Raw genomic sequence first — 71,603 nt, 5'->3', positions numbered from 1 at the left:
AATTCTTTTGAGAATCTTGAGTATTGATTTTGAATTATGAGTTTGGAATTATTAGAATTGGTTTTAAGCATGTTTGCTAATAATTAAATTGTGTTTACATTATCTTGCACTTATCGTAGTTAGCATATTTTGCTAATCCGTATTTCCTATTTGTTTTGGTTCGCCCTGTTTACCTTAATGGTAAGCAGTGTTGACTATTTTCAGGTGGAGTCACGAAAGAACATATGGGAGTCCCTGGATTTGATTCACCTAGATTAGGAATGTTGGTGTTTTGTTTTACTTTTGAATAATCATAACAATGGTTACTATTTTATAAGTATTAAATAAAAGAATTTGAGTTTTCGCTGCAAAGTTTTGTTATTGAGTTAAGTATTCTAGAGTAGCCTTGCGTAATCATGCGGCAGTAATACCCTAAGTCTATCTCTACAGTATAATTATACGTATTACACTAGTATTTCCGTATAGGGAGCTTTAGGGGTGTTACAGTGATAGAGTATAAAATGTATTCTTGAGCCTCAACCATTAGCTTAAACTATTGATTAAATTGGTCCTCTAACACAATTCTTAATTTTTCACCAACTTCATCCAAATATCTTAAAAGAACAACAAATTTTTTAAGAAAAATTGAAAAGAATAATCCCACTTTTGCTCAACCTGCTCAAAACGAGCTAACCTTTGCGTATACTAGGAATGAGTCAACCTTTGTCCCCTATTTTCTCAAAACAAGCCTTTGACTGGTTTTATAATTTGGTAACCGATTTTAATGACTTGCCACGTGTCACCTTTTAATTGATCCTTTATTAATAATTAAAAAACAAAAAAAAAAAAGCAAAGGAACCAGTTCCTTCCCCCCTCCACGATTCTTCACTTGACTTAGCCCTCACCACCCTTGGGCTACCCCCTTCCTCGCCGATCGACCATCACCACGCACCCTCCCTACCCTGCACAGCAACACTATACTTCCATCACCAGCAATCAACAAAATCGCACAACCACTGATCCTTGACCACAACCGGTAGCCCCACATCGACCACCGCATCTAGCAATCGCCCATCACCACACAACCTCCTTCCTCGCACATCAGCACGCCACCAACCCACCGCCAGCAATCAACAAAGTCATACAACAACCGCAACAATCACTAAGTCTCGACCACAACCAGCAGCCCTACACCGACCTCCAACCACCGCACCTAGCAGGCTAGCAGTCGCAACAAAAACCATAAAAATCACAACTATTTTTCTAAGAAGCAATTAAACCATCAAAATAAGGATGAATTTCTGAATCCTCCTGTAAATGACGATATGGCGTCGTTTAATCATCATCAGAAATCAAATGATGTGTCAATCGCCCTTTACGACAGCTACGACATTACAGGGCTTAGTGATTTTGGTTAGGTGGGGTGCACAGTGAGGATGGTTTCGGTGGTGGGTTTTGGGGTGGTTTCAAGGGTAGGGGTGTTTGGTTTAGGGTGGTTTCAGGGTAGGATATTATTCAAGGGTGGTTTGGGAGGTGGGGGAAATGACGGTTGTTGGTTTTGGGTGGGACCGTGGGTGGTTGGGGTTGGGTCAGTTAGTTTATGGGTAGAGGTGGTGGTGGTTTCCATGGATTAGGGTGATGAGGTGGAAGGAGATAGATTAAAGAAAAAAAAATCTTTTAAAAAAAATATAACTTGTTAAACAGATAATAGGTAAATAGGCTTGTTTTGAGAAAATAGGGGGCAAAGGTTAACCCGTTTCCAGAATACACAAAAATTGGCTCGTTTTGAGCAGGTCGAGCAAAGGTGGGAATATTCTTTTCAATTTTTTTAATTTTTATGGAGCAAATCCAATAATATACTTCACTTAGAGACTATTACTTCCTCTGTTCTTTTTTATTTGACATATTTCTTTTATCACGATTGCCAACGCAAAATTTTAATGAGCGATCAATAACTTTAATTCTTCATAAGTAACATTATAAAAGTTATATATTATGATAGTACTTATTGAGACGAATTCAAAAAAATCTCACATGAATATGTTATAGCTTACATATTATTCACAAAAGACGGTCAAATGATGGATGGTGAATATTGTAAATATCAAAACAGGTCAGATAAAAAAGAACAGATGAAGTATTATTATCTCATGCAAATTAAACACTTTACACTTGGCAAGGTGTTATGGTCTTTTGAAATTAGCAATTCATTCGTACGGTGGGTACCCATTTCACGTGGACAGATACTACACAGAAATGAAGGATACTACTATTATAGTTATGTGGTCCTTAATTATTTTCTGTTTTTATGAACTTCGTTCCTTGAATCCTTGCTGCGTAGTACACTGTAGTATTTTTTTTAACAAAATTTGGTCTCGGGTGGGTGGTAGTGGCGGTAGCAGTGGACGGTGGTAGCGGTGGTTTGTGTCCACGGTGTGGAAGGAGAGATCGAACAGCTATATGTATGGCTAATCATCACGAGATTACTTCATTAGTATTATAGGGGTCAGTGGTGGACCTTTGTGAAGGCTCACAAGGGCTTGGTCTCTAAAAGCTTTTTGGAAAAAAAAAATTTGAAATATATATATATATATATATATATATATTGAATAATTGAATTATATATATATATATTGAATAATTGAATTATACTTATATAACTTAAAGCCCAAAGAAGCTACTCAATCCCACTATCTTGCAATAAATCCTACAATAATTATAAAGATATAATAAAATATATCAGTACAACAGTACACGTATGAATAAGGAACTCCATAACAACGCTTTTAAGCCTTTTACTAATTTATCTGACAAAGTAATTTAACCCCCTCTCTCTCCTCTTGCAAATTGCAACTATCTATTCTTGTATCCCATCAAAGACAAAAATCCGAATGGCAAATGATGGTCAAATCATATATACTTCTCTATCACCGTTTAAATTTAGGTACTTATATTAAGCTCTATTGTTATGTACAGTTTGATTTTTTTTTCTTATTTAATTTAAACAATTGTATCAAATTATATTCTATAATTCATATATTAGCGCACCATACAAAAAAAAAAAGTAATTGTGCTATTTAATAGTCATGCACGATTCATGTTAAAAATTCCTGGCCCCCAATAATAAAAGGTTTCAAGATCCGCCGCAGATAGGGGTTAGTCATTCAGTATTATAGAGAGATTACTTCGTCAATGTAATAGAGGTTACTCATTTAGTGTTTTAGGGATTACTCGATCAGTATTACAGAAGTTACCATGTCATTATTATAGGGGTTATTTTGTTCTTTTACAAACGATCACATAGTGTGGCCAACAACACACAAAACGCTCTATATGTGTGTGTGAGCGCGCACGCACATGTGTGTGTTATAAGATTGCACGTGATTATATTTTTCTAATATGTAATTGATACAATTAAAAAAAATGATATATATATATATATTACAAGAAGAAAAAGGATTTCATTTATGAAAGATAGCCAAACGGCACTTACAAACAATTCCTAGGAAATCTAAAATTCCTACACAAATACAAATCACCTTAGAACTAGTTATATCGCAGATTCGATCAACGATCACCTTAATAAAAAACTTCATCCGAAGCAATACAATCTGTTAGTTAGCACTAATTTGGCTTGAGATCCACATATGAATGGTTATTTGGGTGAAAAAACTCATATGACCTTCTAGAAACTTCCGAAGATTATGAAACCCTAAATCTTTAATCTTGGGAAAACAAACAAACAAAGAAATTAATCATAATAGGATAAACCCCATCATAACAATGGGATCCATTTATTGAAAGCAATTAAAAAGTTTTTTGGGGCTTACCACCGATAAAAATACCGGTAGAAAAGTAACCCCCATAATTCGTGTGACCAGTCACATTTCACATATAAGAATTTGTGAAACAAAAAGTACCTTGTATCATTAAAAGGGAGTTAGATGTTGATCCTATGACATGGGTATTTTGGTATTTTGATAAGCAAAATTTATTGAAATCAGTAACATTTCAACTATTTAAAAAATGTTGCCAAAAAAAAAAAAACTATTTAAAAAAAAAATAAACAACTATAATGTTGTAACTACGGTAATAAATTTAATAAAAGAAGTTGTAAGTATATATGAATGCGCAAGAGGATCAAATAGTGGAAGGATGGTTAGTCCCTCCATCTTCCCTCGCTGTGATTAGGTTCGATCCTCACTTCCAACACCCCTCCTATGATAGGAGTATCTCGTATCGTACCATATATATATATATATATATATACTACTTTCATTTCAATTTTATTTATTTATTTTTTTTCTGACAACTTTGAAATATTTTACAGTTTGTTTAGCAAAACAAAACGCATCTAAAGGAAACTTTAATTAAGATGAGGATTGTTATTTGTGGACCAGCCTAATTAATATCCCAACGGATTGTTCATTCGTTCATCCCCCTTGTGTCTCAACTCTCAATGTCTGGTCTGTTTCCAAATGTCAAAATCTTACTGTTCATTACCATACTTTTAAGCAGAAGCCAACGTTGCATACTTGTACTCGTAATATTAATTAAATTACATTGGTTATATGATTAAAAGTATTAAAATACTTTTCTTAAAAAAAAAAAAGTATTAAAATACTTGAACATGAACTGAACAAATTCCATAAAAGCTCTAAAAAGGGGATTTTTCTGTGTGGCTGGCCACACTGTGTAGACGGAGTTACTTGAGTTACTCTTCACAGAGTAACATAGTATTGTAATAATTCCTGACCGAGTAACCCCTCGACTAACCCCGGCCACACGGTGTGATCAGTCACATATAAAAATTTGTGTTCCTACAATATTGTCAATACTATTATTATCATAGAGTGTTTTGTACTCCATAAGTGCATATATAACAAGTTCAAAGCAGCCAATGCAACTACCAACAAAATATATATACTTGTGCGCATTAATTTTTCAAAAATAGTGGAATATTAAAACAAATGTTTTTCAATTTTTTTTTAAATGCTCTTTTCTACGTAATCAATTTAACTTTTACATTATTCACATCCTCTTTTTTGACATCTTTTGTAACTAAAAGCATACTCATATAGGATCGTGTTAGAATCATTACAATTAAAACTACTCCGTATCATAAAATTTAGTTTTTTACGGAGTATAATTTTTACTTATTGAAAAATAAATTACTGATTATAAAGGCATATATTGACCAACGCGATAAATGAAAATCAAGAAAAAAACAGAGAAAGTAGTTGATGGCCTACTCGTAGAGTCGTAGTAAAGTTATTCATATCATATACAGGTAATATCTGTATTAGTCACAAAAAATCCAGGCTAGCACGTCCATCAAACATACATATAATCCAATAAAGTGTTTAACACTATTCATTTTTGGTGGACAACTTAAAAATAACAATAGTTAACCACTGTATCACAACATTTTATGTGCAATTATTAGACATTATATTCCTTACAATCAACAACTCAAAAATACTTAAGGGGGCAGACCCTTACCCGCCCAAGTAAAAATTCGCCCCTGAACATGATGAACTTTAATTCACGTGCTAAATTAAAAAAATTAAAAACTAGATATCGTAATCATATAGTGTAAAAGGATGGATACCTTGCCTACTTGGTTAGAGCGACGTCACAGCGTAGAGAAATTTCTGACGTCATTTAGTTTTAAGACATTTGCCAGCTAGGCAACGTAGGCATCCTGAATCCTGATAAGGAAAGTTAAATGTACCTCTACCTCCCACATTAGTGCATTTCCGATCACAAGATACTGAGTACTCCTTCCGTCTCTTAATTTTTACCCCGCCTCATTATATAAATTTGGATCAAATTTTTAAAACCTTGATCATGAATTGTCGTAAACATATATAAATGATAATATATTTTTGTAGAATCTTGTTGTAATCGTCATATATTTTATTAATACCAAGTTTTTATAATTTTTACGCTTATAAAAATGGAGATATATACGTGTCCTGAAAGACCGTGAAAAGCCAAATAAGACAAAAAATAATGGACAAAGAGAGTATACGAAAATCATAATCGTCTAAATGGGTAAACATTTAGTTTTTTTTTGCACCACTTCACCATTTAAATAAATATTCATCATCCTCACGTTACTAATTCAAATTTTATTGTAAGTTTTATTATTTTTGTTAAAAATTATTGTGGATACTGGATATAACGTGGGATGAAATTAAGATAAGCTAGCAGATGTGATTTCAATCTACCACATATATTATGACTATCCATTTTGATATGCATTCATGCTCATATTCCACCAAAGTTATACTACCTCCGTTTTTTTTAATTGACATGTTTTGACTTTGTGCAATATTCACATAACTTACTTTGACTTTGTTTTGTGATTTAATGTTAGATGAAAATATAGTCATGTGGGGTCTTGTTAGCTTCGTGTCAACATCTGGTATCCAAATATAAAATTTTTATAATTTTTGCTAATACGCAATTAAAGATATTTACATTTAAAAGTATATGTTGGCAAACGTGCATAAATAAAATGTGTCAACTAATAAAAAACAGAGAAAGTATTGCTCTAATTTGAGCAGGTGCGATGCGAAATCTGCAAAATTATACTCATTGAAAAGAATTTTCATATGTTTGTGAGAAATTATTAACATATTTTATCTTATTATGGTATATTCTCTTTACTTCAAATCCTCCACAAAACACACACACACACGAATCCTTATTTGATCACACCAGTATTACTTGAAATAATTCACACAAAATTAATTGTTTAAAGCATCCTTAAATATGTTCATGACATAGCACCTTATTTAGATAAAGAAAATGCCACCCTTCAAAAAAAAAAAAAAATAAATAAATAAATAAATAAATAAAAGATAAAGAAATTGCCTTAATTATCATCTCCTAGTCTGTTTCAAATTACTTTACATGGTATGGAGTACAATAATGTAATTAGTTTCTCAATTATTAATCCCGATTTCAAATCTTTCCAACCAACACAATTACACATTACACTAGGAAGATATGTGCATATGTCCTCTCTAAAATGATTTATTTTTGTACCCATGTCTGTAAAATGGCTGAAAAAGTTTACAATAATCGACTATTCGTAACGTGGTCCATTTTGGCACTAAACTACAAAAAGTTCAGGTCAAGTTGTAATGAATTTATTATTATTATTATTATTATTATTATTATTATTATTATTATTATTATTATTATTATATCTCAAAAACAGATAAAGTTATATAACCTATTGAAAATTATTAGGAAGCCGACATACAATTTGGGCCCCCACTCCTCGAGATATAGAAAAGTCTATCCTAGTAAAAATATGAGCAGCAGCACTAGCCCCAAAATTTTGAGTCGTCGAGAACTCTTGGATCCGCTTCAACAACGCAACCGCCTCCTTGTCTCATTCCCCAAGTGAAGAAAAGGAGAAGGGAAGGAATCCATATTCAATTGCTCAACAACTGGATTCGTACTTGACCTCCTTTCGATAAGCCGTATCAGCCACAACTCGTTGAGGAACGAAGTCAGATAGCCCAAAATGCGTCAAAGGAGAAGACCCTGTCAAATCAACACAAACATCGCAACCACGATCCCATGAATAAAGTAACAAATCTGCAGGTCTGAGGGCTCTGTCGTTCCCTCCAGACAACCCTATATCAACCTCCTTTCTAGCTGAAATCCCATATCGATAACAAACATTAACAAGGGTAAAGGTGGGCACGGGCCGGGTTGGCCCAGCACGGTCTTCGGCACGGCCCACTACCTGGCCCGGCCTGGCACGGTGGTCGCCGGACGTGCCGTGGGCCGTGCCACGAACAGCGAATTCATTTTTTTGGCCCGACCCGGCACGAGCCCGCTGTTGGCCCGCCGTGCTGGCCCGCAGGCACGACCCGCGTGCCAATGGTAACAAACGGCTATAAACGGCCATTTTTTCCGTTGCTCCAACGGCCATAAACGGCCATTTTTTCTCCAATTTCTTTCCCAAATTCCCTATAAATACCTAATTTCATTCACTTCCCAAATCACAAATTCACAATCTTCTTCTCTTAATCTCTTATATTCTCTAATAATCCTTAATCTCTTATATTCTCTAATAATTCTCTTAAATTCTCTAAATATTATTTCTTAATATCGGAAAAAATTAAAAGTTCGTAATTGTAATTAGTGGAAAGTGTTGAAGCACAGTTGTAAGATCTAAACTAATCTTTAATTTATTATTATTGTTATTGTTATTGTTATTATTACAATTATTGTTATTAATTATTATTGTTGTTATTGTTATTGTTATAATTGTTGTTATTTATTATTATTATTGTTAAAATTGTTGTTATTAATTATTATTGTTGTTAATTAGTTATTATTAAAATTATTATTGTTAATTATGGCATTGAACAACCCATCGTCTAGGGGGAAGGGGAAAGCCCGACTTGTCCGTGGTAGTAGTTTTAGGGAATCACCTAATCCAACGAGCCCCCACCACCAAACCAACTTCCACCACCAAACCAATTTCCACAATTCGGTCAATTCCCACCAAATTACTTTGACCCACAAAATTTTTATTCTAGCCAAGGTAGCCAACAAACCCTAAATGCCTCCGGTTCTACTACTAACCAACAAATTCCGATTCTATAAACACTCAATTCCCAAACACACATGAGGAATGATTAACCGAATGTGAGATGGTACATATCAAAAGCTGCAAAAGTGAGGTATGACGTTATTTCCTCCTAAGTAGAGACCAAACAAGAGCAAAATGTAAAACATGTGGTCATCCATTCTCGGAAAAATCCAAATCGGAGACGGGACACTTAAGTAGACACATGAGAAGTTGTGTAAAACCAGCTAGTGATCCAACCTAGCCAAAAATTTCCCAATTCCATCCACACGGCTTTACCTACAACTATGAGAGGGATAGGATGAACTAGGGAAAATGATAGTGCACGCCGAACAACCTTTTCTTTTCTCCGAAAGTGACTAATTTAACACTTACATTAACAAAGCATTACAACCCCAACATAAAAGAATCTCTAGGAAAACCGTTCATTCCGCCGTCATGAAAAACTTCCTAGAGTACAAAATGCGGTTACAAAACGAATTGAGTAACCTTAACTTCAGAGTGTCTTTGACTGTCGATTCTTGGGATAGTGGTTATAAATATCACTATTTATGTGTGACTTGGCATTGGGTAAATGATCAATGGTTGTTACAAAAACGAATAATTCATTTCAAAATGCTGGAATACCCCCACATCGGTATTAATAATGCTCACCATTTAATCGAAGCAATCAATGAATACAACCTTCGAGATAAAATCATGTCTATGATATTTGACAATGCAACCGCAATGACATATACTGCTAATTATGTCAAACAAAACTTAACCGATGTAATATTAAATGGTGACGCACTTCATACTAGATGTGTTTGTCATGTTCTTAACTTGTGTGTACAGGATGGACATAGAGCAATGGGTCCATACTATAACAAAATAAGAGAAGCTATTATGTCCATTAATAGCTCAAATATGAGATACCAAGAATGGAAGAGTTTTCTAAGACAACAAAAGATAAGGGCAATAAAAATCAAAACTGATTGCCCAACTAGGTGGAATTCCAACTATGACATGTTAACCAACGCAATTGAGTACAAGAATCCTTTGACAATTTTTACAACCAAAAATTTCCAAAGAATGGTATATATATGGATGATTGGGATAAATGTAAACGATATATGAAATTTTTACAGTTATTATATAACATGACGTATTGTTTTTCTTCTGTTTATAATCCTTGTGCTCAAAACTTTCTTTCAAATGCATGTTCACTCGCCCAACTTTTCGCTGATCATCGCAACCAAAGAGATTATGATCAGTATCTTCCAACAATGGAAACAAAGTGGCGTAAATATTATACTAAAATTCTTTTGATTTATATTTTTGCTTCCATATTAAATCCTAGGCAAAAGTATGAAAATACATTTATGTTAGTTGACATTTATTTTCAATGCATGCTTCTTGACGATAATGTAGAAACGTATAAGAGTAATGTGAAGGATCAGTTTTTTGCTTTTTATAGAGTCTGTGAAGCCAAATATGGCACCGTTCTTCACTCAGGCCCTTCCCAACCATCCAAAAACGTAAATAAGAAGGCCAAACATTTATTTTCACAAGCTACTAACTTGATTTCAAGGTTTTCAAGTGATTCATCAATAAGGAGAACGCAAAGCGATGTCTCGGAGTTGCAAATGTACCTGAGTTACGACTTCACCAAGGGCATGGACGACAATGAGATAAACAGCCTCGACCTCCTTGCATGGTGGAAACAACAAAGCATGAAGCATCCAACTTTGGCGGCAATGGCACGAGACACTCTTGGTATCCAAGTCTCCTCCGTTGCCTCTGAGCGAGCTTTCAGCGCATCCGGGAGGGTTTTAGACGATAGAAGAACAAGTCTAAAACCCGAAAAACTTGAAATGTGCGTGTGTTTCAAAGATTGGTTGGATGCGGAAAATCGCTCACAAGACCGTTCTTACGACGACAACGACAACGATGAAGGAACCTCCGCTTCCGACCGTTCGGGTTCGGCTAGTTCCCAATCTATGCAACTAGCCGATGACCTTAAAGCCGAAGACGAAGACGAAGAAGACGAAGAAGAAGAAGAAGAAGAAGAAGAAGAAGAAGAAGAAGAATAGACAATTTTTGTATATTGTACGATTTTTATCATTATCAATATTATCATTTTACGAATTTTATCATTATCCAATTTTTGTTTAATATCCTTGTACGATTTTTATCATTATTATCATTGTACAATTTTTTTAAGTAATAATAATATGAAGTATGCATTATTCACATCCAAAGTCCAATTTACCTTTTTCTCCCGTTAAGTTATAATTTGTAAATTAATATAACAAAAATAAAATTATAATAATTAATAATACAAAAATAAATGTAATAAATTATAAACATTAAACTATAAAGTAATAGTATAAACTAAATACATAAATTTAAATATTAAATATAAAAAATAATAAAATATAAATATTAAACTTAATTTATTTTAGAAAAATAATAATATAAGATTATAATTTATAAGTTATAAACTATTAATAAATAAATAAAAAAAAAAAGGAAGGAAAGGCAGCAGGCCAGCATGGCACGAACCCGCCTGGCATGTGGGCCATGCCGTGCCGTGGGCTGGCCTGCGATTTTGGGCGGCATGCCTACTCCGGCACAACACGCCGGAGACCGTGGCCCGCCAAGCACGGCCCGTGGCGGCACGACACGATGCACACCTTTAAGCAAGGGTATTCCGAACAACATTACGCCGATGTTGGTGTGTTACGCATATCAATTCTCGCACTAGCATCATGCCAAATTATCATTTAACATCATATTCTTGCACTAGCATCACGCTACATCATCATTCAACATTTTCATTTCATGTCATGATTAACTAAAAATGCATACAAAGAATTGAATACTAAAGCTCATTGAATAGACCATAGAATAATCTAATAAAATATGGTATAAATCAATAGTTTTGTGAGTTGTGACACTCTACCTTAGGATTTGGAGGGTCACTAGTTCACTACACAAAGGCCACAACACCTGGTATACTGAATTACTGATAGGCAAGCATCCAGACTTGTAGCGCCTAGCGATCCAGCGTTACTCAAGGGTTTTAGCCCACTTCTATTCTTGCCTAGTATATTGTCAATTTGTCATACTCACAAAGCCCAAGCTGCACTACCCAACGCTACTGAATGGACACTAGCCAGTACAACTCTTTTATCACGGGGGCCTACTTTAATTTGACTTACATTCTTTTCTTTTTTAGTTGCAACGATTATTTAAATAAACTTGGCCATTGTTTAACTATTATATGAAAAAATTAATGTTTATATCCATGGTATTTCATGATCAATCTCTCAATGTATATATTAAAAATTTCAACATCGTAATCTTATTTGGTTGATAGTTGAGACTTTGGAGCATTAATCTAACATAATTTTGCTAGAAATGAAGAATTATTCTGTATCTGACTATCTGTACCATTATTCACCCCTGCCGCCTGCCCTTCCCAAAAAAAAAAAAAAATAATACTGTAACTCACAACTCATTCATTTACTCAGTAAAAGAAAAATAATTGAGGATATTATTATGATAAAACAGTCATTGATAATAATATGTAATAAAAATCATGAGTATGATGGAACAATCAAGGTTACGTCACAGTAATATCAACTAAGATTATTAACCTAAAACCCTTGGGTTAGATCCTACTGGAAACAAGCTCACAAAAAAATGAAACTAGATCAAACTAGAAGAAAGCACCACAAATTAACGAATTTTGTACGCAAAGCACTCAAATCCTAGAGTAAGATATACTGTCAGGGTCACACTCTATACTGAGTAGTGATTATTGTCTCTCATCTACTATTTACAATCCCAACTTCAGCTGTTTTTTTTGTAGGTTTACTCAACTGGAAAACAGGATGCCTGCAAAGTTTTTTCACCCCCTTTTTGAAGTTTAATCTTTCCAATATCCCTTCCACTTCTCTATCTTCATCTTCAGACTCGGCAGCCACGGACATAACAGGAGAACTGTCACGTGCATTTGAGCCACATGATTTATCTTCAATGTTCTTATTCTGAGATTTTCGATGTTTTCTTTCAGGACTGAATTCTAGTCGGTCTAAAGTGACACTTCTCATAAACTTTTTGCTTTGCACTTGATCACAAGAACTTGTTGTGTTGCTTTGCTGCTTCTCAAAAATCATTTCTCCTATTGAAACAGATTTGTGTGGATTGCTGGTAGGGGTGTTTGAGGTGTCAGCACATGATGATGACAACATCCTTGCATTCTCTGCAGTGTCTTCTCTTGATTGGACGGTTTTCACAATCAATGTTTTAAGGAAATTCATCACTTGTACGGCGTGGATCAATGCTGTCAATGGATCAGCCATCTGCAAAGCACAGATAATTTAGCTGTATGAGATACAACAACATAGGCATGTTTTAAAGGTAAGCATGGACCAGGCATTGGCCAAAAAAGGTCTATTCGGGGCCTGGGGCTTGGGCAGGCCCTGAAATATACCCTAGCATGCTATAAGTCCCAAGCCAATTCGAAAAAGATGCTCTAAATCAAGATGAGCTTTGGGGAAAAGAATCAAACATCATAGACCTATTGTCTCAATAAGCCAGCATTATTGGCAGAAGATGGAACTATGGCCGTCAACAAATTAGGGGGAATTCAGATTCAGAGTAAAAAGTAAGTTCACCTGAGTCATGTTTGGCGCAAAGACCATGGCAATATTCCGCGCATTCATCTTGTTATGATGTTCATACTGCACGACGTCTGCCATCAAATTGATGGCCCAGTCAAGGAGTGCAGCTTCCATTGGCGGAAGCAATTTTACAAGTTGAGTGCACTGATCTTCTGTATTGCAGTGCATTACCTGTTCTGCTGTAAGACAATCAAGTACTCCTTTTGGCAGTTCTCTAAACCAGGCCTGCAGTACCAGTAAACAATACAAGGTATGTCAGCCAAGTGTAATTTTTTTTATCCAGTTAACCCCAATTATACTTTGTTTTTAATACATTAACCACAAGGTCATCCTAATCCCTAGGTAGCTGTGGAAGGACTTTTTTTTTGTTGTTGTTATACGAAGGTTTTTTTTTTAATTTTTTTTTTAAAATTTAGTTCTCTATTTAGTGTGTTCTTGATATATAGAGCAGTTGGTTGAGTAGAATTAGTCCCTGCGAAGCTAGAGGAGAAAAGGAGTGAACCTAACCCAACCACTGGGATGCCAGGCACCGAATTGGAATTCAAGGTTCGGATGTGGGATCTCTACCATTAAATCCCCACATGAATCTCCTGTCCTCCATTATTGTTTTTGAAATTGATGAAACTAAGACAATCTTATACTTCATACATATAAATGTTTACTGCTTCTATAACAACCAAGAGAAACAACACAATGTCTGTTTGAACCTTAGCTAAGTTAAAGATATTTATATATTAACTTTCCTATGTAATGATGAAAGATTGGAATTCGCATGTCACTCACTTTGCAGTAGGTGAAGATGAATAAGCAGAGCAGCTGCTAATCTGCAAACATAAATCAATTACTGAATCGAGTGATTACCTTTATTAGTCCTGCCAAACAATGAACATCAATTGCCTGTGGAACTATCCCTTTGTTCAATTGACTCCGAACACTCTCTTCATGGCTATTTTCAGCAGTAATTCGAAAAATTCCTTCAGCCTACAAAAGGAGGTGAAGAAAAATAAAAACATATCAACTGTTACACTGGGTTCAGCTAATACTTAATCATATCACTTTTTAGACTTTCAATTGCACAAACATACTTGAAGGCCTCCTTCCTCGTATAGGCGCTTTTGCATCATAAGAAGTATATTTGGTACACTATTTCCTCGCTCATCAATAGAACATTGCATTGACTGAGGAGACACACCAAATACACTCGCACTGGATAACACCAGAAAATCCAAATATCAAGATAATGCACAAAATATATAGCTTAAACAAGAAAAAGAACATTCTACTGCAAGTCTGCAACCATCAGTCAAGACTCAAGATAAGAAACTGCCCTATGCATTGACAGCAAAAGTGCAATAAATAGTAGTTAATGGGGGAGATATTGTTTCATAATTCTCTGAACAACAAGCTAGCAGTTCAAGAAACTTATCCTGTTATCTAATATGACAATTTATCTGACAATCTAAACTGCCTTAGTTCGAGTTCTTTAACATTCCCCAGCCAAATACAACTTATCTATCTGGATAAACCATCAACAGGCCGTTAAAGTTACCACTCCAATTGTTCACCTAATCATAATTGGGGTAGGGAAAGGGAGCAAGGGGAAGAGGAAAAAATTGAAGAACTTCGCGAAAAAGAAGACTCAAACGGATTAAAATAGAAGCTCCAACACATATTCATTTTCGGAATGACAGAACGAATTGAGGAACCCGAAAGGAGGGAGCTCCCTAGCTGATTTGCCAAAAGCTGCTGGAACAAACAGCGCACAAAGGATATCTCTAACTTGTACAATATCCTTAACCCATGAAAACCCCATGTTGATGCAAAGTATCCTTCATTCTTAAATATACTCAATTCTTGGCTATTTCTTAAAGCATACTTAGCAAGTCATTCCAATTACAATTTACAAATTTACATCATCTTTAAGCTATCACATTCGCACGAAATCGAACCTAGACGTAATTAAAAAGGGTGCAAAACATACATTTCAAGTAATTTTGATACAAAACCCTTCAAATTCACCTTGCTTGAGATACTCATATTCATCTTTATATAAACAACATTAAATTTCAATACTTCCCACAATCAACATACATTATTAATCTTCACCATTGATTCAAATCTAGAGTTATAATTCACCAATTAAAATTAAACATATCACCCTCCAAAAATAAATAAAAATTCAACAAAACAGATCTCAAAAAGAGGAAAATTAAATAAAGTAAATCTGACCTTGCACTAGGAACCCTTTGAAGAATATCAGGCTCAAATTCATCAGGCAAACCCAGAAATCCCTTAAAACGATCAAAAGTAACATGAGAAATATGTCTAACATTTGTAGGGCAACTAATTTCCAAGGAAGAAACATCATTATCTTCTCTCTCAACACTACAAGTCACTAACAATGATTTTCTAAGTGCCGCCGCCATAAACGTAAGAATTGGAAACTGCCCACTTCCATTTCCATTTCCATTCTCTCTCCTACCATTTTTATCAAATCCTGGGCTTATTAATGGCGTTGATATTGGGTCAAATTCATCTTCATAATTCTCATCTTCTTCCTCTGTTTCTTCTCCTTCTTCTTCCCAAACAGAGGAACTCGGGGGTGAGTCAACTGAGTCGCACCCGAGTCGACAAGACTTGGATCGGAATAAAAGGGTCATGATGTTATGCTATGATTGTTATGTTGTGGATTGCAAACAACACCATAACATCACTGGAAAAACAGCGAAGAAATTCTTTTATAATAATAATAATAATACGTAGTAATATGAATTGACAAGGGTAGTGTATAATATAAGAAATGAATAAATAAATGAATGTTTGATTAAAGATTTAAAGGAGGGGGTTGCTTAAAAAAGAGGAATGAAGAAGATTGAAATGTAATGGAATGGATGAGTTTTTGGAGAAGAAAACAAAAGACGAAAAGGTTGGAGTTGGTTTTTGGAAGTTATAAACAACAAAAGAAAGTAAGTGGGTAATTTCTGGGTAGTGTAGCAGTACTGCAAATCCGTGACTCAGTAATAATTTACACTTCTTCCGTCCTTAATACAATATGCGGAATACTCTTATATCTATACTTTTATTTTCACGGTTTAACATTAAATCTTTAATTATAAATTCATAATTCATAAATTCTCATTAATATATACTCAATATTGACAGTTAAAAATACATCTTAATAAAACCAATCAAATAAGACAGACACTATACGAATAATACGATATAGTATGATAATGAAGGAGTAATTATAATATTAATAGTCGAGTAATAAAATTACACATGGACATAATGATAGTGGAATTGTGAAGCAAAATTGGCAACGAAATGGAGAATGTGACATCTCAAAATAGCTGTATTGTTGTACACTTGTACTCGTATTTGTAAAATAATGTCTAGCATTCAGTGTAAATCTTGATTTAATATTGTAAGCAAAAGTCGTAGTCATGGGACCATTTTTTGAGAGTACCTTATGTGTTACCTTAATTGTGATAGTGTCATATTAAGTGTGAGGATATCTACCATATACTAGTAATCATTGTTGCCACTATTTTCTTGTGAAATGCAATCCATTGTTTTTTAGATTTTAATCTAGCTAGTCGACTACTCATAGGTAATAGGGTTTAAGTATTTCGATAACAATAATCTAAATATGTATTTCGATACTAACCTAATTATATTTGGTTTATGATTTTCCCCCTTAAATAATTAAGGTGTCAAGACGTTTGAAATTAAAAAAACATACTCTATATCACTCTTAGGTGGTAGGGATTTGAATGCAATTGAAAATGTAGGATATCGATTAGGGTAGTTGTAATTAAGGTTTTGTGAAAGGACATTATCGATTTACATTGCCTATATTTATTAATATTATTGAATAAGTTGTATTAAATGATCATCTGCTACAAATTTAGAGGCAAACCCCAATATATACACCTAATACAATTCCCTTATACATAGTATATTGAAGTCTGGCTTTAACCCGATTCCTTTTATCTACCTCATATTTTGGCCAAGTTTATCAACCACTTATTATTCATTGTTGGCCGATTTATGGTGCACTTAATGTGTTATCACAAACGTGTAATAATATTATTTATTGATATTAACTACTTGTGTTTAACTACGTAAAAACAAAATAGATATTATTCATAAGGCGAATAAGGACGTTTGATCTAGTAATGACATAAGCGCTATATAAAGCCTTTGTCTCCAATAAACATATGTAAGGACCTTAATTTTGAACTATAATGTACGTACAAACATAATTGACATGTATTTTCTTATTTAAATTTAAGTTAAGAAAAGGAAACAACATTACTCAATATGTTTGTATTTAGCAGTATTCTAGCTAAAATGAAATGTATAATACGAGTATTTGGAATCTAGACAATACTTTAGTATGTAGCAACAAATAAAATGAACGAAGGAGCATAATGAAAGAATAAATTAAAGCTTCGTTTTTGTTCTCTTGTTAATGTGATTATCTTAATCTTATTCATTTTAGTCACTAAATTCCAAATTAATTAAGAAGACAAATGCATTTACCTTATTAAATTAATGATAAGTGAAAGAAATTTTATTAAACTAGATTAATTTTACTATATGTTGGATCTTCTTAGTGCATGTATTGACTAGTATTTTGTCACGATTTATATACTAGATGAAATTAAAATATAAATATGAATCAATGTAATGGGTAATAGTTAGCCGACCAACCATTGATTCATGAATTATGAATAAAGAATCTAGCAAAAAAGTAGGGATGTTACAAGAACTGGATCCATGCATAGGCGACAAAGAACGACATGGATCTCGTCATTTCCCTCGCATATTTATATTACTAAAACTGCTCGATCTTCCTATTATTTATGCATCCTAATTTGAAATTAATGACAGTCAATTTATGCTGTTTTTCATGGAATGAAGCTAGGCCTTTGTCATGCAATCGTGTGATGGTAGTGTACTGTAAATTTGTAATCTATATATACTCCGTAATAACTTATGTGACTATAAGGTTAGAGTGAATGATTGATTGCTCGGACCTACACGTGAGAAAGAATTAGTTGTCCTAAAAAAAGAATGTCTAACAAATAAGATTTATGGATTACTCCATATATCACCAATTGATTTAGGATGAAACCTTATCGAACTTAAAATGTGTGAAATTGTGAATACATGCAATTGATTATAAAGAGCTTTTATTATTTGAACAGTGAACACATGTATGTTTCATGTGTCAAAAAAGAAACAAAAACTACATGATGAAGTAGCATAGTAACTCGGCATGCTTGGATTGGAGGAGATGTATTACTAGGGTAATGAAAGTCAAACTAAGCAAAATGAAAGTGAATATGGGGAAGGAGGAGATAGTGATGGTGTGATTGTAAGGAAAATTATGTAGTGACGGTGTAGTATGAGGTGAAGAAAGAGGAACTAATACCCTCATTTTGGGGGTAATAGTTACACTAGGGAGAGGGTGGATAACTATTACCTTCATTATGAGGATAATAATTCCTCCATCTCTCTCTTTTCCTTATGGCACAACTACTTTTTTTCATTTGTAAACACCTTGTCTCCTAAAACAACCCCTCTAATTACTTATGTTTTTTAAGTTTGACTTTTATTACCCCCTTAATATATTACCCCCAACCCAAACATGCCCTTATAAGTAGCATAGTAAGATATAACTTTAATTCTCTTTCTTTTTGGTTTTCCACTTTTAGGAGAGTCACTGTCCCGCAGAGAACTCTCCTTATGTACTTTCGGATATTTTGTCCATGAATTAATGCATTAACTCTGCGTTTCCCTAAAAAAAAAAAAAAAAAAAAAAGCATAGTAGCTTGATCCATGGTGAGACACACTCGTAAATAGAATTGCAAAAGCAGTAGCTTTCAAGCCACCCTAAGTATCATTTCCTTTCCCTTAAAAATAGCGTGTTCGTTGGCCGGAAATTTGGGAGGAGACTTCCAGTTCCACCTGGCTCATCAATTTTAGCTCAAACTCTCAAAGGCTGATTTATACAAGTATATAAAAATAATGTGCCTTGATTTTGAGTTACTTCTTTCAAATGATCAAAGACAATCAACCTACCATTGAGTGAAAAAGTTTTAACACCACCCTTTTTTAGAAGAGATTGTAGAGATATATATTTCGTACGTATGATTCATGTTTGCTAACTTTTCCATTCTTTAAGTCATTAAACTAAAATGAATAAATCGTGTCAAATACATCTGTTTATCTATCAGCTTATCAAGCAAGATGTTCAATTAAAGACCACTCATTTTGAGTAAAGTATTAATAACATATTGAAAAGGTGAGATAACATGCATATCCAGTTGAAAGAACTGAATTAGTAAAGTCTATACTTATAAGGCGGCGCATGCATTAAGTGAAATAAATTGAGTGATGAATAATCAATATTTAAGATGATGCATAAGTTTCCAAAAATGAGAAGTTGATGCATGAAAGAACTATAAATTGTAAGTTAGGTGAGCAGGCAAATTTGGGATGACCTTATCCATCCGAATATAAGCAAATTCATTGGGATTAGGATTAGCTATCTGTTGGAGGGTTAAGCCAACAAATCATACCTATTATTATTGTGATTCCTTAAGAAATAAATTGTACCCGTTTCTATGTCTCTATTTGAAGGAATTTGATTTTCTTTAAAGTAGTGGCACCAAAATCCATATAAATAAAAAATAAAAATTGATGAGCAAGTGTGCAAGAACAAGAATGATAAGATATGTAAGATCGTTTCATTGGTGGGTATTAGGCTGTTATCATTAAAAGGGACCATTATTTTAGTCATACCAATTCTTGACCTGCACATGACACCATTTTTTGGTATCTTGTCTTCTGGATCTTAATGTAGACTTTAGTAATTATTAAATTAATTAAATTATATTTAATTATATTGTTAACTGTTATGGTTAAAATATACAATAAGACTTGGGGATAAACAGAAATAAAGGCCCATTTAGTTTGGGCTATGAGTTGGGCTTGCTGCAATTATAGTTTAGAATGTTTATTAACCTAAATTGGCAAGATCAAGATGGGTCAAAGGGCTACAATTTGTAATGGTCTAAGCTGTACCTTATTCTAACTGCAACACCAGCCCACAAGCCTAATTTCAAATGAAAATTTTACCCTACACCCTAGTGTAGGGTGTGTTCCCTACACCCCCCCTATGCTACGTCGTTTTGTAGCTGGTATTGAGTTCTCATGTGCAGCTTCTTTCCTTTTGCGATTCTTTCCTTTTTTTTTTTTTTTTTTTTTTCCTTTTTTTCTTTTTTTCTTTTCTTCCTCTTTTTTCCTTTTTCCTTTGATTCTTATTATTCAATTTATGTATATATATGATTTTAAACCCTATTTTTTCTCTCTCTTCAATTGATCAACCAACCTCCATTTTTGATCTACATTTTTCTCTCGCTAATTCATCTTCTTCATTTGATTTTTTGAACGAATTCGTTAATTGTTACCGATCATCAATGGCGAATTCTGCATCTGGAGATTGCGTTGATTTTGATCGCGATTGCGAGCGTGTGTTTCCTTCTGGACTTCGTTTCGTTGATTCGTTTGTGCAACAATGTGAGTAATTGTGATCATAATTTTTCAATTTTTAATTATCCCTAATTTGTTCTGTTATAATGCTCTGTTAATTTGAACTTAATTGATGTATTATTATTCACTTTCGATTTTTGAATTTACTACTTTGATTACATTATGATGAACGTTTTTGGATTGTTGTACTTTGTATGAACATTTTGTTGCTTCATTTGTTGTTTCATTTGTTGTTTTCTCTGTGTTTTAGAATTGTGTGTTTTTGTCGTATATTTTGTAGATTATACTTTCAATTAATCGTTTATGTTTTCTTATTCATTGTTACTAATGTGTTTATGTTCAGTCTTAAAGTCATTTTTGATCATTTATTTTTACATTTTTATATCGATATTATGTGTAGTGGTAAATAATGAAAATATTGTTCAAAATATTATGTGCTGAAATTCTTTTTGCAATTGATCATGTGCTGTTTTGATATTGAACATTTTACTTATTTGTTATTGTTCATTCATGAAACTCTTTATGATCATTTATAATTGTATATTGTGCAGTGGAAAAAAATGATGATATTATGTATTTAGAAGCAGAACAGTCTGAATTAAAGGATAAAGAATTTAAATCTGAAGATGAAGCTTTCGAAGCGTATAATGAATATGCTTTTAGGAAAGGTTTTGGAATTCGAATTGGGAAGAGTAAGAGAAGAAGAGATGATTCTTTTTTGATGAAAAGATTTGTTTGTTGTAATGAGGGATTCAAAGATAATAAGTGTAAGAATAAAAGGATTTATGAGAAGTTGGATCATCGAACTGGTTGTTTAGCTTTTGTGCAGTTTCATATTGATCATTTAGGGGTCTATACATGTACAAGACATGAAATGGTTCATAATCATGCTATGATTCCTCCTGAAAAAAGGCATTTGATAAGGTCTCAAAGAGATGTGAATAAAGAGCAGCTTCTTTTCATTTCAACAATGAAATTGAGTGGAGTCAAAGTTACTGATTCTTTGAGGGTTCTAAAGAAGGAGGTTGGGGGATCTCCTAATCTTTGTTTTACTGCTTCTGATGCTTATAATGCATTGTCATCTGAAAAAGCTGCCCAAATTGAAGGATGTGATGGTAACCAATTGATTAAATATTTTGCCAAGAGACATGTGGATGAGACAGATTTTTATTATGATTTTGAACAAGATGATAGTGGTGCTTTAGTTAGTTTTTTTTGGCGTGATGGTAGGATGATGAGAGATTATCATTACTTTGGAGATTTGTTGGTTTTTGATACAACTTATAGAACTAATAAATATGGAATGATATGTGCTCCATTTGTTGGGATGAACCATCATGGTAACAATGTCATGTTTGGTATGGGTTTTATTCTTAATGAGCGCACCGAGTCTTTTGATTGGTTGTTTGATACATTTTTGCACTCAATGGGGAGGAAAAGTCCCATTACAATTATGACTGATCAAGCACAAGCGATTGCAGCGGGTATAAGAAACATTTTTCCTTCAACTGTTCATCATCGTTTATGTGTATGGCATCTTGAACAAAATTCTAAGAAACACATTGGAGCATTGAGAGCTTTGGAAGGCTTTACAGATTTGTTTGGATATCTTTTGAAGTATTGTGAAACTCCTGCTGAATTTGAATATTTCTGGAAAAGGTAAATTATTGTTTTTTATATTTATTTTTTATTTTTATTATGTGATATATTTGATTATTATGTGATATATATATGAACATTTAGTGTTTTACATATGATCATACAATTTACTTTGTTATGTATGTTATCATAATATTATTAGTGTCCATATTGTTTATGATCATTATTCTTTACACAAATGTACATATTTTAATTTATATTTTGTTCATTTTTAAATTAATATATGATCATTTCTGTTATACAGGATGTGTGATAAATACAAATGTGAAAATGATGATTGGTTATGTGATTTGTATAAAATAAAGGAAATGTGGTGTCCTGCTTATTCTAAGAAGTATTGGTCTGGTGGTATATTGTCTTCTCAACGTAGTGAAACTACTAATAAGTCAGTTTCACAACGTCTTAATAAGACTCAAGGTTTATGTGATTTTTATCATGTTTTTCTTGATGTCATTTCTGAGTGGAGAAGTAAGGAAGGTGCAAGAGATTACAATACTCTGAGGGGTAATAGGCACCTAGCTTTTGCTAATATTGGTATATTAGTTCATGCAAGATCATTGTACACTATTCAAGCTTATGTTCTTTTTGAAGAGGAGTTCATTAGGGGGACAGCTTATGATCATGTTGATAATGGTTTGCGTTTTCCAGAATATTCATATCTTCTTTGGAGGCCTGGGAAGGATATAATTAAGCATGAAGTTGTTTTTAATAAGGAAACACATGCAATTTGTTGCACATGCATGTACTTTAGTGAGACTGGTTTACTTTGTTCTCATTCTCTTCGAGTATATCATTTGCATTGTGTGCGTAATATTCCACAAGAGTATATAATGAAACGATGGACAAAGGCTGCCATGTGTAGTCATGGTATTGAAGAACCTACTTTGAGGACAAATGTTGTGGCTACTAGTGTTTGGAGGTCACAAACAATCAGAAAGTTTGTTAAGTTGATAACAAGTTGTCAGAATTCTTTGAATGCAAGGGCAGAGGTTGAGTGTTATTTCAATCTGTTAAAAGAAAAGGTTGAGAGTGTATCAGGTGTAATTGACTTTAGTGAACCTGTTAAAGAGGTTGAAATTGTTGATCTTGAGATCAAGAATCCTCCAAAAGCTAGGCCTAAAGGTGAGAGGAATGTAAGGCCTAAGAGTACCTTGGAGAAGCAGTGTAACAAGGCAAAGGGTAATTTCAAGAGGAAAAAGTCTCTGTACACTCCTTACAAAAGGGGTATAGGGCAAGCAGTTGTACAGGTATATGATCATTTCATATTTTCAAATTGATCATTTCAGTTTTCGTAAATGATCATTTATGTTTTTTTTTTAAATAGGAACTTGATGAGAACGGTTGTGCTGTTACTTATGCTAATTCTATTAGTGATCCCATTGAATTGATTGTTTTGAGCAATAAACGGGCTCAGGTAAATTCAAATGTGCCAAAAAAAACATTTTATTTATATTTTATTAATATTGATTTTTATAATTTAAAAATATAGGTCGGCTTAAAATCAGCTGTTGTAGAAGAAATTCCTTCTAGTTCTAAGGAATCAAATCATAGTATTTCCAATGATTTTGATCAGGTATATGAACATTTATGATCTATATTATAATTTTTTTTTATTTAATTTTTTATTTTTTATATTTTTTTTTGGTTTTTTTGTAGGCTACTGGTGAAAGCTCTCTTTCATCTATCATATCTATTGATGTTGATATTTCATCTATTGCTAAGGTTTTTTTTTTTCCATATTTGTTTGTATAAGTGTTTGTAACTGATCATATACTGGTTTATTAATGATCAATTTAATTTTTTTAAAGGCGAAGGATTTAAATCTTGAAGGTGTTTCTGCTGTTCAACCTTGTTCTAATTTTGGTGCAAATGAAGGTGCTTCTGGTGTTAAAACTTACTCTCAAATTAATCCAAGAGTTCCAATTCATACTAGTGCGTCAACAAAATCTCCTGTTGTTATTCAACCTACTGTTCCCAGGAATGTTCAAAATCAAACTCAGAATTGTTCAAACACCAATCCAGAAATGATCATATCCAACTCCAGGAATGTTCAATCAACAAATGTTCAAGTTATTTCTCCTACGGTTCAAATAAATGATCAAGGATTTCCTGTTCAGAATGTTCAAGTTACTCCTCCCACAGTTCAAAGAAATGATCAAGGTGCTCGTGTTCCAATTCTTCAATCAAGAAATGTTCAATTAGGTTCTAAAAAGATTTCTTCTAAATATGATAGGTTGTTAGCCTTTTTTGATACAAGTGTAGCTAAACGTTTGGCTAATAAAGATAAATAATTAGTATTCCAGAACTTTATAAACATTAGACTTTTTTGTAATGTTGATTTAATTACTATTTTGTAATTTTGAATTTTCGATCTATTATATAAAAAACTTTCATTCAAAGATTAAAATGAAATATCAATTACAATAATATTAAAATAAAATCCATAAGTCTACTTCTAAAAAAAAAAAATAGTCATATATAAGAAATGAACATATACATAGTTGTAAATGAACATTTGAAACTACAAAGTTGCAAATTTTCTAGCTTTCCTTCTATTTGCTCTTGATTCAGTGTTTTCTTCAAATAACATCAGTTCTGCTGTGTATTGGAGCCTTAGATTTCTAATTTGTTCCACCTGTTGAACAAAATGAATTGTCAAATTTTAATTAAACAATCTTTACTGTTTCATAAATGAATATTATATCTTAAATAATTGATCATTTATAACTCTTACATTGTTTGGTTTTAAATCACAAATCCAGCTCTCATTAGGATCAGCAGTGAAGGTTTCCATATGCTTCATAATGTAAACTCCACAGTTTGTATAGTCATTGTTGCTACGCCATTTCATCTTTTCCAAAACAACTGTGTAGTCTTCAATTCTTTTTGCATCTTGATATCCAAGGTGTTTCATGTACTCTGCCAATCCTTTTAACTGATAGAAAAAAGAGTAAAAATTGTTTAGAAGTTTGTATTGTGATGAAGACATGAACAATTAATAAAATATAATTGATCATGTAGTCAACTATAAATGAACATATTATCTCACCATCATTTTTGGTTGTTCTTCATATTTTGCTTGGACTGATACCTTTTTTGGTAGTTTTCTATTGTCAATTATATGAATTTTGTCTTCTATATGATTGACGCACAACAGAAAAAAATGTTGAGAAGTTGATACTGGGAAGAAGACCTGAACAAATTATATAATGTTATTGGACAATATATTGAAGGTAATTGAACATTTGTATTAAACAAGAATTAATACCTGTTTATATCCAACAATGCTGTCAATTTTATTCAACTTCAGTTCATTGTCAATTCTTTCTATGAAGGCATTAATTCTTGTCTTCATTGATGATCCTTCTTGACAAACTTTATTTGTGCACATAATGTGCTGTTGAAATACAAACAAACATATAGAAGTTAAATGAATTTTTAGCAATTATTTATCATAGGAAAATAGAATCAATAATATAAAAAAAGAAGAAAGACTAACATGAAGCACTGTTGAGAAATAAATCTTGTTTCTCGGCTTTTTATGATTAAGAAACCTTGCCCATCCATCTATGACACAATTTGTCACTTCAACATCATCTCCAAGAGTTTTCATTTCATTTCTATTGATGAGATTCAAGCCATCATAGTATAAGAGTGCACTGCATTATGAACATTTAATAATATGAATGTGAACATATTTTTATAAAAGATATTAAACCTTAAGTTTAATTAGTGTAAGTAATTACCTTTCATCTTTTCCACCAAGAGCAAAGTCTACTGCAATTTGGTTCATGGCTTTCTCATCTTTAAACAGATCCTTGTACTTGACCAAGTAAGGAGATCGGAAAGCAGGAGGAAGTGTTTTCTTTTCGCGTTTTGGTCTTGTTGTTCAATATAAAATATTGTTAAATTAAGAAAATTATGAGGAACATAAATGAACATTTGAGTGTATATAAATAAATTTGAAATTATACCTTTCAACCTTTTCCTTTTCAGTTTTTTTCTTCTTTTCTGCAATTGACTTTTTCTTATCATCATTCCTGGTCATATTACATAACACAAATGTACATTTAGGTATATGAAAATGTTCATTATTATTTTTGAACATTTACTTAATATAAATAATGTACCTTTTTGTGACTTTTGAGGATGAAGCAACAATCTTCTTGTTTTCACTGAAAAGTGAAACAATGTCAGTACATATTAATAAAATAAAAGCTTCTTATGTAACACCCTGAATCATTTTCAATTCATAAAATGAAAGATATTGATTTAACATAAACCTATTGATTTAACATAAACCACACATTCATATTACATATTCAACAAAATAATGTTCACACATACAATAGTTTGAGAAACACCAGTTTCAAGTTACAACACGATAGTAACATAAGTTAAATTGTTCCATCTAGATATTTTATCCTACACCATTACATAACCCTAATAGTAAGACATGTCTTCAGGATTTTACCCCTCCACTTTTTCATCATTTTTTGTTTTTTCAAAAACATCTTCCTTGTTTTGTTTTCCACCTCCAACTGTGTTTTTTGGATCATCACTTTTTTCACCACCATCTGACCTAGGGTCAGCATCAACCACTGAACCAGATCCTGCATCTAAGAAAAAATTTAATTAGATATAATATAATTTCTTTGTAAATGAACATTTGAGTATTTATAATTGAACATTATACCTGTTCTAGGCAATCCTTCATTATCTGACCTAGTGTCAGCATCAAGTTTTGAACCAGTTGCTGCGTCTAACAAAATAATACAATTAATAATGAATATTTCTTGTTTGTAAATGAACATTTTACACTTTTTAATTGAACATTATACCAGTTCTAGAAAATTCTTCAATTCTTTGTTCTGAAGCTGCTGAAGTTTTACCCACATCCTTTTCTCCAGCTGTATTATAAATCATCATTTTGGAGATACACTAAGTTAATAGTATTTACACATAATAATTAGAAATGAACATTTCTACTTAAGTTTATGTACATTATTATTAAATATATGAACATATTACCATTTGTTGAAATTATTGGTTGTTCAATTATATCACCAAGTGTTGAAAAGGTGGGCCCTGTTTCTGTTTAGGACAATTTAGACCACAAATTTAGAATTTTTCATATAAAAATTAGGATATATAGTCTCTTTTAGTTAGAATTTACCAATGGCTGGAGAAGGTGGAGTCAACCCCAAGCTGAAAGCTTTTCTGATGTCATATTCTTGTTCTTTTTCCTTTCCCTTTTTGGTTAATTTCTTCCCAGTCATTTGCTTCTCAGTTGTTTGCTTTTCAGACCCTTGCATCAGATTCTTCTCAGCTTGTGCAAGTGCATTTAGGAAATCCTCACTGCCAAAGAATTCTTCATCTTGGCTTAGAATTGATGGTTCCCTAGCTACCACCTTTCCTAAAACTTCATCAACTTTTTTCACCAAGTCATTTCCAGGGAAGATATCCTTTGCCTTCACCAATTTTGAAGAAAGCTTTGACAGGTTTGAACAAGTTGTTTTTACCAGGGAAACAAAATCATCCATAAAAACCTATATGAATGAATATTAAAAATTATGCAGTTGAACATTTCAGATTATACAAATGAACATTTATGTTAACAAAAGTTATCATTTTATAACCTTAGGACTTTCTTCAACTTCTGCAGCAATCCTTGGTAGAATTTTCCCTCTCCCAAATCCCAATTCTAATTCAATCTTCAACCTCTCAAGAACCATGTCTCTATTCCATGCAGATATGATAGGAATTGTTCTTGGAGGCCTTTTGTCTAACCTCTGAACTCTATCAAAATAGAACAACTACAAGAAAAAAGAAAACATGGAACAGAACATAAACAATAAAAAAAAGTGCATTTATTTAAATTTAAATGAACATCTTGTATCTAAGAATATACCATCAGAAATTGAAGAGGGCCTTTGTAGAACCCCTTGCCTTGCTGCTTTCTCCAATCAACATGACATTTGATAAGTGAGTCATATACAAACTGACACCAGTTCAAATTTTTTATGTTTTCTTTGTCCATCATAGAATAAAGAAATTTGAAATGGCATTGATTGTTTGATACACATTTCATCAAGCAGTTCACAGCCACTGCTAAAAAGTTAGTAATGAAATGTTCACTTGGTGGTCTGTTGTTGGTGAATTTATCATTTATGTATCCATTCACAATCTGCAAACAAAATGAACAAAACATTTATACTTTTGATCATTTAATGTATTTAAAATGAACATTTAAAACTGATCATACCTGACTCACTGATGGAGTTTTTCCTGACCATGATTTTCTCCATTTCTTCAGAAATTCTGCATACTCCTCACTAATTTTATCAGACTTTGGCTCAACAATTGGAATTTCTCCTGTAGGCAAGCCATAAACTACCCTAACATCCTCTACCTCAATTTCTATTTTTTCATTCTTTGGTAGTTCAAAATACTGGCTATTTTCTTCAAAACTTCCCAATAACCAGTTACAGAACTTTTGATCAAGTTGAGGTAAACTAATGTCAAGAAGTGATCCTAACCCTATATCAATAATTTGTTGTTTTTGGGTAGGTGTCATCTTTTTTATCCATGCAATGAACTTCACATGTCCTCCTCTCTTTGAAGATTTCTCTTCCTCAAATTCATCTTCCTGAATTTCCTCAACTTCATCAGTTTCTATTGCTTGAACCATTTCAGTTTTCATTTTCTTTTTTCTCCTACCTTCAATCTTTCCTTCATCATACAGTACCATCTTTTGCTCCTCCTTTTCAACCTTTGCCTTCACTGAATTCCCTTTCTTTGCCTGTTTCTTCCTTGGCTTTACTTCTTCCTCTTCCTCCTCTTCCTCCACCTCATAATCATCCTCACTGACAGGCTCTTCTTCTGCTCTATAAACTGACTCTTCACTATCATCATCACTGTCAGGATCTTGAGAGGGTTCATCTGATGGTACTTCTTGTATTTTTTTTCTCTTTCCAGCATTTCTCTTGGCAGGACTGACATCTGAAAATTAAATATATAATTTTGTTTAAGTATTGAAAATGTACAGTAAGCAAATGATAAAATGAACAAAATTGTTTTCTCAAATGATCATTCTATATATAGAAATTGAACATTTATAATATATCATTATATACCTGCTTTTCTTTTGCCAGCAACCTTAGAAGTTTTCTTCACTTCTAGAGTTTTCTTTTTCCCACCTATATATTGAAATTGAACATTAATGATATACCATCATAAATGATCATTCTATACATTAAGATTGAACATTTACCCTTTTTGCCTTGGTCTGGAGGATATTCAGCAGGAGCACCTGCCATTTTTTTTATTGGAGTAGGTGCTGGAGGTGGTGCATCAGCTTCCTTTTGAATAGGAAAATTCCTTGTAGACATTCTTCTCTTCTGTCCTATTTTTGCGGTTTCTTTAGCAGGCTCAACATCCTTCTTCAGGCTTCCCTTTTTAGATTCATCTAACAGAACATCTATTGTTTTTAAAAAAATTTATGTTAGTATATTTGAAAGTGTAATATTTATTGTGTAACAGAAAAGTATTATGATTACCTTGGCTCCTTGTAATTCTACCACTTGGCACAACAACAAGGCTTTTGTTTTTGTTTTTCCTTGCAACCATTTTGTATCTTGTTTTCATTTTGGTTGACTGATCACTTTTTTGTGATGATGGAGCTGTCTCCTCACTAAGTTTTGTGGAAACTTTATCATCATCTTGATCTAGAAGATAAGTTTCATCCTCAATTTGAACAAAATCAGGTGCAATTTGTGCTGCATATGAAATGATCAAATATAAAAGATTAAATAAACATTATTAAATTGGATGACAAAAGTTTACTATATACAATATAAATGAACATTTCAGGTAATGAATATGTACATTTTCCACTATTTACCTTTCGGATCTGTTGTCTTTGTAGACTCATCTTCCACTGTTTTCTCTTTAGGGATTTTCTCCTTTTCAGGCTCTTTTTTTCCCTCTTGTCCTTCTATGAAAATTTAATTAGTTAATATTTATATATTTTTTTAATCTTATTGAACATTCAATATTATGTAGATCCAATATGAACATTTTATGTAATAAAAATGTACATTTATAAATTTTTACCTTCTACATTTGTTGTCTTTGGAAAGACATCTTCCACAGTTTTGTCTTTAGGGCTTTTCTCTTTTTCAGTCCCTTTTTTTCCTTCTTGTACTTCTATTAAAATTTATTTAGTTAAAATTTAATTTTTTTAATCTTATTGAATATTTAATATTATGCTTTTCCAATATGAACATTTTTTGTAATAAAAATGTACATTTTAAAATTTTTACCTTTTTCCACAGTTTTCTCTTCTATTGGCCCTTTTTCTTTCTTTTTTGCTTCACCTTCAAAAGTAATAGTATTGTTAAAATTGATATTTATGACTATTAAACAAAAATATTCAATAAATATGATCATTTACCTTTCCTGATTTCCTTGCTTGCCTTTTCCATTCTTTTGAGATTTCTCATAATTCTGATTGTCGATTCTTTGTACTTTCTGTAAATGTATGATATTAACTTTGAAATATATTCATTAATTGATTAAATTAATTCAATTATTTAAATTTAAACATACTTTGGGTTTCTCTCTATGTCTAAATGTATTTCTTGCATCTTGTCCTTTAATGTTGTTATTCTTGAATCATCTTTGGGTTTTCTGATATTTCATTAAAAATATGTTTGAATTTACAATTTTGATTAGTAAATAAAAAAATGAACATATAACTTATATTACTATTGGCCATGAGCAAACTTTTTTGTACTGATTTTCAAATGAACATATAGTCTATCTAAATTGAACATTTAAGTTTTCTTACTTTTGGCCAAGACTATTCTTTACTGGATTGCTTTGCACTTTTGGTTGAACTTCTTCTTGCTTGCTGAAATCAATATTAAGAAATACTTTAAATAAAAAATGCACATAAATTGTACATAAAATATACTGTTATAAAAATGAACATTTGTTTATATAAAATTGATCATTAGTATACCTTTCATCCCTGCTCTCTTTGTCAGTTGTGTTATGTGTAGCAGACACACTCTTAGTTGTTGCATTAGTAGCAGGAATGTTCTCACTTTGTTCACTTAAAAAAAACAGAATTATTTTATATAATATGATATTAAAGTATGAACTAATTTATACAATGAAGAAGATAATTAGTTATTTTGTATAAAGCTTTTATACCTTATTGTTTGATTTGTCTCTGGTGGTCTTGATTTTGACATAACAAATTTCACTCGAACCTTTTTTTTTTCACTAAAATTTTAAGAATTACCTAATAAGTTTGGTATATATATACAATGTACAATAATTGAATGTAAAAACAATTATTTTATACATATAAACTTACTTGTTTAAAGTGTATCTTTCATAACTATTACCATATTCATTTTGTTGTATAACCTTCTTTAGAGTTAATGGTTCAGATTTCCCATCTCTAAATTGAAGCAAGTGTATCACTCTAAATGGCACATCACTACATTATAAATTAATTACATGACATTAGTTTGAATGCATATCACTGAAATGATTATTATCATATTTATATATGTGCATGATGATTTAATGAAATGTATATTTGTTATTTAAATCTCAATGACTACTCAAATGAACAAATATACATATATGATCATAATTATATCTATAAATGAACATTATGAGTATCAAATATGATCATATACAATGATGTTTCAATGAAATGTACTTTTGTTTTTAAATCTCAATAAATACTCATATGAACAAATATAAATATATGATCATAACTATATCTATAAATGAACATTATGAGTATCAAATATGATCATATACAAATAACATATTAAACAAAGATAAAACCAATTTTATCAAATACAACTAGCATATTAGACATGAACATAATATATTCTGTAAATGACTAATTACCTTGGTAGTGGAGACATTGTTAAATCCGTACCAATTGACTTGTCAATATCTTTTAAAAGTTCCGGATCTACAATTGGATCATTTTGGCGGTTTTTTTTCAATTTGTCTACTCTTGACTGAAGAGGTACATCATCATCATCGTCTCTGTTTTATTTAATAAATTGTTAATGTTTTAGTTATTTTCAGTAAAATCTTAGAACAATTACTACAATCGCAAAAAATTTTAACAAAAATTAGGTTTTACAAAAGTTAGGGTTCATACATTTCTTCAGAAATTTTCAACAAATTACTCGTCTGTGAAGTATTTTTCTCCAAAATCATACTACAATTGCAAAAAATTGAACAAAAATTAGGTTTCACACATAAAATCGCACTATAATTGTCATCGCAAGAATATGAACAAAATTACTTACTCTTTGGTAACATTTTGCTCTGATTTTCCAGTTTTATCTTCCATGTTCTTCTCTAAAGCGTTTTTTTTGCAAAATCACTCTACAATCACAAGGAAAAGAACCAAAATTATGCTTCATACAAAAATTGTACTAAAATCGTAATCAAATGAACAAAATTACTTACTCTTTATCAAAATGCTGCTGCGATTGTTTAATTTCATCTCGAATATCAGACATTTGAAGTAATTATGAAGTGTTTTGAAGCAATTTTGCAATAATTTGAAGAGAATTTCGTTCCGATTCGACGGTGTTGATGAGAGAGAAATTCTACAAAAATGAAGAAGATGGTTTTTAGAGAGAGAATAATTTGATATGGATAGTTTTTTTTTTTACTGTGGTTAGTGGGGGTAGTTACTGTAGTTTGTGGGGGTAGGGGAAAAACGCAAAACGCTGCGTTTTGTAGGGGGTGTAGGTTATGGTACCTACACTAGGGTCTAGTGTATACTAATTAAATTGTATGTGTATTTTCATTTTTCTTTATTGGGCTTTAATACAAGATTTTATCCCAATTTTAATGTACCACACTTGAAGACTCTTCCCCCCTTTTTAGTACGAAGAACGACCCCATTAGACTGCGCTCACTAGCAAACCAGACTAATTACACAAGTCTAAGGTTGAAAACTAAAAACAGTTAATCTAGACCATTAATTCTAATCTGACGGAGGAGATTAATTTCGTGTATTAGACATACACTCCCTTACTTCTTTCTCCTTCACGCATCTTCTCTCTCTAAAATTTCAAGCAATTCTCTCTCGCTTCATGTTTTGGATGGAAATTCTATCATCAAATTGGTAAGTTTATCAATTTCATCATCAATTTCTTCGATTGTTTAAATGTATATTTTCAATTTATTTTATTATTTTATTTTTTTCGGTTTAATTTCTTCAATTATGGTTCGATTTTTCGGCTTTAGTTTTCACTTTTTGTTTGATTTTACGGCTTAATTTGTTCAGTTGTGTTAGATTTTTTGTGCTAAGTTTTATTAGTTTGATTTCGATTATTCAGCTTAAATTTATCAGTTTTTTGCTCAATTGTGTTAGATTTATTTTACTGTATGATTTTTTCGATTTTTTTTGGGGCTTATGTGTTTCAATTGAATACATGTTGTTGATCTTATTGACATTTTTTGATGAAATTTGTTCAGAATTTAGATCTTCCGAGGATTGATCGGATTATTCGATGTTCGTTTCGTTCTCAAGGTTTGTGGCTTTTTTGGATTAATAATCAATTAGATTTGAAAATTGGAGATTCAAAAAAAAAATATACATATATAGATAGATATAGTTCTGAATTGCTGCAAATTTTTGGGCTAAAAGGATTGCCAGCTGCGGCGATTGAGCCGGTGTCGGAGGGCATTGTGTTGATGGTGGAGCATAGAACAATCGAGGAGAGAGAAAAGTGGTGGAAGATGGGATTGGAGGCCATCCATGCCGGCAAGTTGGCTGTCATCCTTTTGTCCGGTGGTCAGTTTTTTTTTTTTTTTTTGTTTTGTTTTGTTTTGTTTTGTTTTGTAATTCAATATGATATTATTTTCTTGTCAATTATGATTTTGCTGGACTTGATGAGGTTTTTCTTTTGTACTCTATAATTGTTTTTAAATTTTATGTGTCATGTATTGTGAGTTTGTGGCCCTTGAATTTATGTAAAATTGGGGGATTAGAGCAATCTTGAGCTTTTCATTGTGCCTTTTGCTTGGTCGGTTTGCTGTCACGGATTCATGGGGGAATTCGAGTAGTTTAGCATCTGTTTCTTGTGATTGTACTGCCTTGCATTTAGATGCAGAGTAAAGATGAGAAATAGGGTTACATGTTTGGAAACTAGCAAGCTGAACTTGGTGAAATTGTATAATTTCTTGGATTATATTTTCTTTATGTATAGTACTTTTGAGGCTTTATAAAGAGGCTTCCATTGCATATATTGAGGCTTCCATTGCAAATATTAAACAGATTTCTACATTTGAAGGAGACAGAAAATTGAAGTCTTACTGTGTAAGCTGCTTGTTTGTGTAATTGCCATTTGCTGTTTTTTGTCAATTATAAAATTCTATTTTGACATGAAACTATGAATGTAATTTGAGGGACTTTATTGAAGTTGCTAATGGAGATGCATCTGAGAACAAGAAAAAGAAGCAGAAGAAGAAAAGAAAGGAAAGACAGAGAAGGATGAAGAGGTTTCAAAAATAGAGCAAAATGCAAATGCAGAAGCTAAGCAGATAAGCAAAACTAATAAAGTAGTCAAGCAATCTAAGGAGAAGCCTGCCAGAGTTAAAACCTTTTTTAATACCCTTTATTTTTGTATATAATGACCTACATGTAAATATGGTCAAAATTGAAATAATTACCCTATTTTTGTATATAGTGACCTATTTGTAAATTTGTCAAATTAATATAGTTACCCTATTTTTTATATAGTGACCTCTATGTAAATGTGGTTAAAATTAAAATACTACCTCCATTTTTTTTTTATGTGCAACTTTGGTAGGCTTTACGGTTCACGAGGCAAAACTTGATAATGGTGATTATTGTATTATAGCCTTATAGGGGTATGTAATTAAGGTGGAGAGAGAATGTTATGAAAATTAATCAACCACCCACTGCCACCACTAAAACCAACCAACACCACCGCCGCCTTCACCACCACCACCATCTGCTTCACCACCACCACTACCACCCCCATGAAACCACCACCACAACCAACCCCACGAAACCAACCCCACCCTCACGAAAACCCATCGACGGAACCACCACCTCCACGAACACACACCAAAACCTAGAACAACGACCACCCACCAAAACCCACCGATGGAACCACCAAAACCCACCCACCAGAACCCAGATCCACGACCACCCACCAAAACCCACACACCAAAACCCAAACCCACGACCACCCACCAAAACTCATCAACGGAACCACGAAAACCAACCCACCGAAAACGACAACCCACGAAAACCAACCCACCAAAAACTAAACCCCCAACTCGAACCCCAAACCACGACCCACACCGCCTTCACCAACACCACTGCCGCCTTCAACGCGGGCCCTTCACCACTACCAGTACCACCACTACCAACCCCACGAAACCACCACCACCCTCATGAAAACCCACGAAACCGCCGGTTGAAGTTGAAGAGAGAGAAAGAAGATCAATGGGGGAAGATGAGGATGACAGGGGAGAGAGAAAATATGGGGGAAGATGAAGATGAAGATGAATGAAGATGGTTTTGAAGAGGAGAGAGAAAATATGGGGGAAGATGAAGATGAAGATGAATGAGGATGGTTTTCGGTTTCTTGAATTGAAGATGAAGAGTTGATGAATTAGATTGGGTTGGTTGGGGTGAAAATTGGGTAAGAATTAGTGAGTAATAAAATCCGATTATAGTTAATAAATTGTGTTTTAATTTTTTAAATGAGGGTAAATTGACATTTGACTTTTTTTACTAAATATAGAAAGAAAAAAGAAAGTTGCACATAATAGTGAGCGGACTAAAATGGCAAAAGTTGTATATAAAAAAAACGGAGGTAGTAGTTATCCTATTTCCTTATACAGTGACCTCTATGTAAATGTGTTAAAATTGATATAATTGCTTTTTTTTAATATATATATTGACATTCATTACTTTTATATATAATGACCTCTGTATAAATGAGTCAAAATTGATATAATTACCTTATTTTTGTATTAGTGACCTTAATGTAAATGTGGTCAAAATAGATATAGTTACCCTATTTTTTTTTTTTTTTTTGTATATAGTGATCTCTAAGTAAATGTGGTCAAAATTGATTTAGTTACCTTATTTTTTAATATAGTGACCTCAATGTAAATGTTATCAGAATTGATATAGTTACTTCATTTTTGTATATAGTGACCTCAATGTAAATATTGTCAAAATTGATAAAGTTACATTATTTTTATACATATATAGTTGATAAAATTGTGTTATTTTTTATGTTGTTATCTCTAAACCATTGAGTATGTATAAGGAAAAGTTGGAAAGATCATTTGACTTTTAAGCCGTTAGATCTTGTTAGTAATAATGAATAGTTGAGATTTTCTGTTTTTAGTTTTCACCATAAGCGCTGTTTCAACGGAACCTCTCCACACACGCACATATATATATAGAGATTGGATCTTGTGAAAACAAACCTAAAGCTAAAAATTGAAAACAGATGATCTTGACCATTGAATTTTCATCTGACGGATTAGATTACATTCGCGTTATTTGTAATCTTGACCGTCCATTCTCTCTGCTCTATTTTTATCTTTCTTCAGTCTCACGATCTCACTGTTTCTCTCTCCTTCTCCCAAAACATCATCAAATTTCAGAGGAATTTGCTTCAATCTTCATCAATAATTTGCTTCAATCTTCATCAATTTCGTCTTTAGCTTCAAAATTAAACCTGAAAAGAACAATCAATTATCTGAGTTGATCATTTTCGTCGCTGAATATTCATCCCATTGAAGCGAGTTTTGAGCTTTCTCCTTCATTGAAGCGAATTTGAGCTTTCTCGATCCTCCATTGAAGCGACTTTGAGCTTTCTTCTCCATTGAAGCGGCTTCTCAGGTAGTATTTCTTAAATTATCGACTATCAATTTCACAATCTAGGGTTATTTGCTCGAATTTTTTTGTTATGAAATATAAATTGTTGTTTGGATTCGAAATTTGTTGTATAGCATGCGAATTTTGTCGATTCAAGCATTTAATTGTTTTTAGATTTTATGTGTCATGTATTGTGAGTTTGTGACCCTTGAATTTATGTAAAATTGGGGGATTAGAGCAATCTTGAGCTCTTCATTGTGCCTTTTGCTTGGTCGGTTTGTTGTCACGGATTCATGGGGGAATTCGAGTAGTTTAGCATTTGTTTCTTGTGATTGTACTGCCTTGCATTTTGATGCAGAGTAAAGATGAGAAATAGGGTTACATGTTTGGAAACTAGCAAGCTGAACTTGGTGAAATTGTATAATTTCTTGGATTATATTTTCTTTATGTTTAGTACTTTTGAGGCTTTATAAAGAGGCTTCCATTGCAAATATTAATCAGATTTCTACATTTGAAGGAGACAGAAAATTGAAGTATGCCGATCATCATGGTTTTCCCGTAATTACACTTATTGACACGCCAGGAGCTTATGCTGATCTCAAATCTGAGGAACTTGGTCAGGTGATTAGACAACTACTAGTTTATTTTAAGTTTATATTGATTGAACCTGTGGTAATATGAGGATGAAATGATTTGTCTCTCTGAGCACAGGGTGAAGCTATAGCTCAAAACATAAGGTCTATGTTTGGACTGAGAGTTCCTGTCATCTCAATAGTCACTGGTGAAGGTGGTTCTGGGGGAGCTTTGGCCATCTGCTGCTGCAATAAATTGTTTATGCTTGAGAATTCTGCTTTCTATGTTGCTAGGTTTTCTTCGCGTCTATTGTTTATTTTTGGTTTCTTATTATTGTTCAAATTCCTTCATCATTTTCCAATACATGCTTACCTTATTATTTCCCTTTTGACATTCCTGAAGCATGCGTTGCAATATTATGGAAATCTGCCCAAGCAGCCCCAAAGGTATATGAATTTTTCTCTTGCTAGGTAGTTAATAAGCTTTCATGGGATACAACCTTATTAATTGCAGAAGAATCTATCTTTTTCATGAATAGGCTGCTGAAAACATGAGGATAACAGCCAAAGAACACCTTCGGCTAAAAATTGATGATGTTATCATTCCTGCAAGCTTTTCTAAATTCTCAAATTTCTGCCTTAAATCAACATGATTTGTTTGGACACTTGGAATGCGTTCATTTGGACTGCATGCTTATTCCACATAATTGGCAGGTGTGATACTTTGTGTTCTTTGTGTGATATTCTTTCTGATTATTTGTCTCGAACACTCTTCTTTTTTCTTTTTGCTGTTATTCTGAAATGTTGATTTGAAGCAAATTTCTTGTAGAGACATACTTCGTATACCTTAAAAATATTTAGGTCTAAATTATGTGATTTTGCAGATTGGTGAGTGTGTTGCTAACTGGTGGAGGCCCAATTTTGAAACAGTGATGTATCCCTACTGCCCTCCTCACATCACAATGAGTTAATAGCTATCACAATGAGTTAATAGCTATGGAGTATATTGTTTCTGTGTGCTGGAAGCCTATTAGCTTAATTGGTCGAGCATTGTGCACTTGCATTGCACATGATGTGGGTTCGAATCCTACATAGGCTTACATGTAGTGATCTTTTTAAAATGTAGTAAAAATGAATATAATTAGCTTATTTTTATTTATAACGACTTTTATAATTACCCGAAGTTTATATATAGTTACCTTATTTTCGTATATAATGACCTTTGTGTAAATGTCATATAGTTACCTTATTTTTATATATGATGACCTCTTTATATATATATATATATATATATATATATATGTGCAAGTGTTATCAAAATAGATATAGTTACCTTATTTCTATACATAGTGACCTTCGTTATTTTTATATACAGTGGCCTCTGTATAATGTGGTCAAATAGATATAGTTACCTTATTTTTATATATAGTGACCTTCGTTATTTTTATTTTTATATATAGTGGTATCTGTATAAATGTGGTCAAAATTGATATAATTACCTTATTTTTGTATATAGTGACCTTTATGTAAATGTGGTCAAAATTGATATAATTACCCTATTTTTGTATATAGTGACCTCTAAGAAAATATTTTAAAAATTGATATAGTTACTTTTTTGCTTTTGTTATAGAATGGGACTTCAGAAGAGGTGGTGAAGATAGTAGAAACTCTCAATGTAGGTGAAGGTCATGAAAAGGTAAGAAAAGGAATCTCACATACAAGAACGAGACTAAATTGCTTGAGCATTTTGTGTAGTTGTATAAATTGCCACCTCATGTATGAAGTTTGGCATGTTTTTAACACTTTGCAGCAACCAGCCTAGATTTATCAATTTGCCAAAACAACATGAAGAGAACTGATTACGTTTTTGTAGGCGACGGAGAGGAGTATGTGGTTGTTTTCGACATGGCCTGTAAACTGTCCCCGTGTCGGTGGGAAGAATCAAATCGAGGGGAAGAAGAGCAAGAGAAGAAGAGAAAGAAAAACGAAGACCAAAGGGCAAGTTTAAAGAGAAAAGAGTAAATTTCTGCAGTTTTAATAGGAATATTTGGATTTATTTTGGATATTTGAGAACATTCCTGCAGGTTAATAGAATTATTGATGTGCTGTGGATACGATATCTGTCTCCTTTCTCTTTCTTGTTCTAATTGGTTCAATTTTCATCTCTTCTATTAGATTTAACCTGTTATATGAATGTTGACTGTTTTTGTTTTGTTTATTTCTCCTCTTTTTTCCTTTTTTTTTTGCCGTTATTTTTTTTTCTTATCCTCCAGTTTCTCTGTTTTTTCTCTAAAATAGGCGGAAGCCGGAGCAAGGTTTGGTGGATTTGAGTTTGAGGCAAAAGAACTCAGGTATCATTGGATGTTCGATCTGTTATTTTTTTTATTTTATTTTTATTTTTTATTTTATCTAATTTCTAGAAAAATTTTCTGTGCAATATCTGATGTTAGGATATTTGTCTGATTAATTTCTGTTATGTGTTGTGATTTGTGTGTTGTTGATATTTTTTGGGAATTGATGGAATTTAAATTTGATTGATTGAGAAACAAGATCAGTTGAAGTTAGGTGCTTTTTTTTGTGAAATTTCAAGTGTTTTTAGTAAATTGATAAGTGAATTGTTTCGTTGTTCGTTTTTTTTTTTTTTTTTTATTTTTTTTTATTTTTATTTACATCAGGGTTTTGAAACAATTACCTTGGGTTACATGACTTACATCACATAGCATACACACCATAGTTTTTGAAACAATTGCCTTGGGTTACTCTTTCTTAATAAAGCCATCATCCACCTCTTTTTATTCATGTGCAGGCTACACTCAGAGTTGCTTCACAAAAATATGGTGGCAATACTGGAGATGTTGTGGCACTTAGGATAGAGGCAGAGGTGTCCAATTTTACTTCTCTGGCTACCCTATCTTTCAGATGCTAGCTTGATTTTCTTTTCATGCTTGTTAATAGATAAAATGACACTTTATTTTGAATAGACTGCTAGGGATGAGGCAATTTCTGCACTTGATCAACTCCAGGAGTCCGAGTCTGAATTAAGATCCCTTCGGTCTATGGTTCATAGGTTAATGTTGACACGGAAAGAGATGGTTTGAGCTCTACTCTTCTTTCATGTCTTATTATAATTGTTTCCAATTGTATTTACACGGTTCATAACGTTGGAATAGGAAGAGTTGGTTCTTAAGAGGTGTTGGCTTGCTCGATATCGGAGTTTATGTGTACGATATGGTAATTGAATAATTTAGCAAGATCCTGCTGACATCTAATTATTGTTTTTAACTTTTTTTTTTTTTATTTTTTTTTTGTTTTCTTATAATGCAAATAATGAAAGCTGATATATGGCTCTATACATTTCTAAGGTATCTATTCAGACATCGCAGAAGCTAAACTCAAATATTGATCATCCTTTGCCCCTCTACCTGTCGAGATTGTTATTGCTGCAGGACAGAAAGCAAAGGAAGACAGTCCCTCAGGTGCAGAAATATTGTTCTTTTTGTTTGATATTACTTCAATAGATCCTTATATATTGCTTTTGAGTATTACTGAAATAATTACTTTTGTTCTGTCTCTTATTTTGCAGAATTCCTCGACTTTCACCATTTTACGAATTCGTATCCATTTCTCTATTTATCAGCGCGGTTTCAGATATATTTGCTCTTATTTTATCATTATATGTATTGATTGATTTTTTTTTTTTTTGTTGTTGTTGTTACTTTTGTGATCATTCCTATAATTTATTGAAGAAATACTTATTTTAGATTGTAGGGGTTGGGAGTTTGATACCTGTTTTTGGAATTGTGGGTGTTTGTGTAAGTCTTTGATAAATGAGTTTGTCTCCCTTCGAAATTAGAGTACTGATGTGAAGTATGTGGAAAGCACCTTGTGTTGTGCAGTCACTTAGTGCATTTTCATCGAATTACGACGTGTTCTTGTTGAGTTTGAGGGCCTATTTTGCATTGAAATTTCATCATAATAGGCTTATAGCGTGTTAACTGTTGTTACATATGATGTATATCCTACAACGGGTGTAATTTCACACACTCACACATTTGCCTCCCAATTTGGTCAGCTTCATGAGTAAATGGTGAGGGGAATTTGAAAGGGTGTAAAAGTGTAAAACTACACTCGGGTGTAGGATGGAAATTGTAGTTGTTACATGGATGGTAGTTGTGATGACAGAATGGGTTTTCCAACTCAAAAGTAATGGATTTACTTACAAGAAAAAAGAACTATTGATTTACTTGGTTTACGATAACTTAAGGTAGTGTCTAATTTTACTCCATTTGACTTTTGAAATTATTTATGCTGTTATTAGTGTTTGAATGCAGTAGAAATGATGATCTGATAATCAAAGTGTTAACAACCTGTATGCATAAAAGAAGATGATGATGCCACTAACGTCACCTGAGGAACGACAACTTTAGAGGACAATCTTTGGTGACGACAAAGGTAAAATCAAAGTATGGTCGATTATGCAAAACCACTGGTTCAGTCAGACCCTAAACCCCCCTTCCGTGCTTTGCTTTTCTGCAGAAACAATTACCCGACCACACAGACCACTGGTTTAATTAGATCCTTGTTAAATTCGTGACCTTTTTTTTTCATATTGCCAATATTAATTTGCTTGATTATGCTGGTATTTTTGACATGATTGTGTAATTGTTGAATTTTGTTTTATATTTCCTGGTTTACTCAATTGTTCGCTTTCTTGCTCAAGATTGGTTAATGAATTAGACAACAGAAAAAGCAATACCTTGAACAGAAAAGCATATAGTAGACGAAGAGCTGTCTGAAAATGAAGCAATTATTTTGAAAATGGATATGCCTGCTATGTTTAGTTTAGTACAATCAGTTGTGTATTATCTGCTCATTTTGTGGAAGTTTTTTTCTGTTGACTATCCGTTTTTGTTATTGTATTTGGATCATGTGAACGACTATTTAGTTTACCTCAAATTGTGAATTCATCTTTCAAATTTTATATTCAATTTTGATCTTTGACTGCTTCATTATAATGGTAATTTGTTGGTTGTGTGGATAATCCAGAACCTGTGAATGAAAATGGAGGGATGAGGGTGGTGACAGGAGTCGCAGGATAATGATAAGAAGATTCTAAGTTTGGGTTTAGGATTGACTCCTCTAGATTGCTTTGATGTGTCATTTATAATCAAAGAGAGGATGACAGAGGTACATCAAAGATTTAACTGAACACAATTGGAGTTGAGAGGCAACAGTCAACAGTCAACAAAGAGCCAAAGATCAGCCCCATTCAAAGGTCACAACCATGCTCCTCAGCTCTGGATTACATGTACGAGTTCAAGTTTTCATCACTTTCTGCTCACAAACTTATAACTCTTTGTTTCATTGGTTTACTGGTAATTTTTTTGTCCTTTTGATTTCTTTGGGTTTTCATCTTCTTGGTACTCTTCATTATTTTTATTTTTTTTTTCACTCAATTTTGTTCATTAGATTACTTGTATCATTGTATGTAACATATATCAATATATCATGAGATTCTTAGTTTCCAACAATTCGTCTATACTTGGCCCATATATGTACTCTTGCATTATTAGTATACATGCCCAACATCTCGATAATTATTGTTTTGCATATTGTTAAATGAATTAGTGTTGTTACAATTTCTATTGTTAATTAAACCGTGGTTGCTGTAAGATCAACAATATTTACATACAGAGGTTAGAGGAATATTAAAAGAGGAGATTCTAGACAGAGATGGAGGAAACCATCCTTATAGAAGGAAGATATACAAGAAATCATCTTTAATGTAATTGTGGAATATATAAAGAAAACTTTCTAAATTTTGTAAAGTCATTAATATTGTACAGCTGCTCTACATATAAAGAAGAGGATTTGACATTAAAAAGCTGGTGTTGACTAAAATTTGTATAACCATCAAAGTATTTTGCAAGGATAATTTCTTTTAAACTTAGATATTCTCAAATTTGCAAAACTTAAATCTGTAAAATTTGCAATATTTCCAATATTGGTGAACGTGGTAGTATTTCCTCTATATCCCAGAAATTTATTTTCCAATACTTGGAATTGTCAGGATATTATGACCTTTCAACCATCTTCCATAAATAAGATGACCTTTGGTCCCAATAATATGACCTTTGACACCCATTTTCCATGAATAGGATATTTTTTTTTAACCGGTTGTTGAAGGTAATGTGGAGGTAAGATGTTACGTGGCAGTGACCGTTGGAAATGTTTGACCTTTTTAAAAGACCCCCCCCCTCCTTTTTCAATTACGAATTCATTTCTTCTTCTCCCCTGTTCTCCTCAGATTTATTTAGGGAGACAAGGTTAGGAGAGAGAGAGAGGGGTAAGAAACATTTCAAGAGACCATTCTTAGTTGTGTTCAATTGTAAAAAAGACTTAAAAGCTATGAGGGAGGAAAATGGATAAAACAATAGGATTGTGAAATGAAGAAAGAAAAATGGCGAGGGGCTTTGAGGAAAGGGAACGAGATGAAGAACTTTTTAGATGGCCATCTTTAGTATGTAATCAAGGAAAGTAGGTAAAACCGTAAAACAATACTTTTTGAAAAGAATTTAAATTTTGTAAACCATATGAATCAAGTGTTAAACTGTAAACGAAGATGTAAAATGGTTAGAAGGGGTATGAGAAGAAGGGAACGAGATAGCAAGTAGGGATTAACTTTGAAAATTATGCTAAATCATTAGATAAGGAAGGAAGGAAGGAAGGAAGGAAGGAAGGATAAACTAGAGAGAGATATAAAGAGAGAGAGAGAGAGAGAGAGAGAGAGAGAGATTTCAAGGTAATAGAGGAAGGAAGAGGTTGGAAGCACTTCAAAAGACCATTCTTACACTATGTTTGGATAACAATAGTGAAAGGAAAGGGAGGGGAAAGAAAAAGAGGGAAGGGAAAGGGAGGGGAAAGAAAAAGAGGGAAGGGAAAGGGAGGGGAGGAAAGGGAAAATGTGATATTTCATTTTCCTTCTAAATCTCTCAAACAATGGAGGGATTTGATTTATTAAAAAGGAAAGGAAATGGATCCTTCTAATTTCCTCCTCTTCCGTTCTTGCATTAGATATCCAAACAAAGGATATACATCCCTCCTTTTTTCTTCATTTCTCTCTATCCAAACATAGTGTTACTGTTTAATTTTGAAATTGAAGAGGCTACAAAGTAGGGAAATGGAGAGAAATTAGGAGTATGAAAATGAAGAAAAAAAAAGGTCGAGGGGCTTCAACAAAGGAGAAAGAGATGAACATTTTAGAAGACCATATTTATAATGTAATAAAGGAAAAGATAAATAGTATTTTTCATAAGTATTTCCCCCACTCTTCATTATTGGAAGCAAAACTGTGCCCAAGCTCTAGTTATACATGGAGATCGATTATGGGAGCTAGGGATGTACTTTGGAAAGGAGCGAGAAAAGCTCTAGGGAATGGTTCCACAGTGCACATTTGGAACGACCCATGGGTTCCAACTCTTCCAGATTTTAAGGTGATGTCAAGCCCAAGTAATAGAGATGGAGGCCCTATGTTTGTTAGAGACCTCTGGGCTGATAATGACTGGAATATTGAAGCCCTAAGCTCGTGCTTTTCCTCGATGGAAGTGAATGAAATACGTAATATTCCTGTGCCCCTCTATGACAGGAAGGATGCGTGGGTTTGGCAATTCACAAAAGATGGATGTTACTCAGTCAAAAGCGCCTATAATATGTTGACCTTGGAAGAAAGAAATGGTACAGCTACATCCTCAAAAACTCCCTGCAAATTCGACTGGCCAGTGATATGGAACTCTGATATCCCACCCAAAGTTAAAAACTTCGCTTGGAGAGCTATTAAAGAAGCAGTGGCTGCGAATCAATGCCTTATTCAGCGAGGTATGTCTGTTGACCCCATTTGTCAGATGTGTGGAGCTGAAAATGAGTCGATTTTGCACATGTTAGCTCTATGCCCGGATGTGAGAAGAATCTGGTATCTCTCCCCTCTACGTTTGGAGGTGGAAAGTTTCCAGGGGCTGACTTTCGGAGATTGGTGTGCCTCTATTCGAACGATACATAAGAATCCTCAATGGTGGAATATCTTCCTGGCTATAGTGTGGGGCATTTGGCTCCGTAGAAACGCTTGGTGTTTTGAGAAGAGGAAGAGAGATGTGATGAATGTTATACACAGGGCAGTGAGCATGGTGAGGGACTATGATCAAGCGCAGTCAGCCTTGGAGACTCCCACACACAGCCATCAGCTATTAGAGGATAAATGGAAACCACCAGATCATGGACTGATAAAGGTTAATTCCGATGTGGCGATGTTCAACAACAACTCAGTGGGCTTTGGGAGTGTGATGCGGGATGATACGGGGGATGTAATGGCCTCCACTTGCCTTTGTCTAAGGGGTAAGTTTGAGGTTGATGTAGCTGAAGCCTTAGCAATGCGCCACGCCATATCCATAGCTCTGGATTCGGGGTTCAGCAAGTTATGCCTGGAAACTGATTGTTTTAAGGTGTTTAGTCACCTGTCGAAGGGGTGTGCTCCTAATACTCTATTTGGTATGGTCATCCATGACATTCTTCATCTTTCCAGTAGGTGCCTTTCATGTTGTTTTTCCTTTGTAAAGCGTAGTGGCAATGGTGTAGCCCACGCTCTTGCTAAACTTAGTTCTTCCTTTGAGGAACTTAGAGTGTGGATGGAGGAAGTTCCTAGTGAAATTTCCCATCTAGTATTGGCTGATGTTGAGCACGATTTTGAGTAATAAATTGTCTTGATATTTTCCCGTCAAAAAAAATAAATAGTATTTTTCATAAAGATTCTAAAATTTGTAAAACCATAAAAGTGATCAATCGGTAAAATGTAAAGAAAGATGGAAAATGAGAGAAGAGCAAGTGAGAAAGGGGGGCGGCTAATGAGAGCGAGTGTTAAAAAGCAATAAGTTAATGATTATTATAAGTTGGAAGATTAAGAGTATGAAAATGAAGAAAGGTGTCATCTAACAGTCAAATAACAACAAATAAAACATAAATATCAATATACATTTACATTATAAGTCAAGTGTTACACTATAATATCAATTTTGTAGTGATTATGTTGGGACACGCGCGCACCAACAACTAGTATATAAAAATATGACAATATTTTGTTTGGGTAGTGAATGGGAATAGATGGGGAATAAATAACAAAAATACAAAATTACCCTTACTAATCTTTCTCCTCCATTCTTTTCATTAATGCCAAAAATGTCATTTTCTACTTATTCCCATTTCCATTCATTTATTACCTATCCTCCTTAGGTAATAAATTAATAGGAATTCACCCCATTTATTCTCAATCCCATTCCCTTCTTTATTTCCAATCCCATTTTACAAACAAGATATTTTTTTTTTTATTTGGGATTAAAAGTCCCATTTCCAGTTTTCCACCCTCAATTCCCATTTACCAAACACCCCCTTATTGGTATGATCAGAAAGTGGGATAAGAGTTCTCGCCTTCTCAGATTCTCTCCTCCTTTGCCCAACTCCAAACTAACGATAGTGATAAAAAAAAAAAAAAAAAAAAACTATGATTGGTTGTAGACTGTAACTTCTGGTTACCTAAGGACGTAACAAGTCTAACGACTGACTGGCCCAGTACCAGAGAATGACAAAATACCCACGCTTCTTTAGTGTGGAATGACGATTATAGGCCCGGATAGACATACTAGATTAAGATAGCATATTAGCATTATTATTATCATCACAAGTCTTTTACCCGAGCAACGCTCGAATATTTACTGTTTTTTTTTTTTATAAATTATTCTAAATTTTATATTTGTTTATAGATTTTGTATACACATATTACGTAATTATTTCAGGGGATTGTTAAACGGCGCCCTTATTTTACCTGGTAACGCCCGCATTTAAATATAAATGCACAAATATACTCTCGTGTGTACTCCATATTTTTCTTCTCTGGCCTCTAACTCAATCGTGCATTCTCTCCTCCCAACAAACCACCACCAATCGAGGGCAAGGTCATCGGACACATCGCCGGAATTAAAGTCGTTTTTTTTTTTTTTTTTTTTTTGTGGAAGCCAAACGCCTAAAATTTTCAAAACTCTAGGGGAGAAACGCCTAGAATTTTCAAAAGTCCTTAGGAGATTCGAAAATTCTAGGCGTTGCCACCCATAGAATTTTTCATTTTTTTTGCGTTTTTTGTTTTTATCATAACTTTTGATCCATAACTCAAATTAAGACAAATAATATATCGTTGGAAAGCTCTACAAGTCTATTTTCTAACCCAATTAGAATCATATCAATATCATTTTTAGATCTTAAGATATGGCTACAATACTAAGTTTGGTCCAAAACCAACACCCTTGCACTATTTCAATCATATCTTAAAATCTAGAAATGATATTAACTTGATTCGAATTGGGTTGAAAAGTAGACTTCTAGAGTTTTTCAACTATATATTATTTGTTTTAATCCAAGTTTGGGATCAAAAGTTATGATAAAAACAAAAAACGAAAAAAAATTGGAAAATTCTACGGGATAAAACGCCTAGAACTTTCGAATCTCCTAGGGACATTTGAAAATTCTAGGCGTTTCTCCCCTAGAGTTTTGAAAAAATTAGGCGTTTGGCCTTCACAAAAAAAAAAACGAATTTAATTCCGGCGATGTGTCCAATGGCCTTGCCCTCGGTCAATGGTGGTTTGTTGGGAGAAGAGAATGTTAGATTGGGTTATAACATTGAATACACGCGAGGGTATGTTTGTCCATTCATATTTAAATGTGGGCGTTATCTAGTAAAATAAGATCATCGTTTAGCTTGTCACAGAGTGCATAATAATTAAAAATAGTTTTTTTTAATAATATAAGAGATATCGTGGGAAAATTTTCTTTATTTTACAACTAATACAAGAATAACTTTTAAATATTTAAGGGAAAAGAAGGCAACATCGGGCAATGGATTCAAGAGGCATAAAGCACTTTATCATGTAATATTGCTATATCATTAATCGAGAGGGGCGATTAATATACCTTTAAAATGAGCAAACGCAATCAATTCTCATTGGCTTCTTTTAATTCTCAATAAAAAGAGGCATTTGGAGTCTTAGTATTAGAAAGGACAGGATCAAGTGGGTGTACTAATTAGTCCATGAAAAGAGGTATTATGGCAACACCCACTTTCAATAGGATGTGTATCCCCACATACACATCTAATGGGTAAAAGACATGTCATCAATGTACAAAAATGAAGGGAGAAGGTTGAGTGAGAAATGTGAGCAGTAATTTTCTTAGTGATTCCCGCGTTTGAAGAGATAAGCTGTAAAAAACTTGGTTGTAAATAACCCAATTCGTCGTCGACCACCACATGACCACCTCCCCCACCCCAAACCCTTTCCTTTTCCCCCTCCCTTAACGTCGATGGCCGACCACCTCTTTCCTCCATACACGCCAGCCAAGACCTACCCAAACCCACCTGAACCACCCACGTTAAATCTAGATCCCTAAACCAACACCTAGAAACCCACATGAACCACCCACCTCGATACCCCATATGTCCGACCTCGAAACGGACAAACCCTTCCTAATTTAAGATTTAGATGATGATGTCCATATAACTTAATTACAATATTTTAAATTTGATACCACACTTAATAATTTGACACCAATTTAATTCTTGAAACTTCACTTATAAATTTATTTTTGATACTAAAATAATACAAATAAAACCCATTTTAACCACCTACCTCCAAAACCCAGATCTCGAAACACACCTGCTATCCGTCATCTCTTTCCTACACCTTTCCATAGCTAGTTTGGCTTTCATTTCACCCTCTATAGTTGCTTATCATTCTCCGAAGCACCTCATTCTTTGATTACACCCACCGTCGTCACTTACCTTCCTCTAAACCACCTTACTTTCCTTAAAAGACATCATCGTCGCTCCGCCATGTTGTATTCCCGTTAATCCTTTGACCTCTCATTTACAGTTATATTTTCATTGAAATTCAAATTTCAAATTTTCATTTGCGAAATATTTCAAAGTGAAATTTTGAAATTTTAAAATGGGCCTAAAGTGGAGCCAAATATTAGCCAATAGAAATTGTAGATTTATTTGTTCATGTGGGGGTACACATTGACTATGTCTATGTTTACCCTTTCCGACTTTCAATGGCAAGAAAAAATTGCCTCTCAAAACACTTTGATTGATTTTTTTTTTTTTCCTTTTTTCCCTATTTAGTCGGGAGATTCAAGATCATGTTCCAACTAGCTTAGCCTTACTATAGTACTTCAATTATATATAGAATGTTTAATATGAATCACGAGATGCTCCAATCAAGTTGTTTAGGATGTTTCGATTGTTACACATCTAAAAAGTTGGAAATTCGAATCTTATCTAACCTGGCTTTTGAAGATGAGAACAAGGGGACGAAGAAGGTATATATCCATTCATCTATGATGTTCATCGCTTTTCCTTGAAGCTTTTAGTATATGTTTGATTCATTATAGTAGTAATGAGACGATTATGGAATGCCAACCATAAATTAAACATTGACAAATACCTTTCTTATATTTGTCAAAGCTCAATATATGTTTGATTCATTACAATATATTTTTTGGATTTATTAGTGAGAAATGCTAAAAGTAAAAAAGAGCGTAGATCATTAGTAGGTAAAAATATATTATTAAATTGTAAAGGTTTTCAAAAGAGAAGTATAAGTTTAAAAAAAATGGATAAAAATAGCAAGTGTAGCTTTGAAAAAAAAAACGGAGGGAGTACAAATGTTTGGTAACACGACAGAGAGTATTACTCCCTCCGTGTTTTAATATATGAAACATTTTGACTTTCACGGAATGTTAGGAAAATTAGTTGAATTTATTAAAGGAAAAATTGTAAAAAAATAATACAAACTTTGACCGATCCGCTAAAAACAAGTTAAACTTTTAATTATTTCATAATAATACAACCTTTATGCGATATCTTCTCAAAATAAGTCATGACCTGTTATTAACCGATTTAGCAAGTTAAAAGTGACATGTATCACTATTTAATTGGTTTGTGATTTTTTAATTAATTTTTCTAAAACTCAAACTAAACTCATCTCTCTCCTCCCTCTGCCATTCTCTTTCTTCCCTTTCTCCAACGTGCCACCATGAAGCTACCCCCGTTGTCGCCGTGTAGCTACTACCATCAACCCTCGAACACCACCTTTTACCTTCATTACCCGCACCTCCCTGTCCATCTCTGCCACCATGTGGCTACCTCCCACTTTCGAAAATCACCTCCAAATACCACCCCACCATCCATAGAAAATTAACCCAACAATGACCACCCTTCTCTCTCCTACATTTGAACCCACATCCCTACTGCAACGGTTGAGCCGAAATCGGCTGTAATTGGGGCTGCTTAGTGTTCGTTTGTGCGGCGGTTGAGGGCTGCTGCTAATTGTTATGGCGGTCCGGTGGTGGCTCAATTGCGGGCTGTGAAATAGGGGTGCGAGAATTGGGTGCTGTTACTGCGGTAGGTGCAATTGAGGGGCAGAGGAGGTGGGCAGTCCGGGCTGGTCGCAGTTGTGAGGGAGTGTGCGAGATGGCCTGGTGGGAGTTGCGGTTGCTATTGGTGATGCGGGCTGGAGGTGCGGCTGCTCTGCTTGCGTCAATTGCTGTAGTTGTTGGCGAGAGAGGAGGTGCAGCAGCAGCGAGTTGGGAAATTAAAAGAGGTGAGAGCTAGGGGTGGTTATCGTTTGTGAGCTAGGGAAGTGCTGGTTAGGCTTGTAGGGTGTTGCCGGAAAACGAAGATATGGCTGGTAGCTTGAGGGTGGATGAGGTTTTAGGTTTTTTTTTCTTTTTCTTTTTCTTTTTAAAATAGTTTTACTTGGTTAACAGGTTGATTCAACCTATTAAAAGCAAATACTCCATAAAGGTTGTATTATTCTGAAATAATTAAAAGTTTACGAATCGCTTAAAGTTCGTATTATTGTTGACAATTTTTCTTTATTAAAATACAAAATAATATGTAGTGGGATATAAGTTTGAGTAGAGAAAAGAAAGAAATGGATTTTGTGGGGACTATTAATTAGTAAAAAGTAAAAAGAATATTTTTAAGCAATAGAAAGAAATTACTATAAAATAAAACGTTTCATTTATTTAAACACGACCGCAAAAGAAAAATGTTTCACTTATTTAAACACGGGGAGAGTGTTACTGATTTTAAATTAAGTAGTTAACAAAATTCATCACCTAAGCTACTAGCAAACTACACAAGCTAGTTAACCCGAGCAAATTGAAATAGCTGCGGCTCTTTATCATCGTATCTAAGTAAAATCACCATGCTGGTCTTGCGGCTGTTGTGGTGTGGTGGTGTGGGCAGGGTTTCAATACTTTCCTTCTGTGCAGATACATAGTACCAAGCATACAAAATCAGTTGTGCTACGGCAAGTATAGCTCCAGCGGCATTGCAAATCTTCACAAAAAGAATGACAGATTGGATTAGGATACTATTACAAGCATTAAAGTGGCCCAACTAGAGTTAGCAATCTCTGACACAACACGACAACATGACCGATATCGGCACGACATGAAAACGAAGTTATTAACAGAAAACACGAAGTCGACACGACCCAAAACCAACCCGACTACAACCCGTTTAGATGAAATGATCAAATCATGCAATTATCCTACATTTTATATAGTTTTTGATAGATTTTGTGAACAACGTGAAATTAACACGAGACCAAATACGAACACGACAAGACTAGACTTTTTGCTAGCTCTACGCCTAATGGATCAGAGCTTTCGATAGAGCAATAATAACAATGAACAAAAAATGCTTTTCTCATTCTCTCTCTACCCACTTTCTCACTCCTCTTGCTCGTTAGCATTTTGATGATCATATTTTATTCTACCTACATTTCTCAATATTACATTTTTTTTTCTTTTTTTTCTTTAATTTGCCTTGTAAGCCCCACATTGTTACTATTCATCTTGAAAATGCTCATCCTATGAGCGTTTTTCATTTAGCTCATTAACAATTTTGTTTTGCTCATTGTTGTAAGTCATTTTTTTTCACACATATTTTTGATCATGAGCATTTTTTTCTCATTGTACGCAATGCTCTAAAGGCAAAAAGAATGGAAATTGTGCAAATGTAATTAGCTGTAAATCCTGTAATTGATTACCAGAATGTAGTGATCAAATTTTTTGATGCAGGCATATGCACTCCAAATGACTCCGTTAAACAAACCAGCAATCGAAAGAGACAATGGCATGTATTCAACACTCTTCGTAGTTATGACCTTGAGCTGTTGGCAAACATACAACTACATGAGAATATATTTTTGTACTCAAACTCGTATAGATAAATATGTAATAAAAACACTGTTACATAACATAAGGAAATACCAAGTACGAAAGTAAGAGGTGTAAGACTTAGTACCATTACAGTGAGAGGTGCACCATAAAAAAGGATCCCAAAGATGACATAAAAGATCCCAACAAAGTTAGACCTCGAAGTATGGGTGTGGAATGCTAAGAGTGTGATGCAGATTAAGACAGACAGAACCACAACCTCGACGTATAAGTACATCCACATGGATTTCTGTATTGCAACAACAGAAACTAGTTACCTTTATAAATTAAATGACAATTCAGTCAACAGCAAATAATTGAATATGAGTAAAAATTCAGGGGATTCCCTTCAGATCAATTCTTACCCTAATAAAGCTGTCACCATAGTACGAGTATACAACGTAGTAGAAAGTGTAGAGAGCAATTCCAACACAATTAACTGGGGTAAGAAGAATTGTGTGCGGGTTCGAGTGCACGAACGGCATTGAGTATAGCACCCACATTGAACAGCTGATTAATCCAGCCACAATAGGGTGAAACTTATATTCCTCATTATCTTTTCGCAAATAAATCCTCCAGATTGTAGGCCTGTTAGTTAATTACATACCTATATGTTAATCAATATCACACTATATATACGAAGTACAAAGTATTATATTACCGTGTGACAAATTGTATACAAAAATTATAAATCAGATTAATCATGACTTTTAAATATGTAATTAGCACGTACTAGCATTTAAATGGGTGAAATCATACACATCAAAGACATCTTAGAAAATACAAGCAAAACCAAATTAATCTATATAAAGACATTCATAAATATTCAATGTAGTTTTAAGCCAGTACAATTTAATTAAATAATTAACACAATTAAAGTACTAATTACATATGAAAGACAAGAGAGAAAGTATAATAAATAAATAAATAAATACATACGCAGGAGAGCAAAACATGAAAAAGGATGTAACATTGCCTGCAAAAGTAATCAATGAATCATTATTAGTTATCAATAGCACTAATTAATTGTGTGAAATAACAAAATTAGTTATTAGCACTAATTGCTCTGAGATAAGAAGAAAGCACACAAAAAGCGTGATTAAGCAACTTATAATTGCACTCTAGTACTCCATATTAATAGATGCATATTAAAACAACCTTCGCCAATTTTTTTGCTTCGCCGTTTTACTGATAGATACCTAAGCTCCACCATATTTATCTTAATTTAACTTTTTTACTTAATCATTACCAAAAAGTAACTAAAAATTAATATAATTGCACTTTTTTTTTAAATCAATATTTATTAGCAATGACTCAATTTTAGCATAGCTTAATCAAGTTTGTTGACCCTAAAAGTTTTGATGATGACTCAACTCATGAGTAATCTAACTTGTTTATAAGTTGGTACGGCTTAAGGTTTCATGAGAAAGCTAGGATTGATGATCCAGAATAAGAAGTAGCAGATTGCAAGTCAGAGGCAAGAATGAAGAATATATTAAAAAAAAATCAGAGCTCAGTAACTTTGGAGGAACTAGATGGTTCAAAGTCGAAGAAGATTCTATAAGCATACCAATAATTCCAAGAATGGTACGTTTTAGCTTAGCTTAGCTACAATTCTATGTTTAAAAAATAACTACTCGTAGGTTTTATTTTCTACTCGTAACTTCTTATGTTAGTTATGTACGTATTTAACATGTTGACATAAATGAGTCAAGTGGAATTAATCTTTATGTTTAATCAAATTTATTTTCCTTTATATGAGATTTATTTGTATTAGTTATCAATGAGATATATACTTGTACTCCGTATAATTTAAGATTATATATTGGAAAATTATCTTTTGTGAAATATCCTTTGTGAAAAGATTTTAACGACGAAAATTATACTGTATTTGAACGTGTGTTTTCTCTTGGTAAGTCAAAATCAGTTGAGAAAATCGTGGAATAGCAGTGTACACTTGCATTCCAAGTTCCTTTACTAACCTGCTCCTTAAGTTGAGGGATGTGTAGTTAGTGGAATTAAAAAAAAAAACGGTGAAGTGGATGTTAAGTACTAAGTTCCTTTCCAGTTGTAATTATTGAAGTTAGGATTTGACTGAACTCTAAAAGATAAAGCCTTTGAGTTAAGCTTCTAAGAGAGATTTGAGAACACAACTGGTTGTCTGTTGAGGGATAAGTTGTGGGGTGCTTAAGTTCGTTAGGAAACATGGACTTAGATTGTTTGCCCTATTATTATAATTGATAAAATTCGGGGTGGATGCCAGAAGTTTTCCATGCAAAAATCTCTGTGGCTTCTTTGAATTCATTGAGTTTTACTTTTAATTTTAATTCCGTAACAATTTTCTCTAGTTTCCCACACTGCAATTCACTCTCCACTTCTAGTGTTCATCAGACTTAACAAGGTTTAGGTTTAGGATAGAAATTAAGTCCATTATTACGAGTTTACGACATAATACAAATAATTATAAAACTACTGTAATTTCTTAAATTACAATAATAATAATAATAATAATAATAATAATAATAATAATAATAATAATAATAATAATAATAATAAGGAAGTAATTAATTCAAAATCAAATTAGTAAAAATCAAATTTCTTTTTGAGTTTCAACTTCTTGATTTAAAACAATATCGTATATTAAAAAAAAAAAAAAATTTAATAAGTCTCATAATTTATTCAATGTGAACTACGATTACCACTACTATAATATAATCATAAAAACTATTACTATTTCGATGATTCTCATGCATTAAAAGTAATTGAATGTAACTATTAGAAAGAATTCAAGAACAATAATGCTTATAAAAATATATAGAGAAGATTGATTGTTCATACCAATAATTCCAAGAATTGTAGGAAAATCAAGATTCATCACCATAGTTGCTTAGCTTCAAGAATCAAAGGAAAGTGAATTTTGAGAGAGAAATTAAAGAGCAGCTTCAGATCTGGAAGATTGTTCGACTGGAATTACGGGCCGTTTGGAATGAGATTAGAATGTGGGAATGGGATTGGGAATCTATAACCCATATAAATACTTCGTATTAAAACTTCCATCTATTTGCTCTCTACTGTGCTTTAGGAACAGTGTTTTTCGGTGCTATTACTCTACTGCCCCCAACAATAATGAATTGCCCAATCTGCCCCTGCTTGCATTGCATAGGTAGTTTTCCTTGGTCGGTTCCTGGTTTTCCTCCCTGCCTTTCGTTTTGCCGCCTCTTCCCGAACTCCCTCAAAACCAGTCATCTTTCTGGCTTTCTCTCTCCTTACTTCCATTTTCTCTCTCCTCCCTCCATTTTACATTTCCTGAGCATAGCTAACATCGCAAGAATGGAGCAGCAGCGATGAAATCCAAGGGCGGCGGCTCAACTATCACAAGAATGGGGAGATATATAGCTTCGAGCTTGAGGAACTTGAACAGAATGAACACCCTTCATCGTCAAAAAACTCCTGACCTTGTTCTCAAGGTTCGCAAACTCTAATCCTTAACTCTCTATGATTTATTGCTTTCTCGCTATGATTTAATTCGTCTTTGATCTTATGTTAGCATTTGTTTGGTTTGATTCGGGATTAAATGTGTCGAATTATCAAGCTAATTTTCTCTAAATCTCTACTATTGCATGTTTGAAATGGGGATTTTTTTTGTGGGCTGCTAATATTTCTTTGCATAATTTGTGTGTTAATTTTTCCCTTTTGTTCTGAGAATTGTATAAGGAGATTAGTTTTTTCTTAAAAAAATTTAATCACTTTTCTATTGGATCAGATTCGTAGCATTTCAATTATGTGAGTGATTTCTTGCTTGTATGAATTTTTGCAGATAGTTTATAATAAAAAAAAAATTCATGATTTTTTGATCTGTGTTTTGGAAGCTATGGGAGCTTTCAACGAATTGAGGAAGCTGGAATTGTTCTTTAAGGATGAGAGCAGGCATGGTCTTTCAGTTTTTGATCTTGGAAAGATATTGGCTTGTATGCACGATTAGTTTTCGATCGATCCTCTAATGCCTTCCGTTTTCAGTATTAAGTTAGTTCCTCGATCCTCCAATGCCTTCAGTTTTCAGTATCCTTTAATTCTTTGGCAGGTATCTTTCTTTGTTCATTTATGTTTAGTCCATTTCTCAGGTTTTTTTTGGGTATCTATTCTGATGAATTTGAATTATGGGATTTTGGTTTTGTTTATTTTATGGGTATTGTTGGATTTCTGTTTAGAGGGGAAAAAATGAATTTATTTGTGCAATTTGATCCAAAGTGGTCATTATGCTCATAGTTAAATCTGGTTGCCCTTTGATTTCTCAATTATCCATGTTTATTTTGATTTGAGTTTCTCTACTTTGATGCGAGTATTAGTGAGATTTGGGGAACCGATTACTCATACATTAACGATCGGTTACTAAAATTAGCTTTACCTTGAATTGAGAATTTTTGTACATGTTGATAACATGGCTGATACTCCGTAATTGTTATTTATGAACTTTAATAAGTGAATTTTTAGTGTTGTGAATGTTATTAAATCTGTTAAGGTAGCTCAAAAGATGGCATTTTTAGTGTTGTAAGATAATATGATTCATTTCTAGAAGTAATTTGGTAAAATCTGGAGTAAGAAATATGTTTGATTACATTGTAATTTATCGATTCTAATAATATAGGCATAGTGGATCGTTGAGTCCATTCTCGTGTATTGATATATTTTTCTTTAGAGAGCAAATAAGTAGCAGCTGAGTGGCATTTTTCTTATAAACTATTACATGAATGCATTTTTAGAATTACCTTCCTATAAAATTCTGGTATTTAATTTAGTTTCTTGATAATTATTATGGAGGAATAGGAAGCTGAATCAATCACTGCAGAATATAATTTTTCCAGTATTGATATTGAGATTTTTAGCTTTACTTTTTTGCTTTTGTTATAGAATGGGACTTCAGAAGAGGTGGTGAAGATAGTAGAAACTCTCAATGTAGGTGAAGGTCATGAAAAGGTAAGAAAAGGAATCTCACATACAAGAACGAGACTAAATTGCTTGAGCATTTTGTGTAGTTGTATAAATTGCCACCTCATGTATGAAGTTTGGCATGTTTTTAACACTTTGCAGCAACCAGCCTAGATTTATCAATTTGCCAAAACAACATGAAGAGAACTGATTACATTTTTGTAGGCGACGGAGAGGAGTATGTGGTTGTGGTTGTGGTTGTTTTCGACATGGCCTGTAAACTATCCCCGTGTCGGTGGGAAGAATCAAATCGAGGGGAAGAAGAGCAAGAGAAGAAGAGAAAGAAAAACGAAGACCAAAGGGCAAGTTTAAAGAGAAAAGAGTAAATTTCTGCAGTTTTAATAGGAATATTTGGATTTATTTTGGATATTTGAGAACATTCCTGCAGGTTAATAGAATTATTGATGTGCTGTGGATACGATATCTGTCTCCTTTCTCTTTCTTGTTCTAATTGGTTCAATTTTCATCTCTTCTATTAGATTTAACCTGTTATATGAATGTTGACTGTTTTTGTTTTGTTTATTTCTCCTCTTTTTTCCTTTTTTTTTTGCCGTTATTTTTTTTCTTATCCTCCAGTTTCTCTGTTTTTTCTCTAAAATAGGCGGAAGCCGGAGCAAGGTTTGGTGGATTTGAGTTTGAGGCAAAAGAACTCAGGTATCATTGGATGTTCGATCTGTTATTTTTTTTATTTTATTTTTATTTTTTATTTTATCTAATTTCTAGAAAAATTTTCTGTGCAATATCTGATGTTAGGATATTTGTCTGATTAATTTCTGTTATGTGTTGTGATTTGTGTGTTGTTGATATTATTTGGGAATTGATGGAATTTAAATTTGATTGATTGAGAAACAAGATCAGTTGAAGTTAGGTGCTTTTTTTTGTGAAATTTCAAGTGTTTTTAGTAAATTGATAAGTGAATTGTTTCGTTGTTCGTTTTTTTTTTTTTTTTATTTTTTATTTTTATTTACATCAGGGTTTTGAAACAATTACCTTGGGTTACATGACTTACATCACATAGCATACACACCATAGTTTTTGAAACAATTGCCTTGGGTTACTCTTTCTTAATAAAGCCATCATCCACCTCTTTTTATTCATGTGCAGGCTACACTCAGAGTTGCTTCACAAAAATATGGTGGCAATACTGGAGATGTTGTGGCACTTAGGATAGAGGCAGAGGTGTCCAATTTTACTTCTCTGGCTACCCTATCTTTCAGATGCTAGCTTGATTTTCTTTTCATGCTTGTTAATAGATAAAATGACACTTTATTTTGAATAGACTGCTAGGGATGAGGCAATTTCTGCACTTGATCAACTCCAGGAGTCCGAGTCTGAATTAAGATCCCTTCGGTCTATGGTTCATAGGTTAATGTTGACACGGAAAGAGATGGTTTGAGCTCTACTCTTCTTTCATGTCTTATTATAATTGTTTCCAATTGTATTTACACGGTTCATAACGTTGGAATAGGAAGAGTTGGTTCTTAAGAGGTGTTGGCTTGCTCGATATCGGAGTTTATGTGTACGATATGGTAATTGAATAATTTAGCAAGATCCTGCTGACATCTAATTATTGTTTTTAACTTTTTTTTTTTTTTATTTTTTTTTTTTGTTTTCTTATAATGCAAATAATGAAAGCTGATATATGGCTCTATACATTTCTAAGGTATCTATTCAGACATCGCAGAAGCTAAACTCAAATATTGATCATCCTTTGCCCCTCTACCTGTCGAGATTGTTATTGCTGCAGGACAGAAAGCAAAGGAAGACAGTCCCTCAGGTGCAGAAATATTGTTCTTTTTGTTTGATATTACTTCAATAGATCCTTATATATTGCTTTTGAGTATTACTGAAATAATTACTTTTGTTCTGTCTCTTATTTTGCAGAATTCCTCGACTTTCACCATTTTACGAATTCGTATCCATTTCTCTATTTATCAGCGCGGTTTCAGATATATTTGCTCTTATTTTATCATTATATGTATTGATTGGTTTTTTTTTTGTTGTTGTTGTTGTTACTTTTGTGATCATTCCTATAATTTATTGAAGAAATACTTATTTTAGATTGTAGGGGTTGGGAGTTTGATACCTGTTTTTGGAATTGTGTTGTTTGTGTAAGTCTTTGATAAATGAGTTTGTCTCCCTTCGAAATTAGAGTACTGATGTGAAGTATGTGGAAGGCACCTTGTGTTGTGCAGTCACTTAGTGCATTTTCATCGAATTACGACGTGTTCTTGTTGAGTTTGAGGGCCTATTTTGCATTGAAATTTCATCATAATAGGCTTATAGCGTGTTAACTGTTGTTACATATGATGTATATCCTACAACGGGTGTAATTTCACACACTCACACATTTGCCTCCCAATTTGGTCAGCTTCATGAGTAAATGGTGAGGGGAATTTGAAAGGGTGTAAAAGTGTAAAACTACACTCGGGTGTAGGATGGAAATTGTAGTTGTTACATGGATGGTAGTTGTGATGACAGAATGGGTTTTCCAACTCAAAAGTAATGGATTTACTTACAAGAAAAAAGAACTATTGATTTACTTGGTTTACGATAACTTAAGGTAGTGTCTAATTTTACTCCATTTGACTTTTGAAATTATTTATGCTGTTATTAGTGTTTGAATGCAGTAGAAATGATGATCTGATAATCAAAGTGTTAACAACCTGTATGCATAAAAGAAGATGATGATGCCACTAACGTCACCTGAGGAACGACAACTTTAGAGGACAATCTTTGGTGACGACAAAGGTAAAATCAAAGTATGGTCGATTATGCAAAACCACTGGTTCAGTCAGACCCTAAACCCCCCTTCCGTGCTTTGCTTTTCTGCAGAAACAATTACCCGACCACACAGACCACTGGTTTAATTAGATCCTTGTTAAATTCGTGACCTTTTTTTTCATATTGCCAATATTAATTTGCTTGATTATGCTGGTATTTTTGACATGATTGTGTAATTGTTGAATTTTGTTTTATATTTCCTGGTTTACTCAATCGTTTGCTTTCTTGCTCAAGATTGGTTAATGAATTAGACAACAGAAAAAGCAATACCTTGAACAGAAAAGCATATAGTAGACGAAGAGCTGTCTGAAAATGAAGCAATTATTTTGAAAATGGATATGCCTGCTATGTTTAGTTTAGTACAATCAGTTGTGTATTATCTGCTCATTTTGTGGAAGTTTTTTTCTGTTGACTATCCGTTTTTGTTATTGTATTTGGATCATGTGAACGACTATTTAGTTTACCTCAAATTGTGAATTCATCTTTCAAATTTTATATTCAATTTTGATCTTTGACTGCTTCATTATAATGGTAATTTGTTGGTTGTGTGGATAATCCAGAACCTGTGAATGAAAATGGAGGGATGAGGGTGGTGACAGGAGTCGCAGGATAATGATAAGAAGATTCTAAGTTTGGGTTTAGGATTGACTCCTCTAGATTGCTTTGATGTGTCATTTATAATCAAAGAGAGGATGACAGAGGTACATCAAAGATTGCTAAACTTAGTTCTTCCTTTGAGGAACTTAGAGTGTGGATGGAGGAAGTTCCTAGTGAAATTTCCCATCTAGTATTGGCTGATGTTGAGCACGATTTTGAGTAATAAATTGTCTTGATATTTTCCCGTCAAAAAAAATAAATAGTATTTTTCATAAAGATTCTAAAATTTGTAAAACCATAAAAGTGATCAATCGGTAAAATGTAAAGAAAGATGGAAAATGAGAGAAGAGCAAGTGAGAAAGGGGGGCGGCTAATGAGAGCGAGTGTTAAAAAGCAATAAGTTAATGATTATTATAAGTTGGAAGATTAAGAGTATGAAAATGAAGAAAGGTGTCATCTAACAGTCAAATAACAACAAATTAAACATAAATATCAATATACATTTACATTATAAGTCAAGTGTTACACTATAATATCAATTTTGTAGTGATTATGTTGGGGGGCGCGTGCACCAACAACTAGTATATAAAAATATGACAATATTTTGTTTGGGTAGTGAATGGAAATAGATGGGGAATAAATAACAAAAATACAAAATTACCCTTACTAATCTTTCTCCTCCATTCTTTTCATTAATGCCAAAAATGTCATTTTTCACTTATTCCCATTTCCATTCATTTATTACCTATCCTCCTTAGGTAATAAATTAATAGGAATTCACCCCATTTATTCTCAATCCCATTCCCTTCTTTATTTTCAATCCCATTTTACAAACAAGATATTTTTTTTTATTTGGGATTAAAAGTCCCATTTCCAGTTTTCCACCCTCAATTCCCATTTACCAAACACCCCCTTGTTGGTATGATCAGAAAGTGGGATAAGAGTTCTCGCCTTCTCAGATTCTCTCCTCCTTTGCCCAACTCCAAACTAACGATAGTGATAAAAAAAAAAAAATAAAAAAAAAAAAAAAAAAAAAAAAAAAAAAAACAAACTATGATTGGTTGTAGGCTGTAACTTCTGGTTACCTAAGGACGTAACAAGTCTAACGACTGACTGGCCCAGTACCAGAGAATGACAAAATACCCACGCTTCTTTAGTGTGGAATGACGATTATAGGCCCGGATAGACATACTAGATTAAGATAGCATATTAGCATTATTATTATCATCACAAGTCTTTTACCCGAGCAGCGCTCGGATATTTACTGTTTTTTTTTTTTTTATAAATTATTCTAAATTTTATATTTGTTTATAGATTTTGTATACAAATATTACGTAATTATTTCAGGGGATTGTTAAACGGCGCCCTTATTTTACCTGGTAACGCCCGCATTTAAATATAAATGGACAAATATACTCTCGTGTACTCCATATTTTTCTTCTCTGGCCTCTAACTCAATCGTGCATTCTCTCCTCCCAACAAACCACCACCAATCGAGGGCAAGGTCATCGGACACATCGCCGGAATTAAAGTCGTTTTTTTTTTTTTTTTTGTGGAAGCCAAACGCCTAAATTTTTCAAAACTCTAGGGGAGAAACGCCTAGAATTTTCAAAAGTCCTTAGGAGATTCGAAAATTCTAGGCGTTGCCACCCATAGAATTTTTCATTTTTTTTGCGTTTTTTTGTTTTTATCATAACTTTTGATCCATAACTCAAATTAAGACAAATAATATATCGTTGGAAAGCTCTACAAGTCTATTTTCTAACCCAATTAGAATCATATCAATATCATTTTTAGATCTTAAGATATGGCTACAATACTAAGTTTGGTCCAAAACCAACACCCTTGCACTATTTCAATCATATCTTAAAATCTAGAAATGATATTAACTTGATTCGAATTGGGTTGAAAAGTAGACTTCTAGAGCTTTTCAACGATATATTATTTGTTTTAATCCAAGTTTGGGATCAAAAGTTATGATAAAAACAAAAAACGAAAAAAAATTGGAAAATTCTACGGGATAAAACGCCTAGAATTTTCGAATCTCCTAGGGACATTTGAAAATTCTAGGCGTTTCTCCCCTAGAGTTTTGAAAAAATTAGGCGTTTGGCCTTCACAAAAAAAAAACGAATTTAATTCCGGCGATGTGTCCAATGGCCTTGCCCTCGGTCGATGGTGGTTTGTTGGGAGAAGAGAATGTTAGATTGGGTTATAACATTGAATACACGCGAGGGTATGTTTGTCCATTCATATTTAAATGTGGGCGTTATCTAGTAAAATAAGATCATCGTTTAGCTTGTCACAGAGTGCATAATAATTAAAAATAGTTTTTTTTAATAATATAAGAGATATCGTGGGAAAATTTTCTTTATTTTACAACTAATACTAGAATAACTTTTAAATATTTAAGGGAAAAGAAGGCAACATCGGGCAATGGATTCAAGAGGCATAAAGCACTTTATCATGTAATATTGCTATATCATTAATCGAGAGGGGCGATTAATCTACCTTTAAAATGAGCAAACGCAATCCATTCTCATTGGCTTCTTTTAATTCTCAATAAAAAGAGGCATTTGGAGACTTACATAACTTGAACAGTTGAACTTAATAATGAGTTAATTTTGTTTGCCCTTCTTGTGAGAAGCTTGACTTGCATACGGGAACTCAATTAAGCAATTTTATCCATTTTGTGGGAAGTTGATCACTTGATCATCGAAAGTACTATGTATCTATTAAACAAATTTTACTTTCCGAGTATTTTACATGTCACCCAAACAAGCAGTAATGTTGGAGCATCATAACATGAATGAAAGACTCCAATCTCAAGAATAAAATAATTCTAAATTTCTAATGGATCCTGTAAAAAAAAAAAAAAAAAAAAACTAAAATTAATGGGTGGGTTAAAGATTACAGTAGAAAACTAGTGAATCCAACGACAAAATTGTCAGTTTGATTACTCTAATAGTGCTTAAAATTTCTTGTAAATCTATGGGAACCAAGTTTAATGAAGTGTTCCTCTTCGTAAATCTCCAAATAATGCAACAAGCTCTTCAAAATTATGCATCAGTGAGAGAATGACAAGGAGAGACCACTGCAAGACATAATGTAGGGTGACAAATTTCATCTATTTAATTCCAGTATAGCTAAAATTACAGTGAAAAAATTGCATCTTCTGAGACAAAAATTACATAATCTCACAAAGCTTAGCTTCGCCATATCTACCCTAAAAACCTCTCTCACAATTCTAGATGAAGCAATTTTCTCGTATTTGGGACCTATGGGATTCATCGAATGAACAGAAATCCCCTTTCCAAGTTTGTGACAGCATTAGAGTCGGCACAATACAAACATGTTTCTGAGACATGCTGCATAAATTAGTCGCATTTGATGTTTTTGTAGATCCTTCGTACAAAAAGGTTGGAGCCCAGGAATCCTACAGCCCCTGATATCAAATATAGTAAAAAAAAAAAAATTAATTTCACAAGAAAATAGCACAACACCTCAAATTCAAGCTAGAAGCATTCCAGTGGAATTTAATGACCATCAGTCTCAGAGACCCTGCCCTGCCGTGGTAGGAACCTGAGAGCCTATTATGTACACCCGGGTGTACCGTACACCCAAGGTCATTTATGCTCATTTAGTCAACAAAAGAGTAAAAATTATTTGCTCATTTTGTTTATTAAATGAGCAAATAACTCCGGGTGTACTATGGGTGTATATAACAAATTCAACAAGAGCCTTTATAAAAGCATAAAAAGTGATAAATGAGAATAACAATGTATGATTATCAAACAAAACATGTATTTCACAAGTAGAATCCCATGATACATGAGGATCTCCAGGAATTGAGCAAGGAGATGAATCAACAGAGAAGTCTTTTTAAAGATACTTACCACAAAGAATTCCTAGCCCAAGGCAGAACATCAAAGTGTAACCAAAATAAAAGCTGATCTGGAAGAAACCCGTCATCTTGGTCTTCACGTGATAGTAATAAACTGCATATAGGTAGACATAGATGGCGGTAGACGCAGCAGAAAAGAATGAAGTCCATTGCCAATGGTAGTTTTCAGCATTCAACAAGAAATAAGTTCCCACAATCGTCACACAGACAGTCACAATGATGAGAATCAGAAATACAAGGAGCATGAAACCATAAACATAGTACACCTGAAAGTGTAAAACATAAATAATAAAAATAAAGTAAAATAAAAAGAAGCATGATCAGCTGGACAAAAGTACAGGAGCAATTATCAAGACAAATAGCTGCTGAAAAGAATGGAGCACCTTGTAATTCCAAAAGGATGTGAAAACAAAATACATCTCAATGAAGATGCTCCCAAACGGAAGCAATCCACCCATGAGAGATATCACTGAAGGAGTCAGATACCATTTCTTCTCAGGGATAGGTCGAGGGATAGTCTTAACCCGACATGGATTGTTTGGAGATCCACTCCAGTTTCTTCCAACAACGGTGCCAAGGAGTGCAAGGGGGAAGGAGATGAAAGCCCAAATAACAAAAACTACAACCATAGTTCCGAAGGGAATAGCAGCCAGCGAACCATAGAATATAGCAATAGTGTTCAAGATGAACCCAATCCCAAAGCACAAAAATGGGAATAGGGAAGCTGTCAAAATCATCGTCTTGATCCAACTTTTGCCTGAAAATTCAGAGAATATATCCATCATCATTTTTTAAAAACAATTAGCATTAAAAACTGAAAATGATAGGTAGGTTGATAGTAGATTAAGTTACAAGAGAATTATCACTTACCACCATTACGAGAGTACATTCCACCACTCACATACCCTGATATAAATGATGTCAAGGCATAACAAACAATGAATGTTGTGACAATGGCTCCCCTCCTGAAACAAAGATAATAATACTGATTTTAGAAAGTAATGTGACTAGATGTAGTGATATAAAAGTCTTGTACACAATAACAGAGTACAAATGTCAACACTTTTGATGTAAAGCAATAGAAGAATAAGTCATTCAAATTATTAATCTAGTGGTGCAGAACAGATGATATAGAGATTCTTGCAATTATATAATTCAAGCTAAAGATGACTCTGATTATCAAGTATCTCATACATACCCTATATACAGCATTCCAATAATTGCCAAATTGATGACAAGGAGAACCAGAGTTGCCAGCTGGGCGCCATTACCAACAACAGCTGAAAGCAGAGCTAAGTTGCGAGGAGAACGGAAAACATCTCCATGAATAAGTTTCCAACCAGACTCTTCACTAACATCCCTTTCCTGATCATACAAATCCAAGTTCAGCTAAGATATACTTCCTCCGTTTCTTTTTAGTTGGCACGTTTCTTTAGTCACGTTTGCCAATGCACAAATTCAACTATTAATATCTTTAATTATCGATAAGCAAAAATTATAAAAAGTTGATATTTTGAAAATATATATCGTGACGAATCTAACAAGATCTCACATGACTATATTTTTCATTACGTATAAAGCACAAAACACGGTCAAAGAGGAGTGTGTGAATAGTAAGTCAAAACGTGTCAACTAATAAAAAACGGAGGTAGTATAATATAGTGCAGGCAAATGATAGAATGAACAAGAAAAGAGTCTCACCAAAGTTTCCAAGTCATCATCCTCCCTAGCATACTTCGCATAATCATTTCTAAGAGTACGCATCAATATCATAGATACCAACCCAGTCAAGAAGATAACCATCATGAACGAATTGAAAATGGAGAACCAATGGATCTGCAAAGATATTAGTTAGATAAGACCACTATCCTTAATATGAACATAAGATTACAAGATACTTCTTTTAAACCGAAGAGAGCATCTAACTAGTTGCAAAAGGTATTAAAAAATTAAACATTTAGAACCTCAACCACATGCCACATGAAACTAAGAAAGAATCCCAAAACAACAAAGGCAGGACTCTTCAATTCAGCAAGCTAATAGTAAAAACTAAAAAGCATAATCAAACTTCAGTTAGATTAGGTGTGCAAACCTGGTGCTCAAAGAAGGGATAATCCAGGTATACATCAAAACGCTTGGCAAAGGTAACATTTGTAGGAATCCATTTGACAGTGTATGTCATGTCATAGACCTTCCCCTCTTCCACTGGCTTGGCACCGTCCTGAGTGAGATTAACATGAATGATCTACAAAATAGCATATTCATAAGTTATTTATAAATGGTAAAATAAAGTCTAAACAGGAAAGTCGTAGAGCTGAGATACAAAGGGTAAGTAGAGTCACCTGATTGCCATTATATTTAATGACGAAGTTTTTGTTTGTATACAGAACATGTTTAGCATTCTCAGTGTTTTTATCAAAATGCAATTCTCCCACAAAACCTGTGTCGCAGTAATAGAAGTTAGAGAAATGAAACAGGAATTAAATTTCACATTAATACTGAGTAGCCAGGGAAGGGCAAGTGCGTACCCCATAGTGGTAAATCATCTGAAGTTAGTTGAGCAGCCAGGATGGTTAGATGGAAAACAAAAAATCAGTCAAGTAATCAAAAGCCAAAATTGGTGCATCAATGAGAAACAAGGGAAACATATTTTAAATATATACTGCTCCAATATTGCTTGACATCTGAGTGTCACTAGTAAATGAAATAAAGTGAGGAGATTTCGAGGGTATCATAAATATATCACATACCGATAAAGAATTCAAACCAGTATGAATTTTCAATAGCATCTTTGAACTGTTTGGCCCTGGTAGGATCAAGCTCAAGTTCACATATGGTTGTCTTGTCAGTACTTTCTGCCAAATGAAATGGAAAAACATCATTAAGTATTAGTAAATAAATTCTAGTGTACATTTCACAGAATTCACACAGCCATGGAAAAATGAACAGAACAGCCAGCAGCAGACATAATATCTGAATAGAGAGAACCAGGACTTACTTCCAAACTTGAAATCAATTTGGCTATCAATAAGTTCATTTCCACCGAGAACCTCACCCAAGCCACCCCACCTGTGGCCAGAATTCCCAGATGGACGACAAAATGGAAGGCTGAAGTAGTTATAAGTTTCTTGAGGATTGTTATATGGACCAACTTTGTTGACCCAAAGCGTTACATGTTCACCTGCTTCATACTATATGAATTTAAAATAAGAAACAAAAAAAAATGAGTTTTAACTTCAAGGAATCCACCAAGAAAGTAACAGAAACCTGCACGCTTACAAGCAGATGAAAACAATGCATGTCATTCACACAACCACATTAATCTCTAGTTCTCTACCATAAAAAATAAAAATAAATAAAAATAAATAAAAAATAAAAAAAGGAAAAGAAAGAAAATGACACTAAAAACCTTGATTGGAGAGGAAGGAAGGGGGATGCATCAGTCAGATGAGGATAATAAAGCCGCAGATATTGTGGACAAATTAAGAAAGATGCCAATGATTTATTTCTAGCAATAGTTTCAGATCAACCAGTTTACCTAAGAGTCCTAGACTGAGACACTTACAAGAACAACAAGCGCTAATAAGTAGTGCATCTACTAAACTAATGGAAACAGCCAGACACAAAAATTTCAGGCTGAATGTTTTCGTCGAATGAAACCATCAATTAAAATTGGCTAGGGTACATCACTGCTAGTTGCCAGGCTCGTATCCTCTAACAACCTCAAGCATATCCAATTACCCATGAAACTATGGTAACTTCTTCAAACCAACCCCGTCCTATTGCCCCAGATTTACTTCAATTTCAATACATCACAAGCCGGGGTTTACGGCCAGCAATGACTTGAGATCATCTAACATATGCTTAATTACGAGATTGTACACCTAAACTGCTCCACAATGCCGAGAACTGTGCTAATACTGATACATTGTTGCAATAACAGCCAAAAATTCATAGGATCATGGTAAAAAAAAAAATTGAAAGCATCGTAAATTACTAATGAAATCCAGTTATTTTGAGTCCAGCGGTCCGACATTGGCTTCTTTTGCTTCAATTATCCCCATATTAACAAGCAAAATCCAATTAATCTCCTCAATTTCCCACAAAATTGCCGAGAAATTTATACATCGGAAAATGCAAACTAATTTGTTCCCAATTTAATTATAATAATGGGAATCACAAATTTCACATTAACTAATTAAATCAACCCAAAAAACCCCCACGATCACAAAATTCAGCTCATTTTTCACAACCAAATTAATATCAACAAGATCTAAATCAACAATACAAAAATCAAATCAAACCCATGATGCGAAACAATGCGACATTAAAGATGAAATAATTAAAACCCAGAAACCCAAGTACCTTGTGATCGGACTCGGATGCAAAAACGGGTGAAGAAGAGAATAAAACAACGGTGAGGATGAGGAGAGAGATAGATCCGACGGTGGAGGAGGGCATGATTGCAGAGGAGAGAGAATTTGACCTCAGCTAACGGTCGGATCTGCTATAAACGAGTTGATTTGCGGAGAAGAACAGCAACCAACTTTGGAGAAGAAATTTTGATGAATTAATTTTTTTTTTTTTTTTTTTTTTTGAGAAAATTAATTTACTTGATAGTACTCCGTACTAGGCAGTAATAGTATCATAGTTTGGGTGTATAATTGTGGATTAGTATTGGGTTGATCTTGATTAAATCTGGAAAAATATTAAAGGGCTCTATGTTGCTAATTTATGGTGGAGAGGTGCTAACTGCTAAGTACGTCACAACAAGAGATTTGTTAAACATCGCCCACAAATTACTACATAAAGCCCACAAAATTCACTTGGTTTGACAATATTGCCCTTGACCTAAAAAAAAAAAACACTCACACTCTCATCGCTCATTTTCTTTCAACCTCTCTAAAAAAAAAAAATTTCAAACAACGGCAATGTCGAGGCGGCAAGGCAAGGAATTGGCGGCGGCGGCGGAGGGAAGGAGGTCCCAAGGAGGCAAGGTACAATTTGTAAAAAAAAAAAAAAAAAAAAAAAAAAAGGAAAAACCGCCGTGACGGAGGTGGGGCGCCCTGGCTGGACGCCCAGCCAGCGGTGGTGGCGCCAGCTGCAGACGCCGCCACCAGTAGGCTGGCGCCTGGGCTGGACGCCATAGCCACGGTTGTGGCGTTTATTCAAGGCGTCGCAGCCGTGGCTGTGGCGTCCAGCCCAGGCGCCAGCCCACTGGTGGCGGCGTCTGCAGCTGGCGCCACCACCGCTGGCTGGGCGTCCAGCCAAGGCGCCCCCCCCCCTTTTTTCTTTTTTTTTTTATATTTGTTTTAAAATATTGTTTTTTTTTTTTTTTTTTTGTGTGTAATATCTTTTTGAATTGTTTTTATATTTTGTTGTTTATTTTTATAAATTTTTTCAATTTTGTTGTATTTTTTCTATATTTATATTTTGTTTACAATTATTTGTTTGTTTTTTTTGTACATTTTTATTTTTATTCTCTATTTTGATTTGTTTTTAAATTTTTTTTGTGACTTTAATATTGTTTTTGGTTAGTTAATTTATTTTAAATTTTATTATTGATATTGTTTTTGGTTAGTTAATTTATTGTAATTGGGAATGAATTATTTATGTTTATATATATTCTTCTGTGTTGGTTTTATTTCCTTTCTAAGTGTATTTTTTATTCTATTATTTTTATTTAAGTGTTTTGTTAATTTCTTTATTATGTTAATTTGTTAGTATGTTTTTAGTTTATTTGATTTGGGTAGTGGTAGCTATTTTTCGTATAAATTTTTGTATGTTTATATATTTTAAAATTTTGTGTAGAATTCACTGGGTCGTCATGGTGCGGGGAAGAATGTAGAGCTTCTTAGTAGAAGCTATTCAGTGGAGAGGTCGGGGCATAGACATGTCAGATCCTGTGGTATTTCGGCCTCAGCTCGTAGAGAACGGATCCACCGTCGGGATGAGGATGACGATGACGATGATGATGCTGAGGAGGGTGACCAGGAGGAGGAGCAGGAGGAGGGCGCAGATG

The 71,603-nt window shown here is 33.5% G+C and overlaps 5 protein-coding genes and 2 long non-coding RNA genes across 17 annotated transcripts; 3 read left to right on the top strand and 4 right to left on the bottom strand.

Moving 5' to 3' along the window:
• Positions 1–12,122: 12,122 nt before the first annotated feature.
• On the bottom strand, positions 12,123–16,317 carry LOC110731635 (rho GTPase-activating protein 3). The gene is made up of 5 exons (XM_021911507.1): positions 15,502–16,317; positions 14,358–14,478; positions 14,134–14,253; positions 13,267–13,497; positions 12,123–12,951 (listed from the first exon to the last, which is right to left on the bottom strand). The coding sequence occupies exons 1-5, from the start codon at positions 15,930–15,932 to the stop codon at positions 12,415–12,417; spliced, it is 1,440 nt and encodes a 479-aa protein (XP_021767199.1). The 5' UTR covers positions 15,933–16,317; the 3' UTR covers positions 12,123–12,414.
• Positions 16,318–20,407: 4,090 nt separating this feature from the next.
• Positions 20,408–24,808, top strand: LOC110731634 (protein FAR1-RELATED SEQUENCE 7-like). Of its 4 annotated transcripts, XM_021911502.1 has the most exons (7): positions 20,408–20,862; positions 21,387–22,494; positions 22,739–23,741; positions 23,819–23,908; positions 23,984–24,067; positions 24,151–24,216; positions 24,303–24,808. In XM_021911502.1, the coding sequence occupies exons 1-7, from the start codon at positions 20,628–20,630 to the stop codon at positions 24,783–24,785; spliced, it is 3,069 nt and encodes a 1,022-aa protein (XP_021767194.1). In that variant the 5' UTR covers positions 20,408–20,627; the 3' UTR covers positions 24,786–24,808. The 4 variants fall into 4 exon arrangements, with proteins under 4 accessions (XP_021767194.1, XP_021767196.1, XP_021767195.1 ...); XM_021911504.1 differs by lacking the exon at positions 23,819–23,908; XM_021911503.1 differs by lacking the exon at positions 24,151–24,216.
• A 128-nt stretch (positions 24,809–24,936) lies between these two features.
• On the bottom strand, positions 24,937–26,598 carry LOC110731631. Its single transcript, XM_021911501.1, has 6 exons — positions 26,241–26,598; positions 25,994–26,153; positions 25,763–25,891; positions 25,544–25,687; positions 25,229–25,429; positions 24,937–25,129 (listed from the first exon to the last, which is right to left on the bottom strand). The coding sequence occupies exons 1-6, from the start codon at positions 26,285–26,287 to the stop codon at positions 25,016–25,018; spliced, it is 795 nt and encodes a 264-aa protein (XP_021767193.1). The 5' UTR covers positions 26,288–26,598; the 3' UTR covers positions 24,937–25,015.
• A 6,807-nt stretch (positions 26,599–33,405) lies between these two features.
• LOC110731633 lies at positions 33,406–35,288 on the top strand. Its single transcript, XR_002513330.1, has 3 exons — positions 33,406–33,673; positions 34,027–34,081; positions 34,199–35,288. It is a non-coding gene; the product is annotated as an uncharacterized LOC110731633 (long non-coding RNA).
• A 16,794-nt stretch (positions 35,289–52,082) lies between these two features.
• On the bottom strand, positions 52,083–56,326 carry LOC110731629 (bidirectional sugar transporter SWEET4-like). Its single transcript, XM_021911499.1, has 6 exons — positions 56,152–56,326; positions 54,253–54,289; positions 53,679–53,901; positions 53,402–53,563; positions 53,145–53,267; positions 52,083–52,429 (listed from the first exon to the last, which is right to left on the bottom strand). The coding sequence occupies exons 1-6, from the start codon at positions 56,192–56,194 to the stop codon at positions 52,232–52,234; spliced, it is 786 nt and encodes a 261-aa protein (XP_021767191.1). The 5' UTR covers positions 56,195–56,326; the 3' UTR covers positions 52,083–52,231.
• Positions 56,327–56,451: 125 nt separating this feature from the next.
• On the top strand, positions 56,452–63,362 carry LOC110731630. 8 transcript variants are annotated; one of them, XR_002513327.1, is made up of 11 exons: positions 56,452–56,780; positions 57,183–57,394; positions 58,222–58,287; positions 58,402–58,687; positions 58,901–58,953; positions 59,404–59,478; positions 59,579–59,689; positions 59,768–59,828; positions 59,963–60,076; positions 60,184–61,050; positions 61,644–62,674. It is a non-coding gene; the product is annotated as an uncharacterized LOC110731630 (long non-coding RNA). The 8 variants fall into 8 exon arrangements; XR_002513323.1 differs by having other exon boundaries at positions 58,402–58,621; positions 61,644–62,672; XR_002513329.1 differs by having other exon boundaries at positions 57,183–57,336; positions 58,465–58,953; positions 61,644–63,362.
• Positions 63,363–64,628: 1,266 nt separating this feature from the next.
• Positions 64,629–70,363, bottom strand: LOC110731628 (transmembrane 9 superfamily member 1). The gene is made up of 12 exons (XM_021911498.1): positions 69,947–70,363; positions 68,580–68,772; positions 68,332–68,436; positions 68,110–68,127; positions 67,924–68,021; positions 67,674–67,826; positions 67,283–67,417; positions 66,780–66,946; positions 66,452–66,546; positions 65,965–66,338; positions 65,574–65,847; positions 64,629–65,122 (listed from the first exon to the last, which is right to left on the bottom strand). Exons 1-12 carry the CDS (start codon positions 70,040–70,042, stop codon positions 65,055–65,057), a joined length of 1,776 nt encoding a protein of 591 aa, XP_021767190.1. The 5' UTR covers positions 70,043–70,363; the 3' UTR covers positions 64,629–65,054.
• Positions 70,364–71,603: the final 1,240 nt, after the last annotated feature.

This window comes from Chenopodium quinoa, unplaced genomic scaffold, assembly GCF_001683475.1.
Source record: "Chenopodium quinoa cultivar QQ74 unplaced genomic scaffold, ASM168347v1, whole genome shotgun sequence".
Classification (NCBI taxonomy): Eukaryota; Viridiplantae; Streptophyta; class Magnoliopsida; order Caryophyllales; family Amaranthaceae; genus Chenopodium; species Chenopodium quinoa.
The sequence above is the reverse complement of the archived record's forward strand: the minus strand, read 5'-3'. Positions and strand labels throughout refer to the sequence as shown.

Coding starts and splice junctions, on each gene's coding strand:
- LOC110731634 (XM_021911502.1), top strand. CDS start 20,628: ATGATTTTAAACCCTATTTTTTCTCTCTCTTCAATTGATCAACCAACC. Junction 23,742..23,818: donor TAGGGCAAGCAGTTGTACAG/GTATATGATCAT, acceptor TTTTTTAAATAG/GAACTTGATGAGAACGGTTG. Junction 24,217..24,302: donor ATATTTCATCTATTGCTAAG/GTTTTTTTTTTT, acceptor ATTTTTTTAAAG/GCGAAGGATTTAAATCTTGA.
- LOC110731628 (XM_021911498.1), bottom strand. CDS start 70,042: ATGCCCTCCTCCACCGTCGGATCTATCTCTCTCCTCATCCTCACCGTT. Junction 68,437..68,579: donor AATTGATTTCAAGTTTGGAA/GTAAGTCCTGGT, acceptor TTCATTTGGCAG/AAAGTACTGACAAGACAACC. Junction 65,123..65,573: donor TGGGCTAGGAATTCTTTGTG/GTAAGTATCTTT, acceptor ATTTGATATCAG/GGGCTGTAGGATTCCTGGGC.
- LOC110731629 (XM_021911499.1), bottom strand. CDS start 56,194: ATGGTGATGAATCTTGATTTTCCTACAATTCTTGGAATTATTG. Junction 54,290..56,151: donor TACAATTCTTGGAATTATTG/GTATGAACAATC, acceptor TTACTTTTGCAG/GCAATGTTACATCCTTTTTC. Junction 53,902..54,252: donor TTCATGTTTTGCTCTCCTGC/GTATGTATTTAT, acceptor ATTAACTAACAG/GCCTACAATCTGGAGGATTT.
- LOC110731631 (XM_021911501.1), bottom strand. CDS start 26,287: ATGAACCAAATTGCAGTAGACTTTGCTCTTGGTGGAAAAGATGAAAG. Junction 26,154..26,240: donor CTTGGTGGAAAAGATGAAAG/GTAATTACTTAC, acceptor TTCATAATGCAG/TGCACTCTTATACTATGATG. Junction 25,430..25,543: donor AAGAACAACCAAAAATGATG/GTGAGATAATAT, acceptor TTTTTCTATCAG/TTAAAAGGATTGGCAGAGTA.
- LOC110731635 (XM_021911507.1), bottom strand. CDS start 15,932: ATGACCCTTTTATTCCGATCCAAGTCTTGTCGACTCGGGTGCGACTCA. Junction 14,254..14,357: donor ACGAGGAAGGAGGCCTTCAA/GTATGTTTGTGC, acceptor CTCCTTTTGTAG/GCTGAAGGAATTTTTCGAAT. Junction 12,952..13,266: donor TTGCGCCAAACATGACTCAG/GTGAACTTACTT, acceptor TGTGCTTTGCAG/ATGGCTGATCCATTGACAGC.